Genomic DNA, 72089 nt, shown 5'->3' on the forward strand with positions numbered 1-72089 from the left:
GAAAAAGTGAAAATTTTTTCGCCGGCGGAGCCGGCGAAATGCCTTAGAAAAAATTATTTTAAATAATCTTCATTAAAAATTCCCCAACAATTTTCGGTTTTGGGGATTCCCCATTTTTGAAAAAATGGGTGGCGGTCCCTAAAAATTCAGAGCGTACCTTATGCAGGTGCGTACTTCATAAAAAACCTCTTAAATTATTAATGCTTTATTAAAAACTTAGTGCGTACCTTATGCGGATGCGTACTTCTTAAATAATGCCTTTAGTTGCAACAGAAAATGTGCTGTTAAAATATAGTGCGTACCTTATGCGAGTGCGTACTTCTTAAATTATACCTTTAGTTGCAACAGAAAATGTGCTGTTAAAAATTAGTGCGTACCTTATGCGGGTGCGTACTTCTTAGAATGTGCACCTTTTACATTTTTAAGTTACATAAAATTACATTTTTAAGTTATGATTTAGATCCTAAATTAAATGAAATATAGTTTCAGACATTACACCACCCTAGTTTATTACCTAATGTTTTACAAATACATAGAAAACAGTTCATCAGTAGATAAATGTACTTTTTAATGACAGAAAATGTACCAAATAAAAATAGAAAGTTTAGTATGAGTCTAAATATGTACATTAACAAATCTATTTATATGATTGAATTGCTTTCTATGTATATTCAAACAATAGTCACTTAACTTGCTTATGTAAATTGATCTTAATAAGTAACCTTTTCAAAACAGTATAAACTTAAATTATTCAAAAGTTAATCAACACTTGAAATGTTAGAATTGTTTGATTTATATAATTTTGTCAAAAATTATATTTAAATTGTCACACAGTGTTTATAGCTTAATTTAAATTCAATTTTATACTGTTCCTACTACAAGATATCATTTTACTTTTCATGTAACTTTACTTATTAATAATCAATCTATTAAAACCTTTTGCTTTTCATTAACTGTTACTACCATTACTGACTGGTGTATTTTAATTAACTTTATATTTTACTAATAGACTTAAAATTAGACTATCTAGTGCATTAATAATTGAATTCAGACAGCTTATTAAGTGTACATTCAAACTAAAGGTGTTTGCTGTTTTCAATTTATCAATACATTGTTACAAACTAAAACAATTAAACCATACTACTCTATGTGACTGATTTTCCTCTTAATCATTTCAAAATTTGTCAACTACTTGCTTCTTAAATACTCATCATTTAAAACCTTTATGTCTGTATTAACCTGATATAACAAAAAAAAAAAGATTACTATTCCCAAAATTTTGTCTTAACAAAAGTACATTGAGTTTTTAACTATATTTAGTGTTGTTCCATTAGCATTAAACCCTTTTATCTTTAAAGAAATGGCACTTTGACACATACACAGTAAACAATACAGCAAGTTATTGATAAAAGCTTGTTAGTGCATTCATATGAACAAAAGAAATTGTTGATAGATAAAAGATTAGAAAGAAGTAAGTAATAGAAGAGCAGAAAAATTTAAAACAAAAGTAAACCTCATACACACATGCACTAACAACCTTTAAACTTTGCTTGCTGTGAACTGCTTTGTAAATGTATAAATGCAAACTTAAAATTTGGAACATTTTTCCATTTTGTTTACTAAAAAACCTAATCCTGATATGGTTTAATTCTATTAATTTGTAAAAAATTTAATTAGCTTTTGAAACTAATACAGAAGTACTACAATTTTGTTTTAAATCCTACTTATCTTACATGCACAGTTTAAGAAGTACTTCTTACTAAATATATCATTAATCTAAAAATATTTAAACTACATTAATACAACTTATTCAACTTTATTATATATAAACTTCTACACTTAGCTTGCTGTCTGTTTGGGCTTCATTCAAAAATACAATGCTTTTTTGCACAAGCTTATAAAATTTACCACAATGTTTTTAATGATTTTATTTATGTTTAAGTCTTATTTAAGTTTTCTTTAAAGGTAACTTAGAAATCTTAGCAGAATGAAGCCCAACAAGACAAATATATGTTTATAAACCTAGGTTACAGCTCTATGAATAGAAAGTGCTAGTCTGAATTTGTGCAAAATTCAATTAATATCTAAAGCTTAATGTTGTTCAAGTATTCAAAATTTTAATAGTAACAAAAGGGCTCAACAACTTATAAGTAGAAAATATAAATTCTTAAGAATCATGATTTATTAAAAATATCCAAAAAAACTTAACTTTCTTATATTCAATTAGTCTGACTTGTAACCCTGGCAGTTAAGTTTTGCACAAATTCAACCAATCTAATTAACTATTAAACAAACTAACCTCAACAGCTGCTGTAGTAGGTACTCATCATCCAAACAGAATCCATAAAAGTTAGATCCATTTTCTAAACTCAACCTATAGGAATAGATACAACTTAAAAAGATAAAGGCTTTGAGACAACCTCATATGTTCTTACAGAGGTTAAAAAGATTTTTCAAAGCATTCTTTTACTCAGTTCACTTTACAATGGTGTTTCAAAGACTGAGATGCAAGTTTTTAAAGCTTCTTGAAGAGTTTTTTTTCTGGCATCATGTACTGATGTTGTCTGAAATGTCATATTTGTGAGCCTGTTTTTATGAATAAAGATATATTCATTCTATGATGAATTACAAGATCAAATAAAGAATTTTTTCATAGGTTTTGCATGAGAAAATGAATATTAGTTATCAACATAAACTTCAAGACTGTTGATTCCCAAACTATGTCAAATGCTTTTTTTAACTCACTAAAACAATGTAGGAATGTAAGAGTTTTAAAAGATTAAATGAGCAACAACTATCAAGAACTAATTTTGTCTTCAAGAATATTGACAATCAAATAGAGTTTGCCAAGTATTTTACAAAGCTTACTTAAACAGAATAAAAAAAGAAAAAAACACATGTTACTACTACAAGTGCTTTTCTGAAAAGAATATTCATTGAAAAAGTACTTTTCAAAATATTTTATAGATCAAGTGATTTCTTAAACTTTCTCAGAAAATATAAAGAAATTAATGTTTTAGAAGATTAGACAACAATAAAAATAATCATCAATAACAAGATTTGTCATAAACAACATTGACAATTAATAGATGCAGTACTTTGTTTAGTGTACTCAATCTGCACAATGAAAGATAGAAAAAATAGAGTCCAGAACCTAGAGCTCCTTCTTCTACAACTACTTTTTACAAATGAGTTTGCCCAGGCAGAAAATTATTTTCCAAAAAGCTTTCTTGTTGTGATGTCACATTAAAATGTAAGATTTTCCAGAATTCATTGAAAACTACAAATTGAAACACTATGTAAGCATAGCAGAGCGATTTTTAACTTTTTCCAGCATAAAGTATTTTTTGTTTTACGCAGTGTTAAACATTACTTTTTTTTACTTTGTAAAAGATAAATTTACTTGTTTAAATCTTATTTTTATTTGATGATTCTTATATTGATTCTTTTTATAGTTTTTTTAAGTTTTACTTTTTTAACTGTATAAATGATACTTAATTAAACACGTTGTTTAAATTTGAAGTTGAAAAATTCATTATGATCACATAAACTACATTTGACCAGATCTAAAAATTATACAAAACAAGTATTGAAATGCAAATTTTACAAAACTGTTTTTAATTTATTTAAAATGTTTATCACTTAATAATTTCTTCAGTTATGTGTTTTTTAATTAAGATAAAGTTAAAGCTTAAATAGTTTTTTCGTACAAACTTTATTTAATTTTGTATCTAACACTTTTTAAAGTTTTTCTTAATTTCTACCTTTTTTACTACATTATCGATATTTGTTTGAACGTACTGTTTAATATTCAAGCTACAGTAATTCATTGTGCTCATGTAAATTACATTTGAAAACATTTAAAAAGTATATAAAACAAGTATTTACCTTTAAATTTTACAAAATTGCTTTTAGTTTATTTAAAATGTTTAATAACTTGTTTAAGATGAATTATGTGTATTTTAAAACATTTTCTCATCAGTTTGTAGCATTACATTTAAAATTTTGTAAACTCATTTTAGTTATAACATATTTCAAATCGTTTTGGCAACTATAGAGTTTTTGTGGTCCTTGATATAACAACTTGTTCGGCTTTAAATTTGAAGCAGGTAGTAAAAAAACCATATTGTGCATAGTGAGTGAATGCTAAGCGAAGACACACTTACCAAAACATTTATGAATGGATTTGAAAAAAACTTTGCTTTTATTGATTATGGCAGCAAAACTGATATCTTACAACATGAAAAAAAAACTCTGAAGATTATTTTTTAGCCTAGTTCAAACAGTTTTGTAGTCTATGATTCGCTACCAAGAGAAGATGTCAAAGCTGTAGACATTATTTTTACAGAAAGTATTACTAAATAGTCACTATGTCTTCTATGCCAATGAACCACAAGCCGTTTTTGAACCAGCTCACTGGTAAGCCAGTCATGGTCAAGCTGAAATGGGGTATGGAGTATAGAGGTACGTTTACATAAAAATAATGTAATAAAATGTAAAGTTTAGTTGTGTAGTATATTTTATTTTGCTCATTGGAAAGCCAGTCATTGTTAATCTGAAGTGGGGTATGGAGAATAGAGATTTGTATTTATATATATTATTAAGGCCATAAGGGGGGAGGTAAGCCATGTTTTTTACAAGTTAATCTTATTTTATAGAGTGTTTTCTAAGCTTCAAGATACTTTTTATTGTTTTAAAAAAATCAAATTAGTTTTGAGATATGACTAGTCAAAGTCAGGCCGCATTTTAGGTTCCCTATGGGAAGGGAAAACTAAAACAGCAAAAAAAGACTATTATATTTAAAATCTATCTTCTCCTACATTTTTCAAGCAATCTTCAAAATTTCACAGTCTAATCTTTATACAATAAAAAAAAACGTTACTTAACAAATAAAAAAAAAATTGAAGAAATGTATTTAAAAAAAAAAATTAAAATTTTTGTGATAAAGTTTATATTTTTAGAAGTTATTAAAATTCATAAGTAACGTTTTTTCTTTAAACATAAGAAACATTTCCTAAAACTTTAAAGAAGATTGCTTGAAAAATGAAGGAGGAGATAGATTTTTAGTGAATTTTAAAATTTCTGAGAAAATTGACCTCAAAAAAATTGATTTTTTTTGAAAAATCAAAATATTTGCGGTCCATACGTTTGTATTGGAAACTTTTTACATAAAATAAAATATCTCAAAAGTTAAATGATATTTTTGAATTCTATAAAAACTGACTTGTAGTTTGTATTTAAAGCTTTCATGTAAAAGCCTAAGTTAATTTTTGTAAAAAAAATGCCCCCCCCCCTTATGGCCTTATTATTATTAAGTATTAACATTTTAATACAGTTTTGACAATGAATAATATTTATTTAACATTCTTTTATATACTGAAAAATAATATTTTGTCAAGTAAAAATTTCCATTTGGTTTACATGTTTATTTTAATTAATCATTTTGAATGAAGAAAATATAATCTTAAATAAAAAGTTTTAGTTTTTAATATCAGGTTATGATTCACTTTTATATCTTAAGGAAGTAATTGTTACTAAGCACAAAACTTACTTGACTAATAAATAAAGTGGAATGTTTTACTATTGGTCAATCTAATTTCAATAGTCTTTTTGTTCTCTTGTATGTTAGATATTTGTTTAAGAATTTTATTTTTAAAATTAATTATTTTGTACAAGTTTTGCATTAGTCTTTTAAATTTATTTGAAAAATATTACATTAATTTGCTAAATTGGTACATTAATTTTATAAATAACAACGAAAAATACCATTAAAAAAGTGTTATTTTCATTTATTTTATTGCCTAATTACTATAGGTTTTTATAAAAGTTGTTTAAGGTGTCAAGTTTTTGTTGTAACCCATTTATTTTCTTAGTTATTATTAAAACTAAAACATAATGTAAAACATCACTTTTAGTTACTAATTATTTGATAAATTAAAAAATACAAGTGGCCTACTAGTTTTATTTTAAGTAATAACTATGTATTTTACTTTACTAAAAATATGTTACTTTTTATACAGAATATTTATTTTTTTATGTTACATTACTAGTTTGATGTATAACAGGTTATACAATGTATAGCTTTTTTGCTTCAAAAAGTGGCATCTGTAGTATACTGTACTAATTTAGAAATTATGTGGTTTGTAGACATATTTTTCAATAAGTTTTTAATAAATTAGAATTTTTAAAAACTCTCCAACAGCATATGTATACAAATAAGCTTGTTTGAAAAATAGTTTGAATTAATTATCATTAAGTTTTTAGTTCACATTTGAAAGTCTTCTTGACCATATATTTATTCACCGAGTTTTTATTCCTAAAATATTAGAAATCTAAGCAGAAATTTAGAAAATACTAGGTTGACTTTTTGAAGAATATGTCAATGGTCATTCTAAATTTCTATACTAAAACTTAAAGTGTTGATAAACACTCATAATTTATACTTAATGCACAAAAACTAGTATTATTAACAGTATTTTTTTCTATATTTTGACAAATGATAGAAAAAATGTATTTAAAAATAAATTTTAATTACATTATATATCAACTCAGGATACTTTGTGAACAACAATGAATATGTATTTGATCTTAATTGATATGTTTTTGAAATAAACACTATTTACTCACAATGCTATAAAGTGTTGGTGTTTTTAAGTTTTTCACATTGTACGATGTTTGGTGGATATGCAACTACAATATAATATAGTGTGTATATTTTTAACTTATATTTTTTATATCAGGATATTTGGTGAGCGTCGACGGGTACATGAACATGCAACTACAATATAATATAGTGTGTATATTTTTAACTTTCATCATATTTTAGGATATTTGGTGAGCGTTGACGGTTACATGAACATGCAACTACAATATAATATAGTGTGTATATTTTTAACTTATATTTTTTATATCAGGATATTTGGTGAGCGTTGACTGTTACATGAACATGCAACTACAATATAATATAGTTTGTATATTTTTAACTTATATTTTTATATCAGGATATTTGGTGAGTGTTGACGGGTACATGAACATGCAACTACAATATAATATAGTTTGTATATTTTTAACTTATATTTTTATATCATGATATTTGGTGAGCGTTGACTGTTACATGAACATGCAACTACAATATAATATAGTGTGTATATTTTAAACTTATACTTTTTATATCAGGATATTTGGTGAGCGTTGACTGTTACATGAACATGCAACTACAATATAATATAGTGTGTATATTTTTTAACTTATATATTTTATATTTTTTATATCAGGATATTTGGTGAGCGTTGACGTTTACATGAACATGCAACTACAATATAATATAGTGTGTATATTTTTAACTTATATTTTTTATATCAGGATATTTGGTGAGCTTTGACGGATACATGAACATGCAACTACAATATAATATAGTGTGTATATTTTTAACTTTTATTTTTTATATCAGGATACTTGGTGAGCGTCGACGGTTACATGAACATGCAACTACAATATAATATAGTGTGCATATTTTAAACTTACATTTTTTATATCAGGATATTTGGTGAGCGTTGACGGTTGCATGAACATGCAACTACAATATAATATAGTGTGTATAATTGTTAACTTATATTTTTTATATCAGGATATTTGGTGAGCGTTGACTGTTACATGAACATGCAACTACAATATAATATAGTGTGTATATTTTTAACTTATATTTTTTATACCAGGATATTTGGTGAGCGTTGACTGTTACATGAACATGCAACTACAATATGATATAGTGTGTTTATTTTTAACTTATATTTTTTATATCAGGATACTTGGTGAGCGTTGACGGTTACATGAACATGCAACTACAATATAATATAGTGTGCATATTTTTAACTTGTATTTTTTATATCAGGATATTTGGTGACCGTTGACTGTTACATGAACATGCAACTACAATATAATATAGTGTGCATATTTTAAACTAATATTTTTTATATCATGATATTTGGTGAGCGTTGACTGTTACATGAACATGCAACTACAATATAATATAGTGTGTATATTTTTAACTTATATTTTTTATATCAGGATATTTGGTGAGCGTTGACTGTTACATGAACATGCAACTACAATATAATATAGTGTGTATATTTTTAACTTATATTTTTTATATCAGGATATTTGGTGAGCGTTGACTGTTACATGAACATGCAACTACAATATAATATAGTGTGTATAATTTTTAACATTTGGTGAGCGTTGACTGTTACATGAACATGCAACTACAATATAATATAGTGTGTATATTTTTAACTTATATTTTTTATATCAGGATATTTGGTGAGCGTTGACTGTTACATGAACATGCAAATACAATATAATATAGTGTGTATATTTTTAACTTATATTTTTTATATCAGGATATTTGGTGAGCGTTGAAGGTTACATGAACATGCAACTACAATATAATATAGTGTGTATATTTTTAACTTGTATTTTTATACCAGGATATTTGGTGAGCGTTGACTGTTACATGAACATGCAACTACAATATAATATAGTGTGTATATTTTTAACTTATATTTTTATATCAGGATATTTGGTGAGTGTTGACTGTTACATGAACATGCAACTACAATATAATATAGTGTGTGTATTTTTAACTTATATTTTTTATATCAGGATATTTGGTGAGCGTTGACTGTTACATGAACATGCAACTACAATATAATATAGTGTGTATATTTTTTAACTTATATATTTTATATTTTTTATATCAGGATATTTGGTGACCGTTGACGTTTACATGAACATGCAACTACAATATAATATAGTGTGTATATTTTTAACTTATATTTTTTATATCAGGATATTTGGTGAGCGTTGAAGGTTACATGAACATGCAACTACAATATAATATAGTGTGTATATTTTTAACTTGTATTTTTATACCAGGATATTTGGTGAGCGTTGACTGTTACATGAACATGCAACTACAATATAATATAGTGTGTATATTTTTAACTTATATTTTTATATCAGGATATTTGGTGAGTGTTGACTGTTACATGAACATGCAACTACAATATAATATAGTGTGTATATTTTTAACTTATATTTTTTATATCATGATATTTGGTGAGCGTTGACTGTTACATGAACATGCAACTACAATATAATATAGTGTGTATATTTTTTAACTTATATATTTTATATTTTTTATATCAGGATATTTGGTGAGCGTTGACGTTTACATGAACATGCAACTACAATATAATATAGTGTGTATATTTTTAACTTATATTTTTTATATCAGGATATTTGGTGAGCTTTGACGGATACATGAACATGCAACTACAATATAATATAGTGTGTATATTTTTAACTTTTATTTTTTATATCAGGATACTTGGTGAGCGTCGACGGTTACATGAACATGCAACTACAATATAATATAGTGTGTATATTTTTTAACTTATATATTTTATATTTTTTATATCAGGATATTTGGTGAGCGTTGACGTTTACATGAACATGCAACTACAATATAATATAGTGTGTATATTTTTAACTTATATTTTTTATATCAGGATATTTGGTGAGCTTTGACGGATACATGAACATGCAACTACAATATAATATAGTGTGTATATTTTTAACTTTTATTTTTTATATCAGGATACTTGGTGAGCGTCGACGGTTACATGAACATGCAACTACAATATAATATAGTGTGCATATTTTAAACTTACATTTTTTATATCAGGATATTTGGTGAGTGTTGACTGTTACATGAACATGCAACTACAATATAATATAGTGTGTATATTTTTAACTTATACTTTTTATATCAGGATATTTGGTGAGCGTTGACTGTTACATGAACATGCAACTACAATATAATATAATGTGTGTATTTTTAACTTATATTTTTTATACCAGGATATTTGGTGAGCGTTGACTGTTACATGAACATGCAACTACAATATGATATAGTGTGTTTATTTTTAACTTATATTTTTTATATCAGGATATTTGGTGAGCGTTGACTGTTACATGAACATGCAACTACAATATAATATAGTGTGTATATTTTTAACTTATATTTTTTATATCAGTATATTTGGTGAGCGTTGACTGTTACATGAACATGCAACTACAATATAATATAGTGTGTATATTTTTTAACTTATATTTTTTATATCAGGATATTTGGTGAGCGTTGACTGTTACATGAACATGCAACTACAATATAATATAGTGTGTATATTTTTTAACTTATATTTTTTATATCAGGATATTTGGTGAGCATTGACTGTTACATGAACATGCAACTACAATATAATATAGTGTGTATATTTTTAACTTATATTTTTTATATCAGGATATTTGGTGAGCGTTGACTGTTACATGAACATGCAACTACAATATAATATAGTGTGTATATTTTTAACTTATATTTTTTATATCAGGATATTTGGTGAGTGTTGACTGTTACATGAACATGCAACTACAATATAATATAGTGTGTATATTTTAAACTTGTATTTTTTATATCAGGATACTTGGTGAGCGTCGACGGATACATGAACATGCAACTACAATATAATATAGTGTGTATATTTTTAACTTTTATTTTTTATATCAGGATATTTGGTGAGCGTTGACTGTTACATGAACATGCAACTACAATATAATATAGTGTGTATATTTTTAACTTATATTTTTTATACCAGGATATTTGGTGAGCGTTGACTGTTACATGAACATGCAACTACAATATAATATAGTGTGTTTATTTTTAACTTATACTTTTTATATCAGGATATTTGGTGAGCGTTGACTGTTACATGAACATGCAACTACAATATAATATAGTGTGTATATTTTTAACTTATATTTTTTATTTCAGGATATTTGGTGAGCTTTGACGGATACATGAACATGCAACTACAATATAATGTAGTGTGTATATTTTTAACTTTTATTTTTTATATCAGGATATTTGGTGAGCGTTGACTGTTACATGAACATGCAACTACAATATAATATAGTGTGTATATTTTTAACTTATATTTTTTATACCAGGATATTTGGTGAGCGTTGACTGTTACATGAACATGCAACTACAATATAATATAGTGTGTATATTTTTAACTTGTATTTTTTATATCAGGATATTTGGTGAGCGTCGACGGATACATGAACATGCAACTACAATATAATATAGTGTGTATATTTTTTAACTTATATTTTTTATATCAGGATATTTGGTGAGCATTGACTGTTACATGAACATGCAACTACAATATAATATAGTGTGTATATTTTTAACTTATATTTTTTATATCAGGATATTTGGTGAGCGTTGACTGTTACATGAACATGCAACTACAATATAATATAGTGTGTATATTTTTAACTTATATTTTTTATATCAGGATATTTGGTGAGTGTTGACTGTTACATGAACATGCAACTACAATATAATATAGTGTGTATATTTTAAACTTGTATTTTTTATATCAGGATACTTGGTGAGCGTCGACGGATACATGAACATGCAACTACAATATAATATAGTGTGTATATTTTTAACTTGTATTTTTTATATCAGGATATTTGGTGAGCGTTGACTGTTACATGAACATGCAACTACAATATAATATAGTGTGAATATTTTTAACTTATACTTTTTATATCAGGATATTTGGTGAGCGTTGACTGTTACATGAACATGCAACTACAATATAATATAGTGTGTATATTTTTAACTTATATTTTTTATTTCAGGATATTTGGTGAGCTTTGACGGATACATGAACATGCAACTACAATATAATGTAGTGTGTATATTTTTAACTTTTATTTTTTATATCAGGATATTTGGTGAGCGTTGACTGTTACATGAACATGCAACTACAATATAATATAGTGTGTATATTTTTAACTTATATTTTTTATACCAGGATATTTGGTGAGCGTTGACTGTTACATGAACATGCAACTACAATATAATATAGTGTGTTTATTTTTAACTTATATTTTTTATATCAGGATATTTGGTGAGCGTTGACGGTTACATGAACATGCAACTACAATATAATATAGTGTGTATATTTTTAACTTATATTTTTTATATCAGGATATTTGGTGAGCGTTGACTGTTACATGAACATGCTACTATAATATAATATAGTGTGTATATTTTTAACTTATATGTTTTATATCAGGATATTTGGTGAGCGTTGACGGATACATGAACATGCAACTACATTATAATGTAGTGTGTATATTTTTAACTTATATTTTTTATATCAGGATATTTGGTGAGCGTTGACGGTTACATGAACATGCAACTACAATATAATATAGTGTGTAAATTTTTAACTTATATTTTTTATATCAGGATATTTGGTGAGCTTTGACGGATACATGAACATGCAACTACAATATAATATAGTGTGTATATTTTTAACTTATACTTTTTATATCAGGATATTTGGTGAGCGTTGACTGTTACATGAACATGCAACTATAATATAATATAGTGTGTATATTTTAAACTTATACTTTTTTTATATCAGGGTATTTGGTGAGTGTTGACTGTTACATGAACATGCAACTACAATATAATATAGTGTGTATATTTTTAACTTATACTTTTTATATCAGGATATTTGGTGAGCGTTGACTGTTACATGAACATGCAACTATAATATAATATAGTGTGCATATTTTAAACTTACATTTTTTATATCAGGATATTTGGTGAGTGTTGACTGTTACATGAACATGCAACTACAATATAATATAGTGTGTATATTTTTAACTTATATTTTTTATATCAGGATATTTGGTGAGCGTTGACGGTTACATGAACATGCAACTACAATATAATATAGTGTGTATATTTTTAACTTAAATTTTTATATCAGGATATTTGGTGAGCGTTGACTGTTACATGAACATGCAACTACAATATAATATAGTGTGTATATTTTTAACTTTCATCATATTTTTAGGATATTTGGTGAGTGTTGACGGTTACATGAACATGCAACTACAATATAATATAGTGTGTATATTTTTAACTTATATTTTTTATACCAGGGTATTTGGTGAGCGTTGACGTTTACATGAACATGCAACTACAATATAATATAGTGTGTATATTTTAACTTATATTTTTTATATCAGGGTATTTGGTGAGCGTTGACTGTTACATGAACATGCAACTACAATATAATATAGTGTGTATATTTTTAACTTATATTTTTTATATCAGGATATTTGGTGAGCGTTGACTGTTACATGAACATGCAACTACAATATAATATAGTGTGTATATTTTTAACTTATATTTTTTATATCAGGATATTTGGTGAGCGTTGACGGTTACATGAACATGCAACTACAATATAATATAGTGTGTATATTTTTAACTTATATTTTTATATCAGGATATTTGGTGAGCGTTGACGGTTACATGAACATGCAACTACAATATAATATAGTGTGTATATTTTTAACTTATATTTTTTATACCAGGATATTTGGTGAGTGTTGACGGATACATGAACATGCAACTACAATATAATATAGTGTGTATATTTTTAACTTATATTTTTTATATCAGGATATTTGGTGAGCGTTGACGGGTACATGAACATGCAACTACAATATAATATAGTGTGTATATTTTAAACTTATATTTTTTATATCAGGATATTTGGTGAGTGTTGACTGTTACATGAACATGCAACTACAATATAATATAGTGTGTATATTTTTAACTTATATTTTTTATATCAGGATATTTGGTGAGTGTTGACTGTTACATGAACATGCAACTACAATATAATATAGTGTGTATATTTTTAACTTGTATTTTTTATACCAGGATATTTGGTGAGTGTTGACTGTTACATGAACATGCAACTACAATATAATATAGTGTGTATATTTTAACTTATATTTTTTATATCAGGATATTTGGTGAGCGTTGACGGTTACATGAACATGCAACTCGCAAACACCGAAGAGTTTGTTGAAGGAAACAAAGCCGGCAACCTCGGTGAAATTCTCATCAGGTTATTAGTTTTTTATATATTTGAGATATAATTTAAATATTATTATCAAGTTGTGTCATTAAAATGGAAAAAATGTTGAGAATAAATGTAATTAAAAAAAAAGGGTTTTTATTTTTCAATTAAAGCTAAGTATAATGGTTAAAATACAGTTGGTTTTATTGTGATTACACCAATTAAAAGTAATTAAACTGCATCGGGGGTTGTATGTTCTTTTTAAAAATATCAATATCTTATCAATTACAGTACAATTATCTTATCAATATAAGTTAGTTTTTATAATATATAAAAAACTTAAACTAATTTTTGATAAATAGTCATTTTTGTAAATAGTTTTTGTTACAGACATACTGGTCACAAAAGTTTTAAATTTTTTTTAAAATCTACATACTTTTTTGAATCAGAGAGCACAATTTTTTATGAAACATTCCTTAAATAGTTTAAAAAATATTAGTTTTTTAACGGAAAAATATATTGAAAATAAAAAAAAGTAATTAATCGAAAATCTTTTTTTTTAATTAAAAAAAATTCTTACTTAACTGTTAAATTTTGAAGAAAAAAAAACTGAAGTAAAATATTGATTATTGTGGGGTTTTCACTTTATAGTTTTGGATTTCTGTTAACAACCTATCGAACTCAACAACTCATATCTTAAAAAAGTATTTTAAATTTTATTAAGTAATAGAAAGTTTCTGGTAGCTCATCTATGACTTAACAAAAAAAGACCAACTTGTAGAAACAAGGTGGTCCTCATATGGCCTTAATCTTATAAACTTGTTTTTTATTCAAGCTTTATTTTTTTATGGAGTACTAAGAATTAATATAACACCTTGCAAATAGTTTTCCAATTACAATATCTGATGAAATATCTTAAAACTGAATTTGTCTATTATTATATTCTAGGCTTAGTTTTTAAGTTTATAACAAAGCTATTTTAAGATAGTTTTTATTAATAATATTTTATAACATTTAAAAATATTCATTGCTTTTGATAAATCATCGTTGTTTTTCTATAGTTCAGAATTTCTTCTATGACATATTCAACATAATTATTTGATACATATTTAAATCTAAAATAAAAAAATTATTTTATATTTACACAGTATTCATATGGAAACAAATTTGTTGTTTGCTTTATGCCTTAAATTTTAGCTCAAAAGTTATATACAAGCAAAGTTTTAATTGTTATCAATTAAAAAACTTCATAAAGTTTTCTAAGGTTTAAACATATACAATTTAAACAAAATATGAGCCTTTTAATATACGCTTTTATTAAATATTTTATACATGAAAGCTAACAAGTCTTATGTAATCTTTACTAAGGGTAGTTTAAATAGAAAATATCATGTTTTGAAAGTTTTAAATGTGTGTTTTTTCTCTTTTTGTTTACAACAACAATTTTTGCTACTTGTTCATTCTTTGAAATTTATCTCAAGTTTTGTTGTTTATTTAAAAAAATCTCAGTTATTACCACTCAATAATTTTATTTTCAACGTTATAAATGCAACAGTTTCATGAAAGTTTTAAATTTTAAAAATTGTAAATATTTTAATAGTCTAAATGTTCCATATACTATTAGGTTCTATCTTTCACAGTAATTAAACAAACTTGCAAATTTCATGTTTACAGTTTTTATATTTAATTTAAATAAATATTTTTTATCTGTTTAAATGAATATTTTTTAAATAGATGCAACACTGTTCTGCACGTTAAATTTTCTTGTATTTGATATATAACAAATAAGTGTTTAACATGATTCACTTTTCTTACACCGTTTATGTCAAATTCACAAATTTGTACACGTATTTAGTTTAAATGAATATTTTTTTAAATATTTTAATTATAAAAATTTAAATAATATTTCAATATTTTTTCAAAACAGATGCAACAACGTTCTCTACATCAAAGGCATCGAGGAAGGCGAGGCCGGTGAAGTTTAAACGATTCTGATTGGCTCAATCAACAAGTGATCTTCTGTGATTGGCTCAATCTGGTCTGATGTCTTCACTGATTGGCCGATCTTATTTTGCAGTGTTTTCATTTGTTAAATATTCGCTTGGTTTGAAAATAATTCACATAGTGTTGAGCACTTTTAATAGTCACTATTTTTAATTTTTATCCGATATTGTTTTACCATGTATGTTAGAGATGGATATCAAATTAAAGCATTCCTAAAATGTGCATTTTGAAGTGAAGTTTTTATTGTTTAAATTTTAGTAAATTCTGTTGAGTTGTAGAAAAGTTAATTGTCAGTAAATTGTTTAAATTGTGTATTTCTAATATATTTCTACTGTTACTTTGTGTGTCCAACGTTTTATTAAAAATACCATCAGTCAGTTTTTTACACAAACGCGCTTAATTATAGTTCTCAATCTTTTTCAGGAAGTGTATAAACAAATTTGAGGGTTGCTTAGGCTTTGAAATAAAATTAAAGTAAAGGCATTTTAGATCAATAACAATTTTTAAATAAAGATAAGGGTTAAATTTGCTTTTTACGTCATTTATACCTTACAAATAAGTGATGAGTTGTATAAATGTTTAAACTGAAATATTAGGTGTTGAGCAAGTTTCGAAACAATCTACTTACATTCTAGAATATAATAACCTCTCAAAAATATTGATAACGTCTGGCAAAACTGTTACATCGGTGCTAGCAACCTTTGAACAGTAGAGTGATCCCTAAAAAATCATGTAGTAGATCTTAGTTTAACTTTTTGTGCATAATCACATAAAAAGACAATAAAAAAAAAAGCTTTTACCACTACCGTACTACTTACATTTTTCTAGGAACAAACCCTATGTAATTTATATGGGACCTTGAAAATTTGACCTTCGAGTTTTTAGCTGAATACTTATGTACATGTAGCAATCATCACTAAAACACATTTTACAAGTTTTCACTAAAGTTTCACGGAAGCACTTCTCGATTTTCTCAAAAAAATGAAGAATGATAAAATGTACAGAAAGTTTAAAAATGTCTTGAAATATATAATTCAAGTTTTACAACGCCCCTAAAATATGCGTGGGTCCTTTTTTGCTCTTTATCATACACTCCGTAAGATCTAGTGTAAGTTTAAAAATTTGCTAGAATATCTACAGGGTTGCAAATAAACTTGAAAGTTGACATTGTATTTTAAAAAAACCTGGAAATTAGCAATTTTGAAAAAAAAAACTGGAATTATGAACAAAATACCTACAATTTTAAACGACAATAGAATTTAAGTAATGAAGTTTTGTTTTTTATAGATTAGAAAAATTATCATGTAGATAGTTTTTTATCGTTATTAAAATTTTTATTTAAAACACATTAAAAGTAGCTCTACAGTGTTTTCTCATTGTTTTTATACAATTTAAAAATTTTTTGCATTAAACTTAATTTTGTACTAATAAACCCAAAAACTTGTACCTTAAAAATTCTGAAAGAAATATCTCTACCTTTTGCCAAGTACCTAGTGTAAACTTACCAGAATATCTACTATAAGTTTCACAAGTTTGCTACAATACTTAGTAATAATAATAAGTAAAATAATACCAAACAAATGATGTTTAAATAGTAGATAATAATACTTTGGTAAGTATAACAAGTTTAGGCGTATCAACTTATTCTAAAATAATCAGAAAACTATAAAATTTGGAATTCATTTACACCAAGAATAAAGAATACTTTCTACCTATTTTGAGCTATTGTTTTTGTACTGTTATACACATATTATTAATAAACACATATTTATAAATTTTGCTATAGCGAAATAATCCTTGTAAACAGACATAAAAAAACATATTTTGTACATTGATTGTTCGAAAACAAACAAAAAGGTCTCAACTTCTAGAGACGATAATAACATATACTATTTTACTATTTCAAGACTTTATTATGCAAACTAAGTTTCAGTAAAAGTTTTTTTTTGATTATTTCCATACTGTACAAACACGTATTTAACATAACAGTTAAACTTACTTTAATTTACAATGAGTTTTACAAAAACTTACAAAAGAGTCTCATACTAAATCAGTGAAGTTAGTGCTTATCATTTTAAAGAGGACCGTAGCCTTCATTGACATTTTGTATTATTAATAATACTATCGAAAAATATATATTCTTTTTAAAGTGACATGTACAAAATAAAAGAATAAAATACAGCATCTATGAAATTTTAGTTCAAATAGTAAAATTAGTATACTAAGAGTTTTACTTTTCACAAAATGTGCATGGAGTGTAACTTTAGTATTTAGGTAATTATGTTATTTTTTAATATTTTTTAACAGTATTAAGTAAATTTTAATAATCTCAAACACTTTATTTCTTAAAATATGTAATGTATAACTATTAATACATGTAGTACACTGCAGAGAGGCTTTAAAATTCTAAAACCCCAAGATTCAAGTAAACCATAAAAAAACAATAAAAACTTTTAAGTCTAAACACCAAACCAAAAAATCTAAAATACTTATTTTAACAAAAGTAGTTTAACTGTTGTGAATTTAAAACACAAGTAATAGTATGAAGCAAATAAAACTATTTTGATAAATAAAAACTTAGTAAAGCATTTGGCAACATTATACTAACAGTATGCTCAAAAAAAAGTCAAACTAATTTAAAATCTAAACCTAAGGTGAACACCGTGGATTTGTTAACAAGGTTGTTGCTTTGAATACACTTTGACAGAGCATAATGCAGGGGCGTGTCTAGAGTTTTTTCGTGAGTTAGCACAATAATTTTCACAAATAAATAGAGTAGTTTCTGTAGTAACTTTTAGTTATACGTTTTGGAAAACTACGTAACATAATTGTCTCAAATTTTTTTTCAGGTACATAAAAGTATTCAAACTTTAAACAACTTGAAAACACCAGTAAAACATAAAGAAAAGTGTTGTTAAGTAGTCCAGTTCTTTATTTTTATTATTTAATAATCAAAATACAAACCTAAGTTCAGTTAATATTGAATTTGTAAAAGTATTGCCTTACATTGTTAAGCTAAAATGTATTTTTAAACCCTTTATATATAAGAAACTAAAAACAAAGTGCTAATCAAAACTAGCTAATAAATTGTCTTAATAACAAAACAACATATATAATGTTATGTAAGTAAATTAATTAGTCAAACAAAAAACGTATAAACTATATAAAAATATTATAACTACGAACGTTGCGAATCTTTAAAAGGAAATCCTTTGAGTTGTAATGTAATTTAAAATTAGTTTCTAGAACACTTTCATTGGCTTATTTTGAATGAAAAGTTTCCTTTTTAAAATGTGAAGCTTTCGCTGCTATAAAATTTTTACATTGCGTACACGTTATTATCTAATAAAAACATTTTAAAACTACTTGATTAGTTAATTTTGGTTTTCTGAAACAAAAAAACTTATAAGACTACGTCTTTTTTGTTAAAATAACTATTAACTAAACTTTATTTGACAGAAAAAAGCTAACAGCTGGATATGAACTTTTAGTCGGTGTTGAAAATTAAAACCACATTAAATCGCCATTTTGTTACGTTTTCTTACAGTTTTAGTTTTTCAGATGTCGCCCAGAAAAACAGTCAAAACACGCTATAATGCTTTGAGTTTAATTAATGCTACTGAAGAATAATTTTATACTTAAACTAAAAACAACTTTGTGTTTTCGATAGACTGTTTTTAAAACAACTCATCTGCACAATATTTAAATAATTGGTCCAATACTAGTAATACTAATTGTCATGAAGTTTAATACAAATTTTAAAGCCAGTAGTTAACTTTTAGTTAAGTTTATATATTATTCATCATATACATAAAACAATTACAACTGTATTAAACTACTAGGTTATAACATTACACTAAGGAGGCATTATTGTACAAATATTTTTAATATCTTTTTATTTAAAAATTAACTTTTCACTATTTTTTTAAATACATTTAATCACTTTTTAAGCTATGTTACGATTTGATTTCAAGATAGTTTTGAATAAACGTTTTGTTTTTGTAGAGCGTTAAACAAAGTTTCTTCGTACACATTGTCCTAGTGCCAATTACTCTAAACGCTGTTTTTGTCTATCATAAAACAATATCTACCTGAAAACTAAAACTACATTGAAACAACTTGTGTTTATAATCCAAATTACAGTTTATTAGTGTTCAAGCGAATTAGTATAAAAATAAAATCTTAAAAAATGTTTTATCAGTTTTTCTTTTGTATTTTCCAAGCTTGGCCCTTTATAGCGTATATTGAATTTTTTTAATTTTGTTTTATTTCAAGCTTGTCCGGCTTCTGCAGCTGCCGGAGAGTAGCTTCCTTGCCTGTAAAAATAAAACGTTATTAAAAAAATTAAACTGAAAAACTAGAGTTTTTAAGAACTTCGTTTATGTGCAAACACTAGCTAAAAACTTCAATACAAAAAAATGCACAAAGATATAGTTGTATAAATAGATAGAAAATACTTTGTAAGCCACATTAACTATCATGAAAGCCTTTAGCTAAAACAATGATGATAGTTTGCTTTGAAGGATTTTATACCTTTAAGCTTCTTTTATTCGACAAATATTCTTGTTTGTACATTTACAAGTAATACTTACAACGTCTTATTGGTTACAAACAACTCAATTTGTAGCTTTTACGTATGACGTCACAAACAAAACAAAATAAACAATTGTAAACAAAAATAATAAAAGTGTATAACTCACTATATAGCTTTGATATGTGACATAACATATATGAAACAATAAATAGTTATTAATAACAAACGTGTATATATTTACATACAAATAAACTCACTTTGTAGCTTTTATGTATGACATCACAGACAACGCGACAACGGCGACCAATAGGGCGACAGCAAGCGCGATCAGCAACCAACCACTAGGTGGACCAACTGTTGACGGCTCCCTAAATCCTGTGAATTTGTTTGATTGTTACTTTTTGTAATTATTAATTTTCAAACAACACTCAAAAAAGTCAAGTACTAGTTTAGCTAACTTTTCTTTTTTGTTGATAATAACTAGTTGCTATTTTATTAACTTTAAAGGGAAGAACTAAAATTTATTTTCTATTTGTTTAGTAGAAAAGTCGCTTTAAATTGTTTATTTCATTCTAACTATTTCCTTCTCGCAGAAAATTTAAGGTCCGTAAACTCACTACCATTTAAAATAAAGAAAAAATTCGTTAACTAATACATTAATTTTATTCTATGGCAAAAAAAGAGTTTTACGTAAATTAGCAACCATTAAACGAAACAAAACAAACAGTTATTTTATTCATAACTTTCAACTACATTGTGTACGAACCAACAAATTAGTTTACTGCTTTACTTTTGCACGTATCTGCTGTAAAAAAAACACACACGAAACGTATTAGACAGTAATTTTTTTTTAATAAAACAAACTCACTAGTAGTGACGTCAGCTGTCGTGTTCAACTGTTGAGTGGTTATTTCAGGAACTGTGGTGGCCTAAGGTGTTGTAACTGGTACGGTTGGTTCGACTTCAGTCCAAGGTGGTAGGACTGTTGGAAAAACAAGCAATTAGAAAAAGTTAAACAAGGCGTTTGATTAGAGAGAAACTTAAACTAAACAGCTTATTTTAATTTTTTTTTTTGAATAAATCTATAAGCTTAATACTTCCAAAAATTGTTCCACAATTTCTTAATTGAACCAAGAAGTGTAAAACCAATCGTTTTAAAATTATGTTTTTTGATAAATAACTAAAACTCTCATTCTAAACAGATTAATTGTTTTTATGTTGTTTTGTTCACAACTCACCGTATATCTGAGTGTCGCACAGTTCGATCGTGTCACCGATTTCCGCGCCCGCCGCCGCCTTCACTTTCCGCATGAGCGACCTCGCCTCCTGGTGGTGGTTCCTCCTCGTCACAATCTTCAGCAACACTTCCTCGCTCGATCTCAAAACCGTTCTGTAGCTCACGAGTGATCTCATCGATCCGGATCCCTCGCCGGATCCCTCCCCGGATCCTGGTTGAATGTCGAATGTTATTAATTTAAACGATGTTTTAATTATGTTTTAGATAGTAGATGTTATGGAGGGAAAATTGTTTGCAGGCTGTTGCTTGTACTATTAGTTTTATCACAGTTTTGTTATTTAACTGCAGGAGTATTTTTTATTTGACGAAAGTGAGACTTGTGAACACTCTTAAGTTTTCGCAGTATGTTAAAAAACTTTAAAATAAAGTTAAAGAAAATACTTGTTTAAATTTTTTCATGTTTAAACAACCACGTTTATTGGAATAAAAATGAACTTGTAATTTTTGTAAAAAACATGGAAAACAAACCTCCTCCGTCGACGTATTCGCACGAACTCATAGTGAGATCGCAGTAGAGTTTGATGAAGCCCGCCCACTCGTCGTAATGATGATCGTGCACATCGACGCTCTCAACGTCCAACACCAACCTCAACTCTTCCAACGATTCCAGCAAGTCCGTTTCTGTGGAAAGTGATTAAATATAGCTCGAAAGTTTTTGAAAAATTATGTAACAAACATGCTCAAGTTCGCATGGCTTATAAACGTTTTCTAAAGTTATTTTTACTAAACAAGTCTTTTACACAGTTTACATCGGTGACATTTCGATCTGAATGACGACGTATTTCGAAATAATTGAAAAGACTTTGTGTGATCGCCAATTTAAAACATATTCATAGCTTTATCAACAACGCGAGTCAAGTATGAAACTCGTAGTTTCAAAATCAAACCGTTCTTGTATCTGATGTTGATCCTCGAGTACAGGACCCTCTTTTCTCCCAGCGTCAGGTTGGGGAAGGTTTCGTTCTCAGGTATGACGTCACCGGAACCCTCTCCTGATCCTGAATATCCTGAAAACACTTCGGATGATCCCCGCAGTTTCGACACGATCTCATCGGCAGTGTCTTCCAATGCGGCCGATACTGGAATAAAAATATATTTTCTGCAACTATAATCTGATTTTGTTGTTTAAACAAAAGAATAGTTTTTGAGTTATTTTTTTAAAGTCAAACTAAATTTTTGAAATTTTCATGTACGTTTTGTTAGTTATTTACATTGTTAACAGTTTAAAAGTTTCCGTCTGTGAATTTTAAATTATGCATCATTTTTCTAATACTACGTTAGAGTTAATACAAATACTTGAATAAATTTAAAAATTTTCAAAAAGTTAAAAGTTTAGTATTTATCTGGTGTACGAATTTTTTCAAGTTTTAGTCTCATACTGGAATAGTCGTAACGTAACTTTTGTTTGAAAAATATTGAGTTGAAAATTTCTAATCTAATCAAACCTTTCAGGTTGAAGTGAATTTTGCTGGAAGTTCTCGTAAATTGCTCGTTGTAAGCGTACTCAATTACCATTCCTTTGTGCTGAAGAAATTTAAAGATTATAAAAAAGTTCAATACGTTCTTTACTTTTATGTTAAATGTGCTTAATGCATTTTGAATGAATCTCGTTTTTAATTTAACTTATATTTTTTTTTGCTTGATTGTTGTCTTTTTGTTAAGTGTTAAAGGGGTGTTGCAGATTGACATCAATCAAAAATGTAGTATAAATAAAGAAGCTAACTTTTCAGAAAAAAATTATTTTGAATCAAACATATAATATTTTTTTACATATTTAAAACATATTATAATAATATATTTTTGATCGTTGAGCTTCTCGTAATTCGTTTAAGTTGAGGTTTAAATTCAACTTTTTATTTATCATGATTAGTTTATATTTATCAAAAAATGTACTTTTTACAATTTAGATGAATCCCCTTTGTAATTTGATTTTAATTTCAAGTATATTTTGTGACACTTGATTATGGAGCATCTCGTAATTCGTTTAAGTTGAGGTTTAAATTAAACTTTATATTTATAATGATTAGCTTATTTTATGAATTTTTTTATTTTTCTGTCATTAACTGTTCTTAAAATAAAGTTTAAAGTTTAAATTCTTTATATTGAATAGAACAATTTTTTGAGAAGTATGATACTATTTGCTTGCTTTCATAAAACTTACTCATTACAAAAAAATAACTAAGTCCTGAAAATTTTATTGTTTTTGCTTCGATAGTCCTCCAAAAGTCGAGTTAGTTTATAAATAAATTAATTTTATAATTATTTACGCTTAATAATAATTAAAAGAAAACAATTTGGTTTCGAACAAATAATAACAATCGCTAGTCACGCTAGTTGACACATTTTCCAAAATGCCATGTAGAGTTAACTATTCACGCCGGGTATCATGCTTCTATCAGCATGTTATAATTAGAACCATGCTTTGATCATGCGGAACTGTTATGCTAACGAGGTGTACATAAGCAGCCGAGTTAATGAGAGAGCAAGTTTTACCGACTTCATGTCAAGAAGAAAGCAGCTCCACGTCACTTGGCGCATTGAGCGTAATCTTGGAAAAGCTAGAAACCCAAGTAGCCCGGAGTACATCAAGCTCAGTTGATACAAATGCTTAAAAGAAAGAAAAGTCAAATCAATATACTGGTTATACTCCGAGTTCACGAGTTGAACTTGATAAAATTTGTTAAACTGCAGTATTTATTTACAATGTTTTAACCTTTACATGGTCTTTATCAAAATAACAAAGTTGTTTTATTTTTTATAACCTTATATTTATAATAGCTTACAGAACAGTTAATCTCTATACTAAATATGTGCGGCCTTGAACACTTATAATATTTAAAACTTAAATTCTTAACAAATATAAATTAAATGATGATATAAATCAAGAATTAAAGTAAATAGAAAACAGGGTCGGTCTCTTAAGGTATATTGTAATCATTTGTAAACTGTTAGTTAAAGTCAGCCATTTATGTAAAAATATTTCTAACTATGATTCATAATTAAATTTTTTTGAACAGCTTAAGTAATAGTTAGCTTAAATATTTTATAAAATGTACTAGTTAGTCATTCATAAAAACTATTGTTTAAAAACTCATCAGTGACTCTTAACTTTATAAAAACTAATAGGAGTATATTAGTTAAATATAATCATTAAAAACAAAAACTGCTGAATTACAAACACTCCAGGCGTGTTACAATTGCAGTTATAGAAAACTGAATGTAATTTAACGAAAGTTTAATATTAACGATAAAATAATCATTTTATAAGCACCATTACCAAGAGCAAGTTTATAAACATTAGTTTAAAGAAACTTTTATTGTAGAGAGAAAAAGATAAAAAGTTATGGTCGATTGGCAACACGACACATTGTAAAAAGTATATCGAGCGTATTGAGTATTAGCCGCACTCAACAATCAAATGAGATATTCTACGTATTTTTGAAAGATTAAAAAGTAACAGTTTGTACAAATACAACGTTTATACTGACTTTAAAAAGTTACTCAGCTGATGACAGTAGTTCAACTAAACTTTTTAGCAAACTCAAAGTAAACTGAAATCTAAACGGTTACAAAATTCCTTAAATTTTGTATTTAAACTTGGTAAATTTTAGGCAAAAAACTAATGCAACAACTAAATAACAAAAAATAAAAAAAGTTTTAGACATGGAATTTTAACAGGCGACGATACATCGTTCAAACAAGATTAGTTCAAGAAAACCATAGCAACAACACAAAACAACAATGTATATCTGAACTAGTTCTATAAAATTGTTGAACTTGATTTAGAGTATAATATATGGATTATTTACTACAAATATACATAATTTGTAATAAACATCCAGCTTATAATACTAAAAACCACAGTATGAATATGAAACTTTGTATGTTACTTTTGTGTTTAAAATATTTGCTCATTATATGATGGTAGTAATTAAATATACTAAAAACTTAAAGTTGAAAACAATTTTAAAACAAAAATCTTTAGAAAGCACAACAAACTAATTACTGATTTATCACAGGTATGACCTCTACTTAATGAGATTGAAAACCTAAAAAATTCAGAATATTGATTAATTTCAGAATTTAAGTTCAAACTTAAGAGTATCTAAGATCATGGAATGGTACAAAAAAGTTTAAAAAATGGCTTTAAGATGTACAAAAAATTAACTCAAGCTTAATGTACATTGTATCTCCGACAACAACTGATATATTGTTAACGCAAGACATAAAGTTTTCAAAAACATACAATTAAATCTGAGAAAGATATAAAAATAATAATGAACGTAAATAAAAATAAAACAAAGGTAAGAACAAAAGTAACTGCACATTTAAAATGATTTTTTTAAGAAAAAAATATGTCATTCATGTAGTAAAAAAAACAGGTAACCAACATAGTTATTGTGTGAAACAAAACCAACATCATATGGCAATAAATTAAAGCAAGAAACCCAGAAAAAAACTATCAAAAGTTCGTTCACGCAACTCAAAAAAGGAAATTTGTGGTGAGAAAATGATTATTCAGATATAATTTAAAGTTTAAGCAGATTTTTGATTGTCGTGGAAACTAAAATATTTACTCATTTTAAAGATAGAATCAAAACAGTTTATTGGAAATATAAAAAGAGAACTAATAATGTTTTAACATTACAAACGAAAATAAGAAAATCTAAAATCAGATATCTTGATTGTTACGTCATTTCAACAATTAAGAACATTTAAAAGACTTTGGGTTAAATTAAAAAAAAAATTTGAATTAAAGTAACTAATAACATGGAAAGTTTAATAATTTACGAACATTACAACATGATATCTTCTTTAAACTTTGGACTACAAACCATAAAAGTTTAAACATAGAAAACAAACATGAATTAACCCTTACTACTTACTTTAAGACTGAATCAATATCAACTGATTTAAAGTAAGAATTAAAATAAATTGAGTCAGTCTATTAAACAAACTCTTAATGAATATTGTAATCATTTATAAACTACTACCTTAAGTCAATCTATTGATTTACAAATATTTTTTAACGGTGATTCGTAATTATAAAACGCTTTTTAGCAGCTAAAGTTATAGCTTACTTAAATGTATAAAACTTTAGTTTAATACTCAAAAATGACTCTTAATATTATATAAATTAAGAACATTTAATAGGATCATGAATAGGTAAATTAAATCAATAAAAATACAAACTGTTGAGTTACACGCTCATCAGGTGTAGTTCAACTGCAGTTATAGAAACTGAATGGCTTTAAAATGTACACATTTATTCACAATATTCTAAGATTTGTAATTCTCTAGAAATACGTACAACTTTTCTAAAATAATAAAGATTCAAATAAAGCAATTTCAGCTGATGACAATAAACAACTTAGCTTTAGAAAAGTAAAAAAGCTATGAAAGTCCTTAAGTGGGTTGTTTGAAGTTGCTTTATTTTATTTTAGGCAAAAAACTAACTCAAAGTGTTTTTAATAATGACAAAATATAAGTTAACAATGTTTTAGACATGGAATTTTAACAGGCGACAACAAACAAGATTAGTTCAAGAAAACCATAGCAACGACATAAAACAACAATGTCACTCTGAATTAGTACCATAAAATGTTGAACTTGATTTAGAGCATAATAAATAGATTATTTAATACAAATATACAAAATTTGTAATAAATATCCATTTTATAATACTAAAAACCACAGTTTAAATATGATATTTGTACGTTACTTTTAATATTTGCTCATTAAATGATTGCAGAAATCTTAAGACAGCACAACAAATAACTTACTGATCTATCACAAATATGATTTCAACATTTAACGAGATTGAAAACCTAAAAGGCTCAGAAATTATTAAAATGAAACTTAAAAGAGTATCCAAAATAATATACTGGTACAAAATAGATTGAATGGTTTTAAGATGTACAAAAAAATAAAACCAAATCTTAATGTACAACGTATCTCCGACAACAATTGATACATTGTTAACACAAGACATAAAGTTTTCAAAAACATAAAATAAAACCTGAAAGATATAACAATAATAATGAATGCAAACAAAAATAAAACAAAGGTAGGAATAAAACTTGTAACTGCAGAAATAAAAACTATTAATCTTAGAAAAAAAGTCATTTATGTAACTAAAATAAAATAAATAACCAAGTATGTTGCAGTAAAATTACTACAAAATCAGCAAAACACATCATTTAAAAGATGAAATTCGATAAAAAAATATATATAAAAAACAAAACTAGTTTATCTAATTTAAACTAACTTACTTATATTAATTTGAGAAAACGCAAAGAAAACTAGACAAATGAAACATAACAACTCATTAGAGGAATAAGTCAAAGCTACACAACATATGTAAAAACTTTTGTATAAAACATTAACGAATACAGATAAACAACAATTATAATAGGATGAATATTTATATTTACAAAAAAGTCAGATTTGTATTAGACAAACCTCATGATAAATAAAATGACTTGAAGTGGCATATGAAATCTGTAAAATATCAAAAAAAACGAGTAGAATTTATCGTGACTAGAGAATACCAGACACGATTACAATAAAAACTAGAATAAGAAATATTCAAAAAACAAATAAATGAAATGTTAACAAATTTAAATTCTGAACCATAATTAATGTTAAATGACGTTTAAAATCCACATTAAAACTTAAACAAGAACCCTAATATTCAACTTATTAACCTGCAATAGAAAGTACAAGCACAGCAATTGTACTAAAAGTAAACTTAATGTTAAAAAACTAATTAAATTTCAAAAGTTTACTTGTTATAGACTGAAATTTGAACCATAGATAAGATAACCATAAGATAAACTTTTTTTTCCGTTTCACTGCGAAAAACAATGTTTTATACCAAACAAAAATACGACTTTAAAACATAAGCTAGCAACTTCAGAAAAGTAAGCATAAAATTAGGATGTAAACTGTTAATCATAATCAAAAATAAACTGTTCCTATTTATTAGTATAATCGAACACGCTGTTTGCAGTTTCAAAATTAAAGGGAAATAAAATTAATTAATGTAATTTTAACCTAATATTAATAAAGTTAAATTTAAAATTAATTAACCCCATTAATTATTAAGCTTATAAATGAAAGTTCATCGAAAATACAAACAAAGAATTTTTTGATATCTGGTACAGTTTCAGTGCATTTTCAATAAACAAATGTACTTTATTTAGGTTAAGAGTATAAAAATCATGCATTCGTATGCTCAACTTCAAATAGAATTTTTAGAATCTTAAAGTGTGTACCTTAACGACATTGCTTAAGTACTTGAAATTTAGGACAAAATACACGACTTACTTACGAAATTAATACTACTACAACTACCTTTTAGAAAAGACCCAAAAACTCAAGAAAATATAAGCTCAATAGCTATTGAATTAAACAAAGATATTTTAGGAATGAGTAGCCACTGAAAAAACAAAAACTGATAGAGCTTAAGACAATAACTAATTTTCTAACCTCTTTAAATAACATAGTTAACAAAGATAACATAACTATACCTCCTTACATAAAACATTAATAAATATATAACTACCTTTATTTAATCAATATTATGTACAGTTCAGAAACAAAATGCTTGTATGACTTTTGACTCTTTTAAAGCACCAAAAAACTGAATTGGTATTAGTAGATGCAGAGTAAATTGTATAACTAGATAAGGTAATTCAAAGTAGGATAGTTTGTAGAATGAGTTACGTTATGAAGTAAAATAAAAGAATACTCGTAAACATATGCTTAACTTAAATTAAATATAAACACATGCATAGACTTCTAGAGATTTCCACATTATTTATCTTATTGATCAAAGCAACCAAAATCAAACCAAGCAAATAGTTCTACAGCTCATTAATAAAAAGTATAAATTAGTGTAATAAATTACTAACAACAATGCAAAAACTAAGAAAAAGCTAGAAGCTCTTTATCCAAACACCTAGACACTTTAAACGATATGTTACTAAAATTTAGCATACTAAGTAAGACTAGAAGATGACGTAATATTAGTGGGTATTAAGACTAAGTGAATTTCAACTAAAATACCAAAGTTAAATAGACAAAAAAAGGCATTTCGTTACTATAACAATGCATACAACTCTATGTGGACAAACTAAGACGTTTGTTATGAGAAATTGAAATTTAATTGGTAGTTAAGTGAAAATTATTTGCTCTTAAAAGAACATTCTTAATTACTTGGACTTGAAATAACTTAACTTATTTACAAACATTATTAACTGAAGAGAACCCGTGGAAAAGTTTTTCAATAAGCCTTAAAATTATTTTACAGTAACAACAAAAAAACAATGAAGTGTCTAACTAAAAATATATCTAAATCATGAGTCTTTTCCATCTATAAATCACTTTTAAACCAAAATTTATCGAAGTAGAATTAAATTAGGAAAGAATAAATTTAAAGTATAGTAATGAATTTGATTTATAAACAAACGTTAGAATAAACTAAACCATAAACAAATTCAAATAGAAAAAACCATAATAATGTTTAAACAAACTCAAGTAATTCTACAGTAATAACAATGAAACAGTAACTAAAACATGATTCTTTTTTGGTTGGTAAGACTTCGATTGACCAATAAATAAATTAAAACTAAAGAGTATGAGGCTAAATAAATCTACTTCACAGTTTTCTAACCTTTCATTATATATAAATTTCAAAAAAATAATTTGAAAAAACAAAATACGACCTCGAAATTGAAATGGTTACTTGATTGGCGTAGTTTTATAACTTTTCCAGTATTTGGTTTAGACTCATTATACTTTGATTGACTTTAATTGTAACATACCGTTTGTTGTTTAAGACATAAAATTGGAAATAACCATATGAAACAGCGCAACAAGATGATAATTAAAAATCAAACATTAAGAATTGAAAGTAATTTTAATATAAATTTATTTTAAGCGCAGTAAGGTATTGATTAAAACTGAATGCATACTTAATTTTTTACTTAAGAAACACTGATCAACAAAGTGATTAGTATAAAATAAACAAAGTTAATGTAGAAAAATAAGTTAATAAAAGGGTGAACTAGTGATAATTAGCTATTTATTGAAAGCTTAATTAGACAATTAAAACCAAACTGATGATCTATATTTAAAGATTAAGATACAAAGTGTATATTATCAGTAATACAATAACTGAGAGTCAGATATCACACACTTTTACGTATATAACATACGGCCCAAGCGTACCTGTGTTATTCATTTTACATAGGTAAAATGCCTTTGTTATTTGATATATGAACAGTGTTATGGCTAACAAAGAAAATATTTATATTAAATAGATGCGCTTTAAAAAAATACGAACTTGGGAGTTTTAATTCTTTTAAATTACTAAACAGCAAGTTTGTGCTTAGATAAGATATAAGCAATCATTATGTATGGTATACCGGCCTTGTAGACCAAAAGTTTGGCTTGAATGGCACAACATAAATTACAGCTGAAATACAACTCTAAACAAAAACTTTAAACCTATGAAGCCTCTAAGTTGGATGTATATTTCAACTGTAAGTATTACTTGAAAGGAACAGTTCAATCTTTTAAATTTATAGATAAACTTGTGTTGTTTGTGACATAAAACTAGAAATAATCATATAAACCGTCACAAATTGATATTAGTTAATTATTAAGAAAACCAAAATTAACCTTTTAAAACGACTCAAGAGTTCAAAAAAAGAGAATAACAGTAGTAAACTAAATAAAGAAACGAGCTAGTTGAGCTACACAAAGCCCAAGCGTAACTTACAGTTTTGAGATAAGTGTACCCTTGTGTTTACATAGATTAAATCAATAAGATAATATAAAATCTTTAAATTAAATGTACACGCATTACAAACATACGAGTTTGAGGATACTAAATACTTATAAACAAAAATATCATTTAGACAAGTATGTATGATATGCTCAGTCTTGTAAACAAAAAAACTTTGCTTAATCGTTCTACAACAACTATACTTGAAAATAATAAACAAGACCTCAAAAATAAAATTGTTACCTTATTGGCGTAACTGTGTTCGGTTAGAAAAAATTATTTAAAGCTGGTAACCAGTCTATCAATTCGCCATTTTTTAGTTTAGGTAAAGACAGTTTTATAGTGTAAATATATACAAGGTTGTCACATATCTAGTTGAAAAAAAATTACGGACTTTCGGATTCAACTCAAAAATATATTCACAAAAAATGGTAACTTTACTTTAAAAGACAGTTTATCTCATTGAATTTCGAGTGAAATAAATATTTTTTAATGCAATAAATACAACAGTATAAACTAGCGCAACAAGATGATAATTAATGATAAAATCATATGAGTTGGTTGTAGTTTGAAAATTTGTTCAACTTTAGTTTAGTATGGGAGTGTACAAAATTACATGAATAAAACTGTTTAATTAAGAAACACTGCTCTACCACATTAAAATAGTAGGAAAACAAACAACAATGATTGTTTAATATCGAAATTAGTTTAATAAAATCAAGACTGATGATTAGGGTTGCCACTGGATTTCTTCTAGGTTTCTCAAATTACACGTTTATTGGTCGATTTTTAATTAAAAGTAAAGTTTAAGGTAAAAAACTGTGTTAAACAGTATAACAACATTACTGTGAAGCTACTTTAAATGTATTTCAAAATAAAAAATTAATGACGACAAAAAACATTTATACATTTGATAGATTATTCGCGTCGAATCAAGATTTAACTACTTAACATGTAAAAATGGTTTAAAATTCAAGGTTTTTTCAAAATTTCACAAGTTCCAGGCTTTTTGGCAACCCTGAATGATCTAAATATTACAATAAACATAAAAAGTATTTATTAGTATCAATAAAGTATTGTGTACTTTTTACTTTATAGATCACAATGAAAGTTTTTGACTAAATAGTAAAAAGAATAATCAATTCAATATTTTAAATTTTATCAACAAAACAATGTTTCACTCGTTTGAACTAAATAAAACGATAAAATATTACTAGTTGACTACCATGTATGCTTTAAATACAAGAAACATGTTATCCATTACTTATTATGCATATGTAAGTGGTCCCTGCAAGCATAAACAACCAATAAATAACAAACAAGGCAACTACAACAGACTAAAAATTAAAGCAAGTTGTGTAAATGGACAAATACTTTAGAGTATACACAAAGGTTGATCAACGGAATCTCGGAAGTGTGAAGTACAAGTAAACAAAGTTTGTTTGCTAGACCTAATTAAAGTATGAGTAAGAAATTACACATAAAAAAGAACTAGTAAAGCTTGATGCTTAAAAAGATAGTGTGTAAGTATAATTTGCATGTATTTTACATAAGTAGCAAAATCCTAATAAATTATATTAAAAAAAAGAGACTACCTTATTATGACGCAACAATATGGTAAAATAAAATTTAAGGACTTAATGTGGAAAAATAGCAGAAAAAGAAAAGTTCTTATATTTGAAGCAAATAATTTTTTGAATTCCCTACCTTTATGTGGACAAATTAAGAACAAATTATTTTATGTATAAGTTGCATAAATTAAAAACAAGTCATGAGTAATTTAAATCTGTAATATATAATAACTTCTAGTGAAAACTAAGTTTAGTTATGACTTAGAAGTACTAGCACATTACTCGTACATCAATGTCATAACTCAAAAAGGTGCCGACCAGCATAGTAACCGGGCCTAAAGGACAAGAATTAAAAAAAAACTAAGGGCAGGCCGGAGAGATGACAGGTGCGAATCACCGTGTCATCGACCGGCCGTAGCCCTTTGTTTTTTTTTAATTCTTGTCCGCTACCTTAAACTTATCAATCAAACTCACCAATGTAAAACCACTCAGTCAATAACTAAAAAATTATAACCGATATTACCGTCAGGCCTTTAATGGTTATACACTGATAAGTTAGACCATATAAGCTCAAGGTTGGTAAAAGATAACAGATAAAGACCGTACAAATATAAAAACATATACTTGTTTGGCAGTTACGCTACTCACGGTCCATTTGACAGAAAAAGGTGGCCTTCAAGAAAAAAGGCCGTGAAGAAAAAGGGAGAAGGAAAAAGTGAAAATTTTTTCGCCGGCGGAGCCGGCGAAATGCCTTAAAAAAAATAATTTTAATTAATCTTCATTAAAAATTCCCCAACAATTTTCGGTTTTGGGGATTCCCCATTTATGGAAAAATGGGTGGCGGGTCCCTAAAAATTCAGAGCGTACCTTATGCAGGTGCGTACTTCATAAAAAACCTCTTAAATTATTAATGCTTTATTAAAAACTTAGTGCGTACCTTATGCGGATGCGTACTTCTTAAATAATGCCTTTAGTTGAAACAGAAAATGTGCTGTTAAAATATAGTGCGTACCTTATGCGGGTGCGTACTTCTTAAATAATACCTTTAGTTGTAACAGAAAATGTGCTGTTAAAAACTTTTGCGTACCTTATGCGGGTGCGTACTTCTTAGAATGCGCACCTTGTAGATTTTTGATAAAATTACATTTTTAAGTTATGATTTAAATCCTAAATTAAATGAAATATAGTTTCAGACATTACACCACCCTAGTTTATTACCTAATGTTTTACAAATACATAGAAAACAATTCATCAGTAGGTTAATGTACTTTTTAATGACAGAAAATGTACCAAATAAAAATAGAAAGCTTAATATGAGTCTAAATATGTACATTGACAAATCTATTTATATGATTGAATTGCTTTCTATGTACATTCAAACAATAGTCACTTAACTTGTTTATGTAAATTGATCTTAATTAGTAACCTTTTCAAAACAGTATAAACTTAAATTGATCAAAAGTTAATCAACACTTGAAATGAAAAAATTGTTTGATTTATATATTTTTGTCAAAAATTATATTTAAATGTCACACAGTGTTTATAGCTTTATTTTAATTCAATTTTATACTGTTCCTACTACAAGTTATCATTTTACTTTTCATGTAACTTTACTTATTAATAATCAATCTATTAAAAACATATGCTTTTCATTAACTGTTACTACCATTACTGACTGGTGTAATTTATTTTTATACTAGACTTAAAATTAGACTGCATTAATAGTTGAATTCAGACAGCTTAATAAGTGTACATATAAACTAAAGGTGTTTGCTGTTTTCAATTTATCAACACATTGTTACAAACTAAAACAATTAAACCATACTACTCTATGTGACTGATTTTCCTGTTAATCATTTCAAAATTTGTCAATATTGCATCTTAAATACTCATCATTTAAAACCTTTATGCCTGTATTAACCTGATATAACAAAAAAAAATTATACTATTCCTAAAATTTTGTCTTAACAAAAGTACATTGAGTTTTTAACTATATTTAGTGTTGTTTCATTAGCTTTAAAACTTTTAATCTTTAAAGAAATGATTTATCTTTAACACATACACAGAAAACAGTACAAGTTATTGATAAAAGCTTGTTAGTGCATTCATATGAACAAAAGAAATTGTTGATAGATAAAAGATTAGAAAGAAGTAAGTAATAGAAGAGCAGAAAAATTTAAAACAAAAGTAAACCTCATACACATATGCACTAACAACCTTTAAACTTTGCTTGCTGTTAACTGCTTTGTAAATGTATGAATGCAAACTTAATATTTGGAACATTTTTCCATTTTGTTTTAATAAAAAACCTAATCCTGATATCGTTTAATTCTATTAATTTGTAAAAAAATTAATTAGTTTTTGAAACTAACACAGAAATACTACAATTTTGTTTTAAATGCTACTTATCTTACATGCACAGTTTAAGAAATACTTCTTCCTAAATATATCATTAATCTAATAATATTCAAACTACATTAATACAATTTATTCAACTTTATTATAACTATATTACTTAGCTTGCTGTCTCTTTGGGCTTCATTCAAGAATGCAATGCTTTTTTGGAAAAGCTTATAAAATTTACCACAATGTTTTTATTGATTTTATTTATGTTTGAGTCTTATTTAAGGTAGCTTAAAAATCTTAGCAGAATGAAGCCCAACAAGACAAATATATGTTAATGGTATAAACCAAGGTCACAGCTCTATTAATAAAAAATGCTAGTCTGAATTTGTGCAAAATTCAATTAATATCTAAAGCTTAATGTTGTTCAAGTATTCAAAATTTTAACAGTAACAAAAGGGCTCAACAATTATGAGTAGAAAATATAAAATCTTAAGAATCATGATTTATTAAAAATATCCAAAAATACTTAATTTTCTTATATCCAACTAGTCTGACTGGTAACCCTGGCAGTTAAGTTTTGCACAAATTCAAACTATCTTATTAACTATTAAACAAGCTAACCTCAACAGCTGCTGTAGTAGGTACTCATCATCCAAACAGAATCCATAAATGTTTGATCCATTTTCTAAACTCAACCTATAGGAATAGATACAACTTAAAAAGATAAAGGCTTTGAGACAACCTCATATGTTCTTACAGAGGTTAAAAAGATTTTTCAAAGCATTCTTTTACTCAGTTCACTTTACAATGGTGTTTCAAAGACTGAGATGCAAGTTTTTAAAGCTTCTTGAAGAGTTTTTTTCTGGCATCATGTACTGATGTTGTCTGAAATGTCATATTTGTGAGCCTGTTTTTATGAATAAAGATATATTCATTCTTTGATGAATTACAAGATCAAATAAAGAATTTTTTCATAGGTTTTGCATGAGAAAATGAATATTAGTTATCAACATAAACTTCAAGACTGTTGATTCCCAAACTATGTCAAATGCTTTTTTTAACTCACTAAAACAATGTAGAAATGTAAGAGTTTTAAAAGATTAAATGAGCAAAAACTATCAAGAACTAGTTTTGTCTTCAAGAATATTGACAATCAAATAGAGTTTGCCAAGTATTTTACAAAGCTTACTTAAACAGAATAAAAAAAGAAAAAAACACATGTTACTACTACAAGTGCTTTTCTCAAAAGAATATTCATTGAAAAAGTACTTTTCAAAATATTTTATAGATCAAGTGATTTCTTAAACTTTCTCAGAAAATATAAAGAAATTAATGTTTTAGAAGATTAGACAACAATAAAAATAATCATAAATAACAAGATTTGTCTAAAGCAACATTGACAATTGATAGATGCAGTACTTTGTTTAGTGTACTCAAACTGCACAATGAAAAATAGAAAAATTAAAGTCCAGAACCTAGAGCTCCTTCTCCTACAACTACTTTTTACAAATGAGTTTGCCCAGGCAGAAAAGCATTTTCCAAAAAGCTTTCTTGTTGTGATGTCACATTAAAATGTAAAATTTTCCAGAATTCATTAAAAACTACAAATTGAAACACTATGTAAGCATAGCAGAGCATTTTTTTACTTTTTACAGCATAAAGTATTTTTTATTTTACGCAGTGTTAAACATTACTTTTTTTTTACTTTGTAAAAGATAAATTTACTTGTTTAAATTGTTTAAATCTTATTTTTATTTGATGATTCTTTTATTGATTCTTTTTATAGTTTTTTTTTTTAAGTTTTACTTTTTTAACTGTAGAAATGATACTTAGTTAAACACTATTTAGTTAAAATTGAAGTTGAAAAATTCATTATGCTCATACAAACTAAATTTGACAACATTTAACAATTATACAAAACAAGTATTGAAATGTAAATTTTACAAAACTGTTTTTAACTTATTTAAAATGTTTATCACTTAAGAATTTCTTCAATTATGTGTTTTTTTAATTAAGATAAAGTTAAAGCTTGAACAGTTTTTTCGTACAAACTTTATTTAATTTGTACCTAAAACTTTTTAAAGTTTTTCTTAATTTCTACCTTTTTTATTACATTATCTATATTTGTTTGAACGTACTGTTTAATATTTAAGCTACAATAATTCATTGTGCTCATGTAAAATACATTTGAAAACATTTAAAAAGTATATAAAACAAGTATTTACCTCTAAATTTTACAAAATTGCTTTTAGTTTATTTAAAATGTTTAATAATTTGTTCAAGATGAGTTATGTGTATTTTAAAACCTTTTCTCATCAGTTTGTAGCATTACATTTAAAATTTTGTAAACTCAATTTAGTTATAACATATTTCAAAACGTTTTGGCAACTATAGAGTTTTTGTGGTCCTTGATATAACAACTTGTTCGGCTTTAAATTTGAAGCAGGTAGAAAAAAATCCATATTGTGCATAGTGAGTGAATGCTAAGCGAAGACACACTTACCAAAACATTTATGAATGGCTTTGAAAAAAACTTTGCTTTTATTGATTATGACAACAAATTTGATATCTTACAACATGGAAAAAAAAACTCTGAAGATTATTTTTTAGCCTAGTTCAAACAGTTTTGTAATCTATGATTCGCTACCAAGAGAAGATGTCAAAGCTGTAGACATTATTTTTACAGAAAGTATTACTAAATAGTCACTATGTCTTCTATGCCAATGAACCCCAAGCCGTTTTTGAACCAGCTCACTGGTAAGCCAGTCATGGTCAAGCTGAAATGGGGTATGGAGTATAGAGGTACGTTTACATAAAAATAATGTAATAAAATGTAAAGTTTAGTTGTGTTGTATATTTTATTTTGCTCACTGGAAAGTCATTGTGAATCTGAAGTGGGGTATGGAGAATAGAGATTTGTATTTATTTATATTATTAAGGCCATAAGGGAGGTAAACAATGATTTTTACAAGTTAATCTTATTTTATAGAGTTTTTTCTAAGCTTCAAGATGCTTTTTATTGTTTTAAAAAAATCTAATTAGTTTTGAGATATGACCAGTCAAAGTCGGGCGGCATAATAGGTTCCCTATGGGAAGGGAAAACTAAAACAGCAAAAAAAGACTATTATATTTAAAATCTATCTTCTCCTACATTTTTCAAGCAATCTTCAAAATTTCACAGTCTAATCTTTATACAATAAAAAAAAACGTTACTTAACAATTAAAAAAAAAATTGAAGAAATGTATTTAAAAAAAAAATTAAAATTTTTGTGATAAAGTTTATATTTTTAGAAGTTATTAAAATTCATAAGTAACGTTTTTTCCTTTAAACATAAGAAACATTTCCTAAAACTTTAAAGAAGATTGTTTGAAAAATGAAGGAGGAGATAGATTTTTAGTGAATTTTAAAATTTCTGAGAAAATTGACCTCAAAAAATTTGATTTTTTTGAAAAATCAAAATTTTTGCGGTCCATACGTTTGTATTGGAAACTTTTTACATAAAATAAAATATCTCAAAAGTTAAATGATGTTTTTGAATTCTATAAAAACTGACTTGTAGTTTGTATTTAAAGCTTTCATATAAAAGCCTAAGTTAATTATTGTAAAAAAAGTGCCCCCCCCCCCTTATGGCCTTATTATTATTAAGTATTAACATTTTAATACAGTTTTGACAATGAATAATATTTATTTAACATTCTTTTATATACTGAAAAATAATATTTTGTCAAGTAAAAGGTTCCATTTGGTTTACATGTTTATTTTAATTAATCATTTTGAATGAAGAAATTATAATCTTAAATAAAAAATTTTAGTTTTTAATATCAGGTTATGATTCACTTTTATATCTTATGGAAGTAATTGTTACTAAGCACAAAACTTACTTGACTAATGAATAAAGTGGAATGTTTTACTATTGGTCAATCTAATTTCAATAGTCTTTTTGTTCTCTTGTATGTTAGATATTTGTTAAATAAGAATTTTATTTTTGAAATTAATTATTTTGTACAAGTTTTGCATTAGTCTTTTAAATTTATTTGAAAAATATTACATTAATTTGCTAAATTGGTACATTAATTTTATAAATAAAAACGAAAAATACCATTAAAAAAGTGTTATTTTCATTTATTTTATTGCCTTATTACCATAGGTTTTTATAAAAGTTGTTTAAGGTGTCAAGTTTTTGTTGTAACCCATTTATTTTCTTACTTATTATTAAAACTAAAACATAATGTAAAACATGACTTTTAGTTACTAATTATTTGATAAATTAAAAAATACAAGTGGCCTACTAGTTTTATTTTAAGTAATAACTATGTATTTTACTTTACTAAAAATATGTTACTTTTTATACAGAATATTTATTTTTTTCTGTTACATTACTAGTTTGATGTATAACAGGTTATACAATGTATAGCTTTTTTGCTTCAAAAAGTGGCATCTGTAGTATACTGCAATAATTTAGAAATTATGTGGTTTGTAGACATATTTTTCAATAAGTTTTTAATAAATTAGAATTTTTAAAAACTCTTCAACAGCATATGTATACAAATAAGCTTGTTTGAAAAATAGTTTGAATTAATTATCATTGAGTTTTTAGTTCACATTTGAAAGTCTTCTTGACCATATATTTATTCCTAAAATATTGGAAATCTAAGCAGAGATTTAGAAAATACTAAGTTGACTTTTTAAAGAATATGTAAATGGTCATTCTAAATTTCTATACTAAAACTTATAGTGTTGATAAACACTCATAATTTATACTTAATGCACAATAGCTAGTATTATTAACAGTAGTTTATTTAGTATATTTTAACAATTGATAGAAAACATGTTTTTAAAAATAAATTTTACTTACATTATATATCAACTCAGGATACTTTGTGAACAACAATGAATATGTATTTGATGTTAATTGATATGTTTTTGAAATAAACACTATTTACTCACAATGCTATAAAGTGTTGGTGTTTTTAAGTTTTTCACATTGTACGATGTTTGGTGGATATGCAACTACAATATAATATAGTGTGTATATTTTTAACTTTCATCATATTTTTAGGATATTTGGTGAGCGTTGACTGTTACATGAACATGCAACTACAATATAATATAGTGTGTATATTTTAAACTTATATTTTTTATATCAGGATATTTGGTGAGCGTTGACTGTTACATGAACATGCAACTACAATATAATATAGTGTGTATATTTTTAACTCATATTTTTTATACCAGGATACTTGGTGAGCGTTGACTGTTACATGAACATGCAACTACAATATAATATAGTGTGTATATTTTTAACTCGTATTTATTTTTTATATCAGGATATTTGGTGAGCGTTGACTGTTACATGAACATGCAACTACAATATAATGCAGTGTGTATATTTTTAACTTTCATCATATTTTTAGGATATTTGGTGAGCGTCGACGGATACATGAACATGCAACTACAATATAATATAGTGTGCATATTTTTAACTTATATTTTTATATCAGGATATTTGGTGAGCGTTGACTGTTACATGAACATGCAACTACAATATAATATAGTGTGTATATTTTTAACTTGTATTTTTTATATCAGGATATTTGGTGAGCGTTGACGGTTACATGAACATGCAACTACAATATAATATAGTGTGCATATTTTTAACTTGTGTTTTTTATATCAGGATATTTGGTGAGCGTTGACGGTTACATGAACATGCAACTACAATATAATATAGTGTGTATATTTTTAACTTGTGTTTTTTATATCAGGATATTTGGTGAGTGTTGACGGTTACATGAACATGCAACTCGCAAACACCGAAGAGTTTGTTGAAGGAAACAAAGCCGGCAACCTCGGTGAAATTCTCATCAGGTTATTAGTTTTTTATATATTTGAGATATAATTTAAATATTATTATCAAGTTGTGTCATTAAAATGGAAAAAATGTTGAGAATAAATGTAATTAAAAAAAAAAGGGTTTTTATTTTTCAATTAAAGCTAAGTATAATGGTTAAATTACAGTTGGTTTTATTGTGATTACACCAATTAAAAGTAATTAAATTGCATAGGGGGTTGTATGTGCTTTTTAAAAATATCAATATCTTATCAATTACAGTACAATTATCTTATCAATATAAGTTAGTTTTTATAATATATAAAAAACTTAAACTAATTTTTGATAAATAGTCATTTTTGTAAATAGTTTTTGTTACAGACATACTGGTCACAAAAGTTTTAAATTTTTTTTAAAATCTACATACTTTTTTGAATCAGAGAGTACAATTTTTTATGAAACATTCCTTAAATAGTTTAAAAAATATTAGTTTTTTAACGGAAAAATATATTGAAAATAAAAAAAAATAATTAATCGAAAATCTTTTTTTTTAATTAAAAAAAATTCTTACTTAACTGTTAAATTTTGAAGAAAAAAAAACTGAAGTAAAATATTGATTATTGTGGGGTTTTCACTTTATAGTTTTGGATTTCTGTTAACAACCTATCGAACTCAACAACTCATATCTTAAAAAAGTATTTTAAATTTTATTAAGTAATAGAAAGTTTCTGGTAGCTCATCTATGACTTAACAAAAAAAGACCAACTTGTAGAAACAAGGTGGTCCTCATATGGCCTTAATCTTATAAACTTGTTTTTTATTCAAGCTTTATTTTTTTATGGAGTACTAAGAATTAATATAACACCTTGCAAATAGTTTTCCAATTACAATATCTGATGAAATATCTTAAAACTGAATTTGTCTATTATTATATTCTAGGCTTAGTTTTTAAGTTTATAACAAAGCTATTTTAAGATAGTTTTTATTAATAATATTTTATAACATTTAAAAATATTCATTGCTTTTAATAAATCATCGTTGTTTTTCTATAGTTCAGAATTTCTTCTATGACATATTCAACATAATTATTTGATACATATTTAAATCTAAAATAAAAAAATTATTTAATATTTACACAGTATTCATATGGAAATAAATTTGTTGTTTGCTTTATGCCTTAAATTTTAGCTCAAAAGTTATATACAAGCAAAGTTTTAATTGTTATCAATTAAAAAACTTCATAAAGTTTTCTAAGGTTTAAACATATACAATTTAAACAAAATATGAGCCTTTTAATATACGCTTTTATTAAATATTTTATACATGAAAGCTAACAAGTCTTATGTAATCTTTACTAAGGGTAGTTTAAATAGAAAATATCATGTTTTGAAAGTTTTAAATGTGTGTTTTTTCTCTTTTTGTTTACAACAACAATTTTTGCTACTTGTTCATTCTTTGAAATTTATCTCAAGTTTTGTTGTTTATTTAAAAAAATCTCAGTTATTACCACTCAATAATTTTATTTTCAACGTTATAAATGCAACAGTTTCATGAAAGTTTTAAATTTTAAAAATTGTAAATATTTTAATAGTCTAAATGTTCCATATACTATTAGGTTCTATCTTTCACAGTAATTAAACAAACTTGCAAATTTCATGTTTACAGTTTTTATATTTAATTTAAATAAATATTTTTTATCTGTTTAAATGAATATTTTTTAAATAGATGCAACACTGTTCTGCACGTTAAATTTTCTTGTATTTGATATATAACAAATAAGTGTTTAACATGATTCACTTTTCTTACACCGTTTATGTCAAATTCACAAATTTGTACACGTATTTGGTTTAAATGAATATTTTTTTAAATATTTTAATTATAAAAATTTAAATAATATTTCAATATTTTTTCAAAACAGATGCAACAACGTGCTCTACATCAAAGGCATCGAGGAAGGCGAGGCCGGTGAAGTTTAAACGATTCTGATTGGCTCAATCAACAAGTGATCTTCTGTGATTGGCTCAATCTAGTCTGATGTCTTCACTGATTGGCCGATCTTATTTTGCAGCATTTTGATTTGTTAAATATTCGCTTGGTTTAAAAATAGTTCACAGAGTGTTGAGCACTTTTAGTAGTCACTATTTTTAATTTTTATCCGATTAAAATATTGTTTTATCATGTATGTTAGAGATGGATATCAAATTAAAGCATTCCTAAAATGTGCATTTTGAAGTGAATTTTTTATTGTTTAAATTTTAGTAAATTCTGTTGAGTTGTAGAAAAATTAAAAGTGTTTCTGTTGTCAATAAATTGTTTAAATTGTGTGATATGTAATGTATTTCTACTGTTACTTTGTGTGTCCAACGTTTTATTATAAATAGCATCAGTCAACTTTTTACACAAGTGCGATTAATTATAGTTCTTAATTTTTTCAGGAAGTGTATAAACAAATTTGAGGGTTGCTTAGCCTTTGAAATAAAATTAAAGTAAAGGCATTTTAGATCAATAACAATTTTTAAATAAAAATAGGGTTAAATTTGCTTTTTACATTTCCTTATTGATTGTTCCATACAAATTAGTGATGAATTGTATAAATGTTTAAACTGAAATGTAAGGTGTTGAGCAAGTTTTGAAACAATCAACTTACATTCTAGAATATAATAACCTCTCAAAAAATATTAACAATGTCTGGCAAAACTGTTACATCGGTGCTATCAATCTGTGAACAGCAGAGTGATCTGTTTACCTAAAAAATCATGTAGTAAATCTTGGTTAAACTTTTTGTGCATAATCACATATAAAGACAACACTGAAAAAAAAATTTTTACCACTACCGTACTACTTATATTTTTTTATAGGAACAAACCTCATGTAATCTATATGGGAACTTGAAAATTTGACCTTCAAGTTTTTAGCTGAATATTTACGTACATGTAGCGATCATCACGAAAACACATTTTACGCGTTTTCACTAAAGTTTCACGGAAGCACTTCTCGATTTTCTCAAGAAAATGAAGAATGTTAAAATGAACAGAAAATTTGAAATATAAAATTTAAGTTTTACAACTCCCCTAAAATATGCGTGGGTCTTTTGTTGCTCTTTATCATACACTCCGTAAGATATAGTGTAAGTTTCAAAATTTGCCAGAATATCTACAGGGTTGCAAATAAACTTGAAAGTTGACATTGTATTTAAAAAAAACCTGGAAATTAGCAATTTTGAAAAAAAAAACAAGAGTTTTGAACAAAATACCTACAATTTTAAACGACACTAACATTGACAGTAATGAAGTTTTGTTTTTTATAGATTAGAAAATTTATCATGTAGACAGTTTTTTATCGTTATTAAAATTTTTATTTAAAACACATTAAAAGTAGCTCTACAGTGTTTTCTCATTGTTTTTAAACAATTTAAAACAATTTTTGCATTAAACTTAATTTTGTACTAATAAACCCAAAAACTTGTACTTTTAAAATTCTGAAAGAAATATCTCTACCTTTTGCCAAGTACCTAGTGTAAACTTACCAGAATATCTACTATAAGTTTCACAAGTTTGCTACAATACTTAGTAATAATAATAAGTAAAACAATACCAAACAAATGATGTTTAAATAGTAGATAATAATACTTTGGTAAGTATAATAAGTTTAGGCGTATCAACTTCTTTTAAAATAATCAAAAAACTATAAAATTTGGAATTCATTTACACCCAGAAAAAAGAATACTTGCTACCTATTTTGAGGCATTGTTTTTTGTACTGTTATACACATATTATTAATAAACACACATTTATAAATCTTGCTATAGCGAAATAATCCTTGTAAACAGAAATAAAAAAACATATTTTGTGCATTGATTGTTCGAAAACAAACAAAAAGGTATCAATTTCTAGAGACGAAAATAACGTATACTATTTTACTATTTCAAGACTTTAATATGCAAACTAAGTTTCGGTCAAAGATCTTTTTTTTGATTATTTCCATACTGTACAAACACATATTGTAACAAAACAGTTAAACTTACTCTAATTTACAATGAGTTTTAAAAAAATTTCAAAAGAGTCTTACACTAAATCAGTTAAGTTGGTGCTTATCGATTTAAAGAGGACCGTAGCCGTCATTGACATTTTGTATTATTGATAATACTATCGAAAAATACATATATTTTATAAAGTAACATTTACAAAATAAAAGAATAAAATACAGCATTAAGGAAATTTTAGTTCAAATAGTAAAATTAGTATACTAAGAGTTTTACTTTTCATAAAATGTGCATGGTTTGTAACTTTAGTATTTAAGTAATTATGTTATTTATTAATATCTTTTAACAGTATTAAGTAAATTTTAATAATCTCAAATACTTTATTTCTTAAAATATTTGATGTATAGTTATTAATACATGTAGTACACTGTAGAGAGGCTTTAAAATTCTAAAAACCTATGATTTAAGTAAGCCATAAAAAAACAATAAAAACTTTTAAGTCTAAACACCAAACAAAAAAATCTAAAATACTTATTTTAACAAAAGTAGTTTAACTGTTGTGAATTTTAAACATAAGTAATAGTATCAAGCAAATAAAACTATTTTGATAAATAAAAACTTAGTAAAGCATTTGGCAACATTATACTAACAGTATGCTCAAAAAAAAAAGTCAAATTAATTTAAAATCTAAACCTAAGGTGAACACCGTGGATTTGTTAACAAGGTTGTTGCTTTGAATACACTTTGACAGAGCATAATGCAGGAGCGTGTCTAGAGTTTTTTCAGTGAGTTAGCACAATAATTTTCTTCATAAATAGAGTAGTTTCTGTAGTAACTTTTAGTAATACGTTTTGGAAAACTACGTAACATAATTGTCTCAAATTTTTTTTTCAGGTACATAAAAGTATTCAAACTTTAAACAACTTGAAAACACCAGTAAAACATAATTAAAAGTGTTGTTAAGTAGTCCAGTTCTTTATTTTTATTATTTAATAATCAAAATACAAACCTAAGTTCAGTTAATATTGAATATGTAAAAGTATTGCCTTACGTTGTTAAGCTAAAATGTATTTTTAAACCCTTTATATATAAGAAACTAAAAACAAAGTGCTAATCAAAACTAGCTAATAACTTGTCTTAATAATTAAACAACATGTATAATGCTATGTAAGTAAATTACTTAGTCAAACAAAAAAACGTATAAACTATATAAAAATATTATAACTACGAACGTTGCGAATCTTTAAAAGGAAATCCTTTGAGCGGTATTATAGTTTTTAAATAGTTATATAGAACACTTTGATTGGCTTATTTTGAATGAAAAGTTTCATTTTTAAAATGTGAAGCTTTTGCTGCAACAAAATTTTTACAAAGCGTACACGTTATTTTCTAATAAAAACATTTTAAAACTACTTGATTAGTTAATTTTGGTTTTCTGAAAAAAAAAAATTATAAAACTACGTCTTTTTTATTAAAAACACTATTTAACTAAACTTTATTTGACAGAAAAAAGCTAACAGCTGGATATGAACTTTTAGTCGGTGTTGAAAATTAAAACCACATTAAATCGCCTTTTTGTTACGTTTTCTTACAGTTTTAGTTTTTCAGATGTCGCCCATAAAAACAGTCAAAGCACGCTATAATGCTTTGAGTTTAATTAATGCTACTGAAGTATAATTTTATACTTAAACTAAAAACAACTTTGTGTTTTTTTGTTTTCGATAGACTATTTTTAAAACAACTCATCTGCACAATATTTAAATAATTGGTTCAATACTAGTAATACTAATTGTCATGAAGTTTAATACAAATTTCAAAGCCAGTAGTTAACTTTTAGTTAAGTTTATCTATTATTCATCATATACATAAAACAATTACAACTGTATTAAATTACTAGGTTATAACATTACACTAGGGAGGCATTTGTGTACATATATTCTTAATATCTTTTTATTTAAAAATCAATTTTTCACTAATTTTTTATACATTTAATCTATTTTCAAGCTATGTTGCGATTTGATTTCAAGTTAGTTTTGAATAAACGTTTTGTTTTTTTAGAGCGTTAAACAAAGTTTTTTCGTACACATGGTCCTAGTACCAATTATTTGAACGTTGTTTTTGTCGCTCAACAAACAATATCTAACTCAAAACTAAAACTACATTAAAATAATTTTATGTTTATAAATCCAAATCTTTGTTTATAATCCAAATTACAGTTTATTAGTGTTTAAGCGAATTAGTATAAAAATAAAATCTTAAAAAATGTTTTATCAGTTTTTCTTTTGTATTTTCCAAGCTTGGCCCTTTATAGCGTACATTGAATTTTTTAAAGTTTTGTTTTTTTTCAAGCTTGTCCGGCTTCTGCAGCTGCCGGAGAGTAGCTTCCTTGCCTGTAAAAATAAAACGTTATTAAAAAGAAATTAAACTGAAAAACTAGAGTTTTTAAGAACTTCGTTTATGTGCAAACACTAGCTAAAAACTTCAATACAAAAAAATGCACAAAGATATAGTTGTATAAATAAATAGAAAACACTTTGTAAGCCACATTGAATACCATGAAAGCCTTTAGCTAAAACAATGATAACAGTTTGCTTTGAAAGATTTTAAAACTTTAAGCTTCTTTTATTCGACAAATGTTCTTATTTGTACATTCACAAGTATTACTTATGACGTCTTATTGGTTACAAACAACTTAATTTGTAGCTTTTACGTATGACGTCACAAACAAAACAAAATAAACAATTGTAAACAAAAATAATAAAAGTGTATAACTCACTATATAGCTTTGATATGTGACATAACATATATGAAACAATAAATAGTTATTTATAACAAACGTGTATATATTTACATACAAACAAACTCACTTTGTAGCTTTTATGTATGACATCACAGACAACGCGACAATGGCGACCAATAGGGCAACAGCAAGCGCGATCAGCAACCAGCCACTAGGTGGACCAACTGTTGACGGCTCTTTAAATCCTGTGAATTTGTTTGATTGTTACTTTTTGTAATTATAAATTGTCAAACAACACTCAAAAAATTGTAGTACTAGTTTAACTATTTTTTCTTTTTTCTTGAAAATAACTAGTTGTTATTTGATTAACTTTAAAGGGAAAAACTAAAAGTTATTTTCTATTTATTTAATAGAAAAGTCGCTTTAAGTTGTTTATTTCATTCTAACTGTTTCCTTCTACTCACTACCATTTAAAATAAAGAAAAAATTAGTTAACTAATTCATTAATTTTCTTCTATGGCAAAAAAAAGAGTTTTACGTAAATTAGTAACCATTAAATGAATCAAAACAAACACTTATTTATAACTTTCAACTACTTTGTGTACAAACCAACAAATTAGTTTACTGCTTTACTTCTGCACGTATTTTCTGTAAAAACACACACGAAACGTACTAAACAGTAATTTTTTGATAAAACAAACTCACTAGTAGTGACGTCAGCTGTCGTGTTCAACTGCTGAGTGGTAACAGTTATTTTAGGAACTGTGGTGGCCTCAGGTGTTGTGGTCGTAACTGGTACGGTTGGTTCGACTTCAGTCCAAGGTGGTAGGACTGTCGGAAAAACAAGCAATTAGAAAAAGTTAAACAAGACGTTTGTATAGAGAGATCCTTAAATTTTATATTTTTTTTGAATAAATCTATAAGCTTAGTATCTCCAAAAATTTCTTTCACAAATTCTAAATTGAACCAAAAAGTGTAAAACCAATCGTTTTAAAATTATGTTTTTCTGATAGATAACTAAAACTTTATTTTAAATACGACAATAACTAATTGTTTTTATGTTGTTTTGTTCACAACTCACCGTATATCTGAGTGTCGCACAGTTCGATCGTGTCGGCGATTTCCGCGCCCGCCGCCGCAGCCACCTTCACTTTCCGCATGAGAGACCTCGCCTCCTGGTGGTGGTTCCTCCTCGTCACAATCTTCAGCAATACTTCCTCGCTCGACCTCAAAGCCGTTCTGTAGCTCACGAGCGATCTCATCGATCCGGAACCCTCGCCGGATCCCTCCCCGGATCCTGGTGGAATGTCGAATGTTGTTAATTTAAACGATGTTGTAAATATAATTATGCTTTAGATAGTAGATGTTATGAAAGGAAAATTGTTTGCAGGCTGTTGCGTGTATTATTAGTTTTATCACAGTTTTGTTATTAAACTGCAGGAGTATTTTTTATTTGCAAAAGTGAGCCTTGTGAACACTCTTAAGTTTTCGCTGTATATTAAACAACTTTAAAATAAAGTTAAAGAAAATACTTGCAGAAATTGAGAATTTTTGTAGAAAATATGGAAAACAAACCTCCTCTATCGACGGATCCTGGTTGAATGTCGAGTGTTATTAATTCATATGATGATGTAGTATAATTATGTTTTAAATTTTAGGATTATAAAAGGAAAATGTAAAAAAATGGTGATTATACGAAAATAAGTTATAGTGAAAATATGATTTTTAAACTTGGTTCTGTATCATATTTTAGCCAAAAAAAACCTACAAACTTCATGGATTTTTCAATAAAAGAAAAACAAACCTCCTCTATCGACGTATTCGCACGAACTCATAGTGAGATCGCAGTAGAGCTTGATGAAGCCCGCCCACTCATCGTAATGATGATCGTGCACTTCGACGCTCTCAACGTCCAACACCAATCTCAGCTCTTCCAACGATTCCAGCAAGTCCGTTTCTGTGAAAAGTAATTAATTGAATGTAGCTTGAAAGTTTTGAAAAAACGTGCAACAAACATGCTAAGTTTGCATAGCTCATAAACGTTCTCTAAAGTTTTTTTACTAAAAAAGTCTTTTGCACAGTTCATATCGGTGACATTTTGATCTGAATGACAAAGTATTTCGAAATAATTGAAAATATTATGTGCAATCACCGATTTAAAACATGTTCATGGCTTTATCAACAACGCAAGTTAAGTATGAACTCCAACTCGTAGTTTCAAAATCAAACCGTTCTTGTATCTGATGTTGATCCTCGAGTACAGGACCCTCTTTTCTCCCAGCGTCAGGTTGGGAAAGGTTTCGTTCTCAGGTGTGACGTCACCCGAACCCTCTCCTGATCCTGAATATCCTGAAAACACTTCGGATGATCCCTGCAGTTTCGACACGATCTCATCGGCAGTATCTTCCAATGCGGCCGATACTGGAAAAAAATATATTTTCTGCAATTATAATCTGATTTTGTTGTTTAAACAAAAGAATAGTTTTTGAGTTATTTTTTAAGTCAAACTAAATTTTTGAAATTTTTATGTACGTTTTGTTAGTTATTTACACTGTTAACAGTTTAAAAGTTTTCATCTGTGAATTTTAAATTATATAAAATTTTTCCAATACAACGTTAGAGTTAATACAAATACTTGAATATATTTTAAAATTTTCAATTAATTAAAAGTTTAGTTTGAGTTATTTTTTTTAAGTCAAACTAAATTTTTGAAATTTTCATGTACGTTTTGTTAGTTGTTTACACTGTTAACAGTTTAAAAGTTTCCATCTGTGAATTTTAAATTATATACCATTTTTCTAATACTACGTTAGAGTTAATACAAACATTTGGATATATTTAAAAATTTTCAATTAGTTAAAAGTTTAGTTTTTATCTGGTGTACGAATTTTTTAAGTTTTAGTCTCATACTGGAATAGTCGTAACGTAACTTTTGTTCGAAAAATATTGAGTTGAAAATTTCTAATCTAATCAAACCTTTCAAATTGAAGTGAATTTTGCTGGAAGTTCTCGTAAATGGCTCGTTGTAAGCGTACTCAATTACCATTCCTTTGTGCTGAAGAAATTTAAAGATTATTAAAAAGTTCAATACGTTCTTTACTTTTATGTTAAATGTGCTTAATGCATTTTGAATGAATCTCTTTTTTAACTTAATTTATATTTTTTTGGTGCTTGATTGTTGTCTTTTTGTTAAGTGTTAAAGGGGTGTTGCAGATTGACATCAATCAAAAAAGTAGTATAAATAAAGAAGCTAATTTTTCAGAAAAAAAATATTTTGAATCAAACATATAATATATTTTTACATATTTATAACATAAAATAATAATATATTTTTGATCGTTGAGCTTCTCGTAATTCGTTTATTTTGAGGTTTAAATTCAACTTTTTATTTATCATGATTAGTTTATTTTTATCAAAAAATGTACTTTATACAATTTAGATAAATCCCCTTTGTAATTTGATTTTAATTTCAAGTATATTTTGTGACACTTGATTATGGAGTATCTCGTAATTCGTTTAAGTTGAGGTTTAAATTAAATTTTATATTTAAAATGATTAGCTTATTTTATGATTTTTTTTATTTTTCTGTCATTAACTGTTCTTAAAATAAAGTTTAAAGTTTAAATTCTTTATATTGAATAGAACAATTTTTTGAGAAGTATGATACTATTTGCTTGCTTTCATAAAACTTACTCATTACAAAAAAATAAATAAGTCCTGAAAATTTTATTGCTTTCGCTTCGATAGTCCAAAAGTCGAGTTAGTTTATAAATAAACTAATTTTATAATTACTTACGCTTAACAATAATTAAAAGAAACAATATGGTTTCGAACAAATAATAACAATCGCTAGTCACGCTAGTTGACACATTTTCCAAAATGCCATGTAGAGTTAACTATTCACGCCGGGTATCATGCTTTTATCAGCATGTTATAATTAGAACCATGCTTTGATCATGCAAACGAGGTGTACATAAGCAGCCGAGTTAATGAGAGAGCAAGTTTTACCGACTTCATGTCAAGAAGAAAGCAGCTCCACGTCACTTGGCTCATTGTGCGTAATCTTGGAAAAGCTAGATGATCTCCGGCAAAACCTTCTTATTTAAGTATTTGTTTGTTTATCTAAAACATTTACTTTGTACTTTACTTCATAACTTTACTACTACATGACGTATTTTTTATATCTTGTTCTATATACATTTTGCATACCTACTTTAGCAATGTCGACGGGGCGTACAGCTCGATTTGAGTTATACGCATACTGTAGCAGACAAGCTGTCCTCATGCAACAACTTCCAGTTTTGGTCATTTTGAACATTGAACTCAACGTATAAGCCTACACATTCGGTGGCATAAACTTATTACTTCTACCTTTCCTTTCTTTATTTCAATGTTGTACCTTTTTATCTCGCTCTACATCCGGTGTCAACGAGTAACCATTTGTTACAGCACAATTAGAATCGTGAACTGCAAGGAGACTTCTAAAGTAGTAAACCTTTCTTATTGTGTATTTTATTTTTATGTATAATAAAGCATATAGATACTTGTTAGTCTATATTGAAACTAATCTTATAAGTAAAACGAAGAGGTTATTAGATCTTAAACCCTCCCGCACTCGCAGGCCGAGGTAGCAACTAAAGATAAATATGGCCCCGAAGCTTTTGCGAATCTGGCTTTTGTCGAAACTGCCGAACCTGTAACAGAGGTGGTTTAACATAAAGCTAGAGACCCAAGTAGCCCGGAGTACATCAAGCTCAGTTGATACATATGCCTAAAAACACTTTTAACTATAATTCATAATTAATTTTTCTTTAACAGCTAAAGTTATAGTTAGCTTAAATATTTTAAAAATGTACTAGTTAGTCATTCATAAAAACTATTGTTTAAAAACTCATAAGTGACTCTTAACTTTATAAAAACTAATAGGAGTATATTAGTTAAATATAATCATTAAAAACAGAAACTGCTGAATTACAAACACTTCAGGCGTGTTACAATTGCAGTTATAGAAAACTGAATGGCTGTTAGACTTTTCACATTGATTCACGGTATCCTAAGATTCGTAAGAACTAGCTCTCCTTATCGGAAATAAAATTTTGTCAAAGATACAAACGAAAAAAAAGTTCTATAAAAAAGAAAATAACTTTTAACTTTCTTGACAAAAATAAATAAAAATACAACTCGACTATTATTTTTTATAAAGCTTCACATAGCCAACAAAATAGACAAATCTAAGTTTAATATTAACGACAAAATAATCATATTATAAGCACTGAAAAATTACCGAGAGCAAGTTTATAAACATTAGTTTAAAGAAACTTTTATTGTAGAGAGAAAAAGATAAAAAGTTATGGTCGATTGGCAACACGATACATTGTAAAAAGTATATCGAGCGTATTGAGTATTAGCCTCACTCAACAATCAAATGAGATATTCTACGTATTTTTGAAAGATTAAAAAGTAACAGTTTGTACAAATACAACGTTTATACTGACTTTAAAAAGTTACTCAGCTGATGACAGTAGTTCAACTAAACTTTTTAGCAAACACAAAGTAAACTGAAATCTAAACGGTTACAAAATTCCTTAAATAGTGTATTTGAACTTGGTAAATTTTAGGCAAAAAACTAATGCAACAACTAAATAACAAAAAATAAAAAAAGTTTTAGACATGGAATTTTAACAGGCGACGATACATCGTTCAAACAAGATTAGTTCAAGAAAACCATAGCAACAACACAAAACAACAATGTATATCTGAACTAGTTCTATAAAATTGTTGAACTTGATTTAGAGTATAATATATGGATTATTTATTACAAATATACATAATTTGTAATAAACATCCAGCTTATAATACTAAAAACCACAGTATGAATATGAAACTTTGTATGTTACTTTTGTGTTTAAAATATTTGCTCATTATATGATGGTAGTAATTAAATATACTAAAAACTTAAAGTTGAAAACAATTTTAAAACAAAAATCTTTAGAAAGCACAACAAACTAATTACTGATTTATCACAGGTATGACCTCTACTTAATGAGATTGAAAACCTAAAAAATTCAGAATATTGATTAATTTCAGAATTTAAGTTCAAACTTAAGAGTATCTAAAATTATGGAATGGTACAAAAAAGTTTAAAAAATGGCTTTAAGATGTACGAAAAACTAACTCAAGCTTAATGTACAACGTATCTCCGACAACAACTGATATATTGTTAACGCAAGACATAAAGTTTTCAAAAACATACAATTAAATCTGAGAAAGATATAAAAATAATAATGAATTCAAATAAAAATAAAACAAAGGTAAGAACAAAAGTAACTGCACATTAAAAATGATTGTTTTAAGAAAAAAATATGTCATTCATGTAGTAAAAAAAACAGGTAACCAACATAGTTATTGTGTGAAACAAAATCAACATCATATGGCAATAAATTAAAGCAAGAAACCCAAAAAAAAACTATCAAAAGTTCGTTCACGCAACTCAAAAAAGGAAATTTGTGGTGAGAAAATGATTATTCAGATATAATTTAAAGTTTAAGCAGATTTTTGATTGTCGTGGAAACTAAAATATTTACTCATTTTAAAGATAGAATCAAAACAGTTTATTGGAAATATAAAAAGAGAACTAATAATGTTTTAACATTACAAACGAAAATAAGAAAATCTAAAATCAGATATCTTGATTGTTACGTCATTTCAACAATTAAGAACATTTAAAAGACTTTGGGTTAAATTAAAAAAAAAATTTTTGAATTAAAGTAACTAATAACATGGAAAGTTTAATAATTTACGAACATTACAACATGATGTCTTCTTTAAACATTAGACTACAAACCATAAAAGTTTAAACATAGAAAACAAACATGAATTAACCCTTACTACTTACTTTAAGACTGAATCAATATCAACTGATTTAAAGTAAGAATTAAAATAAATTGAGTCAGTCTATTAAAAAAACTCTTAATGAATATTGTAATCATTTATAAACTACTACCTTAAGTCAATCTATTGATTTACAAATATTTTTTAACGGTGATTCATAATTATAAAACGCTTTTTAGCAGCTATAGTTATAGCTTACTAAAATATATAAAACTTTAGTTTAATACTCAAAAATGACTCTTAATCTTAGATAAATTAAGAACATTTAATAGGATCATGAATAGGTAAATTAAATCAATAAAAATACAAACTGTTGAGTTATCAGGTGTAGTACAACCGCAATTATAGAAACTGAATGGCTTTAAAATGTTCACATTTATTCACAATATTCTAAGATTTGTAAGAACTAGCTCTCTGGAAGTACGTACAACTTTTCTAAAATAATAAAGATTCAAATAAAGCAATTTCAGCTGATGACAGTAAACAACTTAGCTTTAGAAAAGTAAAAAAGCTATGAAAATCCTTAAGTGGTATATTTGAAGAAGCCTTATTTTATTTTAGGCAAAAAACTAATTCAAAGTGTTTTTAATAATGACAAAATATAAATTATCAATGTTTTAGACATGGAATTTTAACAGGCGACAATACAACAAACAAGATTAGTTCAAGAAAACCATAGCAACGACATAAAACAACAATGTCACTCTTAATTAGTTCCATAAAATTGTTGAACTTGATTTAGAGCATAATAAATGGATTATTTAATACAAATATACAAAATTTGTAATAAATATCCATCTTATAATACTAAAAACCACAGTTTAAACATGATCTTTGTACGTTACTTTTGTACTTTTAATATTTGCTCATTAAATGATGGCAGAAATTGTATAAAAAATTAAATTGAGAACAAAAATCTTAAGACCGCACAACAAATAACTTACTGATTTATCACAAATATGATTTCGATATTTAACGAGATTGAAAACCTAAAAAGCTCAGAAATTATTAAAACAAAACTTCAAAGAGTATCCAAAATAATATACTGGTACAAAATAGATTGAATGGTATTAAGATGTACAAAAAAAATCAAAGCTTAATGTACAACGTATCTTCGAAAACAATTGATACATTGTTAACACAAGACATGAAGTTTTCAAAAACATAAAATAAAATCTTAAAGATATAATAATGAATGCAAACAAAAATAAAACAAAGGTAGGAATAAATCTTGTAACTGCAGAAACAAAAAATATTGATTTAAGAAAAAAATTCATTCATGTAACTAAAATAAAATAGATAACCCACAAATTTGTTGTGTGAAACAAAATCAACATATATACGGCAACACATATATTTTCAAAAATTTCAATTAACGCTACTTCGTAAATAGTTAAAAATTTCAGGCAAATAAAAGCAAAAACTAATGATTTTCCTTTGATCCATTGAATTTTACTTTTTTCAAGAAATAGTCAGAAATTTTAAAAGAAGAACAGCGATATAAACCTTTAGTGCAATAACTGTCTGAATTATGGAGATAAATAATAAATTTCTAGACTTTATCATTTTTGATTTAATAAAACTCATTACCAATTACATTTTGTTTTAATTTCAGCAAGGACAAAATTTAAGTTAACTAAAAATCTAAATGCAAAGAACTACATAAAGCCTAAATACAGCTGTACCTTACAGTTTTGAAACAAGTTTACCCTTGTGTTTGTTTACATCGATTAAAAGAGCAAGGAAAACAATTAAAGACTTTCAAAAAGTTTATAATAAATATACACGCATTAAAAACATACGAATTTGAGGATATGTGGACAAACTAAGACGTTTATTATAAGATATTTGAGCTTAATTGGTAATTAAGTGCAAATTATTTGCGCTTAAAAGAACATGCTTTATTTCACTTAAAATAACCAAACTTATTCACAAACAATATTAACTAAAGAGAACCCGTGGAAAAGTTTTTAAATAAGCCTTAAAATTATTTTACAGTAACAACAACAAAACAGTGAAGTGTCTAACTAAAAATACATCTAAACCATGATTAAAACATACTTTTCAATCCAAAAATCAAAATTTTAAACCAAAAATTATCGAAGTAGAGTTAAATTGAGAAAAAAATAAATTCAAAGCATAATTACGAATAAGACTTATAAACAAACTTTAGAATGAATTCATGAAAAACAATTAAGATGTTTCAAACAAACTCAAGTAATTCTACAGTAATAACAATTAAACATTAACTAAAATATGAGTTTTATGTATTTTTTTATATGGTTTGATTTAAGCATTACAACTATTTTAAAAAACTATGTTTCTGTAAAATTACTACAAAATTAGCAAAACACCTAAGTTAAAAGATTAAATGTAATAAAAAAACATACTCCATTATTTCAGAAAAAAACTAGTTTATCTAATTTAAACTAACTTACTTATATAAATTTTAGAAAAGCCAAAAAACCAGATAAATGAAACATAACAACTCATTAGAGGAATAAGTTAAAATTACACAACATATGTAAAAACTTTTGTATAAAACATAAACGAATACATTTTGAAAGTACAACAATTTTTTGTCCACTTAGAGTATACAAAAAACATTGAATAGATACTGTAGTGCTACTTTAAATGCATTTTATAGTAATTTAAATTCTAAATGTTACAAATAAAAACTATTGGATATGATAGATTTTTCTTACATTTTACATAAAAAAAAATTGCTAAAAAATTTTTGTCAACCTCGTTTAGAATCAAACTAACTCTTTAACAAAAGTAACTAAATAATCGCAATACAGAATTAATCAACTACAAAATGGCAGTCAGTAAATTACGATCAATATTGTAAATTTTCAGAAAGTTTAGTTGTTTTTGTTTGAATTTCTAGTAAGCTACAACGATTTTATTACTTTGAATGTACTAAAGAACATTATCACAGTTTTAACATACAAATAAAGCTTTAACGATGAGAAATTAATTGGTTTAAGTTATTTAGTAGCAGATTTAGAATACAATTACTCTCTTGTAGTTAAGTATAATAAATAACACAATAATAAACAATATAAATTAGATATTGATTAGCTATACTGAGACAAAACATAAATATATACATAATTATATTCAATCTTTACTTACCTTAGGCAAGAAAGTAGAACTCAACTACGGAAAAATAAAAATAAAATATCTTAACAAATTAAACTTATAAAACAAATTTTAACTTTACAGTTGTAAGAACAAAACAATGAACAAATCAGGGTTGCAATCATACTACAAGTACGAAATAGGAACTAATTATAGTCTTGTTTAGATAAAATAAATCAAAAACACATTTATCAATCCTAGAGTATTGTTCACTTTTAAACTAATACTTATCTCCATACAAACATTTTTTTACAATGAACGCTACAACGTCAATAGTTACAACTTCCAGACATATAAATCAGAAACTAATGAACATTTGAATTCCATAGAATTTTACTTTGGTAAGAAATAATCAGAAATTCTTAAAGAAGATCAGCGATAAAAACATTTTATAGCATTTAGTTAACTGTCTTTAATGTGGAGATAAATATAAAGTTTCAGACATTGTTTAAACAGTTTTGATTTAACAAGCTGTTAAACACATTAAACAAACTAAAATAATTGTTTTAACTTTAACAACACTTTTTGGATAACCTAACTAATAGGCTAAAATCAAAGAACATCGGCAGAGCTACATAAAGCCTAAGCGTACCTTACAGTTTTGAGACAAGTGTACCCTTGTGTTTACATAGATTAAATCAGTAAGATAATATAAAATTTTTAAATTAAATGTACACGCATTACAAACATACGAATTTGATATCTTTTAGACAAGACAATTATGTATGATATGCTCATTCTTGTATACAAAAAAAAAACTTTGCTTAATCGTACTACAAAAACTATTCTTAATAAATTATAAACAAGACAACAAAAATAAAAGAGTTACTTAATTGGCGTAACTGTGTTCGGTTAAAAAAAAATATTTAAAGCTGGTAACAAGTTTATCAGTTTGCCATTTTTTAGTTTAGGTAGAGACAGTTTTATAGTTTAAATATATACAAGGTTGTCACATATCTAGTTGAAAAAAATGTACGGATTTTTGGATTCAATTCAAAAAGACATAAACAATGACTTGAAATTGTGTAAACTTTTCAATAGCTATTTTTTACAAGTTTTAACAACAGTTTATGATTCAATCATATAACTTTTCCATTGCACTATTTGAATCATATGTATATGATCGATGTATATGCAATAAAAAGGTCTACTGTCAAAATACTTGTATCTTTACCACATAATAAATACACACAAAAGGTCATAGAAGATTTTAATTTGTTAAAAAAAATTCACTAAACCCAGAAAAAAATGAACTGCAATTTCGTTTTATTTAGAATTAGCATTATCAAAATGCAGTATATAGTGATGATAAGCTTTCATATTAAGAGCATATTACAAAAACCCTACTTTTTCCTGATTTTGTGGCAACCATTTATATAACGGTTAAGTGTAGTACAGACCGTGAAATATATACTTTAAAACGGGATGGTAACTTTACTTTAAATAGACAGTCTATTTTATTGAATTTCGAGCTAAGTAAATATTTTTTAATGCAATAGATATATTAGTATAAACTAGCGCAACAAGTTGATAATTAATGATAAAATCTTAAGAGTTGTTGTAGTTTAAATATTTGTTCAACTAAAGTTTAGTAAGGGAGTAAAATTACATGAACAAAACTGTTTAATTAAGAAACACAGCTCTATCAAATTAAAATAGTAGAAAAACAAACAACAATGATTGTTTAATATCGAAATTAATTTCATAAAATCTAGGCTTATGATCAGGGTTGCCACAAAATTTCTTCTAGATTTTTCAGATTACACGTTTATTGGTCTATTTTTAATTAAAACTTAAGTTTAACTAGTATAACAACATTACTGTGTACCTACTTGAAATGTATTTTAAATAAAAAAATAATGATGACAAAAAGTATTTATACATTTGATAGATTGTTTGCGTCGAATCAAGATTTTACTACTTAACATGGAAAAACTGTTTAAAATTCAAGGTTTATTTCAAAATTTCACAAGTTCCAGGTTTTTTGGCAACCCTGGATGATCTAAATTGTACAATTAACATAAAAAGTATTTATTAGTATCAATATACTTTTTACTTTATAGATCACAATGGAAGTTTTTGGCTAAGTAATAAGGAAAATAATCAATTATATATTTTAGATAATATTAACAAAACAATATCTCACTCGTTTGAACTAAATCAAACGAGACCAGACAACAAAATATTATTAGTTGGTTACCATATACGCTTAAATACAGGAATTTTATTAAAAAACATGTTATCCATTACTTATTATGCATATGTAAGTGGTCCCTGCAAGCATAAACAACCATTAAATAACAAACAAGGCAACTACAATAGACTAACACACAAAAAAAATTAAGCATTAAGCAAATTGTGTAAATGGACTAATACTTTAGAAAGAAGAATATACACAAAGGTTGTTCAACGGAATCTCGGAAGTGTGAAGTACAAGTAAACAACGTTTGTTTGATCTAATTAAAGGATGAGTAAGAAATTTTACATAAAAATAAACTAGTAAAGCTTGATGTTATTCATCCATTATTAGAAAGTTATTTGCTTTAAAAGGTAGTTTATAAATATAACTTGCATGCATTTTACATAAGTAGCAAAAACCTAATAAATTATTAAAAAAAGAGACTACCTCATTATGACGCAACAATATAGTAAAATGAAAGAAAAAATTAAAGACTTAATGTGGAAAAATAGCAAAAAAAAGAAAAGTTGGTATAATTGATGCAAATGATTTTTTAAATTCCCTACCTTTATGTGGACAAATTAAGAACAAACTGTTTTATGTAATAATAGCATAAATTAAAAAACAAGTTGCTTTTGTACGATTAATGCAAATGATTTATAAGTTTACCTAGTTTTGTGTGGACAACTTAAGACGTAAGTAGTTTGCAGAAGTATTAAAACAAGTGGCTCATGAGTAATATATATCTGTTGTCTTTCATACAACTTAAATTAGTCTGTTCTATCTAATAATTTCTAGTGAAAATAAAAATTAGTTTTGACTTAGAAGTACTAGCACATTAACTCGTACATCCAAGTCATAACTCAAAAAGGTGCCGACCAGCATAGTAACCGGGCCTAAAGGACAAGAATTAAAAAAAAACTAAGGGCAGGCCGGGAAGATGACAGGTGCGGAGCACCGTGTCATCGACCGGCCGTAGCCCTTTGTTTTTTTTTAATTCTTGTCCGCTACCTATAAACTTATCAATCAAGCTCATCAATATAAAACCACTCAGTCATTATTGAAAAATAATAACTGATATTACCGTCAGGCCTTTAATGGTCATACATCAATAAGTTAGATCATATAAGCTCAAGGTTGGTAAAAGATAACAGATAAAGACCGTACAAATATAAAAACATATACTTGTTTGGCAGTTACGCTACTCACGGTCCATTTGACAGAAAAAGATGGCCTTCAAGAAAAAAGGCCGTGAAGAAAAAGGGAGAAGGAAAAAGTGAAAATTTTTTCGCCGGCGGAGCCGGCGAAATGCCTTAGAAAAAATAATTTTAAATAATCTTCATCAAAAATTTCCCCATCAATTTTCGGTTCTGGTGATTCCCCATTTTTGAAAAAATGGGTGGCGGTCCTTAAAAATTCAGTGCGTACCTTATGCGGGTGCGTACTTCTTAGAATGCGCACCTTGTAGATTTTTGATAAAATTACATTTTTAAGTTATGATTTAGATCCTAAATTAAATGAAATATAGTTTCAGACATTACACCACCCTAGTTTATTACCTAATATTTTACAGGTACATAGAAAACACTTCATCAGTAGATAAATGTACTTTTTAATGACAGAAAATGTACCAAATAAAAATAGAAAGTTTAATATGAGTCTAAATATGTACATTGACAAATCTATTTATATGATTGAATTGCTTATGTATATTCAAACAATAGTCACTTAACTTGCTTATGTAAATTGATCTTAATTAGTAACCTTTTCAAAACAGTACAAACTTAAATTATTCATTACTTGAAATGTTAATCAACACTTGAAATGAAAAAATTGTTTGATTTATATATTTTTGTCAACGATTATATTTAAATTGTCACACAGTGTTTATAGCTTTATTTAAATTCAATTTTATACTGTTCCTACTACAAGATATCATTTTACTTTTCATGTAACTTTACTTATTAATAATCAATCTATTAAAAACATATGCTTTTCATTAACTGTTACTACCATTACTGACTGGTGTATTTTACTTATAGACTTAAAATTAGACTATCTAGTGCATTAATAATTGAATTCAGACAGCTTAATAAGTGTACATATAAACTAAAGGTGTTTGCTGTTTTCAATTTATCAACACATTGTTACAAACTAAAACAATTAAACCATACTACTCTATGTGACTGATTTTCCTGTTAATCATTTCAAAATTTGTCAATATTGCATCTTAAATACTCATCATTTAAAACCTTTATGCCTGTATTAACCTGATATAACAAAAAAAAATTATACTATTCCTAAAATTTTGTCTTAACAAAAGTACATTGAGTTTTTAACTATATTTAGTGTTGTTTCATTAGCTTTAAAACTTTTAATCTTTAAAGAAATGATTTATCTTTAACACATACACAGAAAACAGTACAAGTTATTGATAAAAGCTTGTTAGTGCATTCATATGAACAAAAGAAATTGTTGATAGATAAAAGATTATAAAGAAGTAAGTAATAGAAGAACAGAAAAATTTAAAACAAAAGTAAAAATAAACCTCATACACATATGCACTAACAACCTTCAAACTTTGCTTGCTGTTAACTGCTTTATAAATGTATGAATGCTAACTTAAAATTTGTAACTTTTTTCCATTTTGTTTACTAAAAACCTAATCCTGATATGGTTTAATTCTATTAATTTGTAAAAAATTTAATTAGCTTTTGAAACTAATACAGAAGTACTACAGTTTTGTTTTAAATGCTACTTATCTTATATGCACAGTTTAAGAAGTACTTCTTACTAAATATATCATTAATCTAAAAATATTTAAACTACATTAATACAATTTATTCAACTTTATTATACATAAACTTCTACACTTAGCTTGCTGTCTGTTTGGGCTTCATTCATGAATATAATACATCTTTAAACAACCTTATAAAATTTACCACAATGTTTTTAATGATTTTATCTATGTTTGAGTCTTATTTAAGGAAGCTTAAAAATCTTAGCAGAATGAAGCCCAACAAGACAAATATATGTTAATGGTATAAACCAAGGTCACAGCTCTATTAATAAAAAATGCTAGTCTGAATTTGTGCAAAATTCAATTAATATCTAAAGCTTAATGTTGTTCAAGTATTCAAAATTTTAACAGTAACAAAAGGGCTCAACAATTATGAGTAGAAAATATAAAATCTTAACAATCATGATTTATTAAAAATATCCAAAAATACTTAACTTTCTTATATCCAACTAGTCTGACTGGTAACCCTGGCAGTTAAGTTTTGCACAAATTCAAACTATCTTATTAACTATTAAACAAACTAACCTCAACAGCTGCTGTAGTAGGTACTCATCATCCAAACAGAATCCATAAATGTTTGATCCATTTTCTAAACTCAACCTATAGGAATAGATACAACTTAAAAAGATAAAGGCTTTGAGACAACCTCATATGTTCTTACAGAGGTTAAAAAGATTTTTCAAAGCATTCTTTTACTCAGTTCACTTTACAATGGTGTTTCAAAGACTGAGATGCAAGTTTTTAAAGCTTCTTGAAGAGTTTTTTTCTGGCATCATGTACTGATGTTGTCTGAAATGTCATATTTGTGAGCCTGTTTTTATGAATAAAGATATATTCATTCTATGATGAATTACAAGATCAGATAAAGAATTTTTTCATAGGTTTTGCATGAGAAAATGAATATTAGTTATCAACATAAACTTCAAGACTGTTGATTCCCAAACTATGTCAAATGCTTTTTTTAACTCACTAAAACAATGTAGAAATGTAAGAGTTTTAAAAGATTAAATGAGCAAAAACTATCAAGAACTAATTTTGTCTTCAAGAATATTGACAATCAAATAGAGTTTGCCAAGTATTTTACAAAGCTTACTTAAACAGAATAAAAAAAAGAAAAAAACACATGATACTACTACAAGTGCTTTTCTAAAAAGAATATTCATTGAAAAAGTACTTTTCAAAATATTTTATAGATCAAGTGATTTCTTAAACTTTCTCAGAAAATATAAAGAAATTAATGTTTTAGAAGATTAGACAACAATAAAAATAATCATCAATAACAAGATTTGTCTAAAGCAACATTGACAATTGATAGATGCAGTACTTTGTTTAGTGTACTCAAACTGCACAATGAAAAAAAGAAAAATTAAAGTCCAGAACCTAGAGCTCCTTCTCCTACAACTACTTTTTACAAATGAGTTTGCCCAGGCAGAAAAGCATTTTCCAAAAAGCTTTCTTGTTGTGATGTCACATTAAAATGTAAGATTTTCCAGAATTCATTAAAAACTACAAATTGAAACACTATGTAAGCATAGCAGAGCAATTTTTTACTTTTTACAGCATAAAGTATTTTTTATTTTACGCAGTGTTAAACATTACTTTTTTTTACTTTGTAAAAGATAAATTTACTTGTTTAAATTGTTGAAATCTTATTTTTATTTGATGATTCTTTTATTGATTCTTTTTATAGTTTTTTTTTTAAAGTTTTACTTTTTTAACTGTAGAAATGATACTTAGTTAAACACTATTTAGTTAAAATTGAAGTTGAAAAATTCATTATGCTCATATAAACTACATTTGACAACATTTAAAAATTATACAAAACAAGTATTGAAATGTAAATTTTACAAAACTGTTTTTAATTTATTTAAAATGTTTATCACTTAAGAATTTCTTAAATTATGTGTTTTTTAATTAAGATAAAGTTAAAGCTTAAATACTTTTTTCGTACAAACTTTTTTTAACTTTGTATCTAAAACTTTTTTAAGTTTTTCTCAATTTCTTCCTTTTTTACTACATTATCGATGTTTGTTTGAACGTACTGTTTAATATTCAAGCTACAGTAGTTCATTGTGCTCATGTAAAATACATTTGAAAACATTTAAAAAGTATATAAAACAAGTATTTACCTCTAAATTTTACAAAATTGCTTTTAGTTTAATTAAAATGTTTAATAATTTGTTCAAGATGAATTATGTGTATTTTCAAACCTTTTCTCATCAGTTTGTAGCATTACATTTAAAAGTTTGTAAACTCACTTTAGTTATAACTTATTTCAATACGTTTTGGCAACTATAGAGTTTTTGTAGTCGCTGATATACCAACTTGTTCAGCTTTAAATTTGAAGCAGGTAGAAAAAAAATCCATATTGTGCATAGTGATAAGATACACTTACCAAAACATTTATGAATGGCTTTGAAAAAAACTTTGCTTTTATTGATTATGGCAACAAAACTGATATCTTACAACATGGAAAAAAAAAACTCTGAAGATTATTTTTTAGCCTAGTTCAAACAGTTTTGTAATCTATAATTCGCTACCAAGAGAAGATGTCAAAGCTGTAGACATTATTTTTACAGAAAGCATTACTAAATAGTCACCATGTCTTCTATGCCAATGAACCCAAAGCCGTTTTTGAACCAGCTCACTGGTAAGCCAGTCATGGTCAAGCTGAAATGGGGTATGGAGTATAGAGGTACGTTTACATAAAAATAATGTAATTAAAGTTTAGTTGTGTTGTATATTTTATTTTGCTCATTGGAAAGCCAGTCATTGTGAATCTGAAGTGGGGTATGGAGAATAGAGATTTGTATTTATATATATTATTAAGGCCATAGGGGGGTAGCCATGTTTTTTACAAGTTGATCTTATTTTATAGAGTTTTTTCTAAGCTTCAAGATACTTTTTATTGTTTTAAAAAAAATCAAATTAGTTTTGAGATATGACCAGTCAAAGTCAGGCCGCATTTTAGGTTCCCTATGGGAAGGGAAAACTAAAACAGCAAAAAAAGACTATTATATTTAAAATCTATCTTCTCCTACATTTTTCAAGCAATCTTCAAAATTTCACAGTCTAATCTTTATACAATAAAAAAAAACGTTACTTAACAATTAAAAAAAAATTGAAGAAATGTATTTAAAAAAAAAAATTAAAATTTTTGTGATAAAGTTTATATTTTTAGAAGTTATTAGAATTCATAAGTAACGTTTTTTCCTTTAAACATAAGAAACATTTCCTAAAACTTTAAAGAAGATTGCTTGAAAAATGAAGGAGGAGATAGATTTTTAGTGAATTTTAAAATTTCTGAGAAAATTGACCTCAAAAAATTTGATTTTTTTGAAAAATCAAAATTTTTGCGGTCCATACGTTTGTATTGGAAACTTTTTACATAAATAAAATATCTCAAAAGTTAAATGATATTTTTGAATTCTATAAAAACTGACTTGTAGTTTGTATTTAAAGCTTTCATATAAAAGCCTAAGTTAATTTTTGTAAAAAAAATGCCCCCCCCCCCCCTTATGGCCTTATTATTATTAAGTATTAACATTTTAATACAGTTTTGACAATGAATAATATTTATTTAACATTCTTTTATATACTGAAAAATAATATTTTGTCAAGTAAAAGGTTCCATTTGGTTTACATGTTTATTTTAATTAATCATTTTGAATGAAGAAATTATAATCTTAAATAAAAAATTTTAGTTTTTAATATCAGGTTATGATTCACTTTTATATCTTATGGAAGTAATTGTTACTAAGCACAAAACTTACTTGACTAATAAATAAAGTGGAATGTTTTACTATTGGTCAATCTAATTTCAATAGTCTTTTTGTTCTCTTGTATGTTAGATATTTGTTGAATAAGAATTTTATTTTTGAAATTAATTATTTTGTACAAGTTTTGCATTAGTCTTTTAAATTTATTTGAAACATGTAACATTAATTTGCTAAATTGGTACATTAATTTTATAAATAAAAACGAAAAATACCATTAAAAAAGTGTTATTTTCATTTATTTTATTGCCTAATTACTATAGGTTTTTATAAAAGTTGTTTAAGGTGTCAAGTTTTTGTTGTAACCCATTTATTTTCTTAGTTATTATTAAAACTAAAACATAATGTAAAACATGACTTTTAGTTACTAATTATTTGACAAATTAAAAAATACAAGTGGCCTACTAGTTTTATTTTAAGTAATAACTATGTATTTTACTTTACTAAAAATATGTTACTTTTTATAAAGAATATTTATTTTTTTATGTTACATTACTAGTTTGATGTATAACAGGTTATACAATGTATAGCTTTTTTGCTTCAAAAAGTGGCATCTGTAGTATACTGCACTAATTTAGAAATTATGTGGTTTGTAGACATATTTTTCAATAATTTTTTTATAAACTAGAGTTTTTTAAAACTCTCCAACAGCATATGTATACAAATAAGCTTGTTTAAATAATAGTTTGAATTAGTTGTTATTGAGTTTTTAGTTAACATTTGAAAGTCTTCTTGACCATATATTTATTCACCGAGTTTTTATTCCTAAAATATTGGAAATCTAAGCAGAGATTTAGAAAATACTAGGTTGACTTTTTGAAGAATATGTCAATGGTCATTCTAAATTTCTATACTAAAACTTAAAGTGTTGATAAACACTCATAATTTATACTTAATGCACAAAAACTAGTATTATTAACAGTATTTTTTTCTATATTTTGACAAATGATAGAAAAAATGTATTTAAAAATAAATTTTACTTACATTATATATCAACTCAGGATACTTTGTGAACAACAATGAATATGTATTTGATCTTAATTGATATGTTTTTGAAACAAACACTATTTACTCACAATGCTATAAAGTGTTGGTGTTTTTAAGTTTTTCACATTGTACGATGTTTAGTGGATATGCAACTACAATATTATATAGTGTGTATATTTTTAACTTTCATCATATTTTTAGGATATTTGGTGAGCGTTGACTGTTACATGAACATGCAACTACAATATAATATAGTGTGTATATTTTAAACTTGTATTTTTTATATCAGGATGTTTGGTGAGCGTTGACTGTTACATGAACATGCAACTACAATATAATATAGTGTGTGTATTTTTTAACTTATATTTATTATATCAGTATATTTGGTGAGCGTTGACTGTTACATGAACATGCAACTACAATATAATATAGTGTGCATATTTTAACTTATATTTTATATATTAGGATATTTGGTGAGCGTTGACTGTTACATGAACATGCAACTACAATATAATATAGTGTGCATATTTTTAACTTATATTTTTATGTCAGGATATTTGGTGAGCGTTGACTGTTACATGAACATGCAACTACAATATAATATAGTGTGCATATTTTTAACTTATATTTTTTATATCAGGATATTTGGTGAGCGTTGACGGATACATGAACATGCAACTACAATATAATATAGTGTGTATATTTTTAACTTATATTTTTTATATCAGGATATTTGGTGAGTGTTGACGGTTACATGAACATGCAACTCGCAAACACCGAAGAGTTTGTTGAAGGAAACAAAGCCGGCAACCTCGGTGAAATTCTCATCAGGTTATTAGTTTTTTATATATTTGAGATATAATTTAAATGTTATTATCAAGTTGTGTCATTAAAATGGAAAAAATGTTGAGAATAAATGTAATTAAAAAAAAAAGGGTTTTTATTTTTCAATTAAAGCTAAGTATAATGGTTAAAATACAGTTGGTTTTATTGTGATTACACCAATTAAAAGTAATTAAACTGCATCGGGGGTTGTATGTTCTTTTTAAAAATATCAATATCTTATCAATTACAGTACAATTATCTTATCAATATAAGTTAGTTTTTATAATATATAAAAAACTTAAACTAATTTTTGATAAATAGTCATTTTTGTAAATAGTTTTTGTTACAGACATACTGGTCACAAAAGTTTTAAATTTTTTTTTAAATCTACATACTTTTTTGAATCAGAGAGCACAATTTTTTATGAAACATTCCTTAAATAGTTTAAAAAATATTAGTTTTTTTACGGAAAAATATATTGAAAATAAAAAAAAGTAATTAATCGAAAATCTTTTTTTTTAATTAAAAAAAATTCTTACTTAACTGTTAAATTTTGAAGAAAAAAAAACTGAAGTAAAATATTGATTATTGTGGGGTTTTCACTTTATAGTTTTGGATTTCTGTTAACAACCTATCGAACTCAACAACTCATATCTTAAAAAAGTATTTTAAATTTTATTAAGTAATAGAAAGTTTCTGGTAGCTCATCTATGACTTAACAAAAAAAGACCAACTTGTAGAAACAAGGTGGTCCTCATATGGCCTTAATCTTATAAACTTGGTTTTTATTCAAGCTTTATTTTTTTATGGAGTACTAAGAATTAATATAACACCTTGCAAATAGTTTTCCAATTACAATATCTGATGAAATATCTTAAAACTGAGTTTGTCTATTATTATATTCTAGGCTTAGTTTTTAAGTTTATAACAAAGCTATTTTAAGATAGTTTTTATTAATAATATTTTATAACATTTAAAAATATTCATTGCTTTTGATAAATCATCGTTGTTTTTCTATAGTTCAGAATTTCTTCTATGACATATTCAACATAATTATTTGATACATATTTAAATCTAAAATAAAAAAATTATTTAATATTTACACAGTATTCATATGGAAATAAATTTGTTGTTTGCTTTATGCCTTAAATTTTAGCTCAAAAGTTATATACAAGCAAAGTTTTAATTGTTATCAATTAAAAAACTTCATAAAGTTTTCTAAGGTTTAAACATATACAATTTAAACAAAATATGAGCCTTTTAATATACGCTTTTATTAAATATTTTATACATGAAAGCTAACAAGTCTTATGTAATCTTTACTAAGGGTAGTTTAAATAGAAAATATCATGTTTTGAAAGTTTTAAATGTGTGTTTTTTCTCTTTTTGTTTACAACAACAATTTTTGCTACTTGTTCATTCTTTGAAATTTATCTCAAGTTTTGTTGTTTATTTTAAAAAATCTCAGTTATTACCACTCAATAATTTTATTTTCAACGTTATAAATGCAACAGTTTCATGAAAGTTTTAAATTTTAAAAATTGTAAATATTTTAATAGTCTAAATGTTCCATATACTATTAGGTTCTATCTTTCACAGTAATTAAACAAACTTGCAAATTTCATGTTTACAGTTTTTATATTTAATTTAAATAAATATTTTTTATCTGTTTAAATGAATATTTTTTAAATAGATGCAACACTGTTCTGCACGTTAAATTTTCTTGTATTTGATATATAACAAATAAGTGTTTAACATGATTCACTTTTCTTACACCGTTTATGTCAAATTCACAAATTTGTACACGTATTTGGTTTAAATGAATATTTTTTTAAATATTTTAATTATAAAAATTTAAATAATATTTCAATATATTTTCAAAACAGATGCAACAACGTTCTCTACATCAAAGGCATCGAGGAAGGCGAGGCCGGTGAAGTTTAAACGATTCTGATTGGCTCAATCAACAAGTGATCTTCTGTGATTGGCTCAATATAAACTGATGTCTTCACTGATTGGCCGATCTTATTTTGCAGTGTTTTGATTTGTTAAATATTCGCTTGGTTTGAAAATAATTCACATAGTGTTGAGCACTTTTAATAGTCACTATTTTTAATTTTTATCCGATATTGTTTTACCATGTATGTTAGAGATGGATATCAAATTAAAGCATTCCTAAAATGTGCATTTTGAAGTAAAGTTTTTATTGTTTAAATTTTTAGTAAATTCTGTTGAGTTGTAGAAAAATTAAATTTTTTTCTGTTGTCAATAAATTGTTTAAATTGTGTATTTCTAATGTATTTCTACTTTTACTTGGTGTGTCCAACGTTTTATTAAAAATACCATCAGTCAACTTTTTACACAAGTGCGCTTAATTATAGTTCTTAATTTTTTCAGGAAGTGTATAAACAAATTTGAGGGTTGCTTAGCCTTTGAAATAAAACGAAAGTAAAGGCATTTTAGATCAATAACAACTTTGAAATAAAGATAAGGGTTAAATTTGCTTTTTACCTCATTTATACCTTTAAAATTATTGATGAGTTGTATAAATGTTTAAACTGAAATATTAGGTGTTGAGCAAGTTTCGAAACAATCAACTTACATTCTAGAATATAATAACCTCTCAAAAAATATTATCAATGTCTGGCAAAACTGTTACATTGGTGCTAGTGATCTGTGAACAGTAGAGTGATCTGTTTACCTAAAAAATCATGTAGTAAATCTTGGTTAAACTTTTTGTGCATAATCACATATAAAGACAACACTGAAAAAAAAACTTTTACCACTACCGTACTACTTATATTTTTTTATAGGAACAAACCCCATGTAGTTGATATGGGGCCTTGAAAATTTGACTTTCAAGTTTTTAGCTGAATATTTACGTACAAATGTAGCGATCATAACAAAAACACATTTTACGCGTTTTCACTAAAGTTTCACGGAAGCACTTCTCGACTTTCTCAAGAAAATGAAGAATGTTAAAATGTACAGAAAATTTTGAAATATAAAATTTAAGTTTTACAACTCCCCTAAAATATGCGTGGGTCTTTTGTTGCTCTTTATCATACACTCCGTAAGATATAGTGTGAGCTTCAAAATTTGCCAGAATATCTACAGGGTTGCAAATAAACTTGAAAGTTGACATTGTATTTAAAAAAACCTGGAAATTAGCAATTTTGAAAAAAAAAACTGGAATTTTGAACAAAATACCTACAATTTTAAACGACATTAACATTTAAGTAGTGAAGTTTTGTTTTTTATAGATTAGAAAATTTATTATGTAGATAGTTTTTTATCGTTATTAAAATTTTTATTTAAAACACATTTAAAGTAGCTCTACAATGTTTTCTCATTGTTTTTATACA

The 72089-nt window shown here is 26.2% G+C and overlaps 3 protein-coding genes across 3 annotated transcripts; all 3 read left to right on the forward strand.

Annotated features, from left to right (window-relative positions):
- The first annotated feature begins 4370 nt into the window (after positions 1 to 4370).
- LOC145833843 (small nuclear ribonucleoprotein F-like) lies at positions 4371 to 16009 on the forward strand. Its single transcript, XM_082941049.1, has 3 exons — positions 4371 to 4464; positions 13970 to 14072; positions 15952 to 16009. Exons 1-3 carry the CDS (start codon positions 4371 to 4373, stop codon positions 16007 to 16009), a joined length of 255 nt encoding a protein of 84 aa, XP_082797175.1.
- A 22268-nt stretch (positions 16010 to 38277) lies between these two features.
- On the forward strand, positions 38278 to 43376 carry LOC145833851 (small nuclear ribonucleoprotein F-like). Its single transcript, XM_082941065.1, has 3 exons — positions 38278 to 38371; positions 41336 to 41438; positions 43319 to 43376. Exons 1-3 carry the CDS (start codon positions 38278 to 38280, stop codon positions 43374 to 43376), a joined length of 255 nt encoding a protein of 84 aa, XP_082797191.1.
- A 22203-nt stretch (positions 43377 to 65579) lies between these two features.
- Positions 65580 to 70874, forward strand: LOC145833798 (small nuclear ribonucleoprotein F-like). Its single transcript, XM_082940988.1, has 3 exons — positions 65580 to 65831; positions 68628 to 68730; positions 70611 to 70874. Exons 1-3 carry the CDS (start codon positions 65738 to 65740, stop codon positions 70666 to 70668), a joined length of 255 nt encoding a protein of 84 aa, XP_082797114.1. The 5' UTR covers positions 65580 to 65737; the 3' UTR covers positions 70669 to 70874.
- Positions 70875 to 72089: the final 1215 nt, after the last annotated feature.

The sequence above is a fragment of the Thalia democratica genome, chromosome 4 (genome assembly GCF_965202585.1).
Source record: "Thalia democratica chromosome 4, ktThaDemo2.hap1.1, whole genome shotgun sequence".
In the NCBI taxonomy this organism is placed as follows: domain Eukaryota; kingdom Metazoa; phylum Chordata; class Thaliacea; order Salpida; family Salpidae; genus Thalia; species Thalia democratica.

Coding starts and splice junctions, on each gene's coding strand:
- LOC145833843 (XM_082941049.1), top strand. CDS start 4,371: ATGTCTTCTATGCCAATGAACCACAAGCCGTTTTTGAACCAGCTCACT. Junction 4,465..13,969: donor ATGGGGTATGGAGTATAGAG/GTACGTTTACAT, acceptor TTTTTATATCAG/GATATTTGGTGAGCGTTGAC. Junction 14,073..15,951: donor CTCGGTGAAATTCTCATCAG/GTTATTAGTTTT, acceptor TTTTCAAAACAG/ATGCAACAACGTTCTCTACA.
- LOC145833851 (XM_082941065.1), top strand. CDS start 38,278: ATGTCTTCTATGCCAATGAACCCCAAGCCGTTTTTGAACCAGCTCACT. Junction 38,372..41,335: donor ATGGGGTATGGAGTATAGAG/GTACGTTTACAT, acceptor TTTTTATATCAG/GATATTTGGTGAGTGTTGAC. Junction 41,439..43,318: donor CTCGGTGAAATTCTCATCAG/GTTATTAGTTTT, acceptor TTTTCAAAACAG/ATGCAACAACGTGCTCTACA.
- LOC145833798 (XM_082940988.1), top strand. CDS start 65,738: ATGTCTTCTATGCCAATGAACCCAAAGCCGTTTTTGAACCAGCTCACT. Junction 65,832..68,627: donor ATGGGGTATGGAGTATAGAG/GTACGTTTACAT, acceptor TTTTTATATCAG/GATATTTGGTGAGTGTTGAC. Junction 68,731..70,610: donor CTCGGTGAAATTCTCATCAG/GTTATTAGTTTT, acceptor TTTTCAAAACAG/ATGCAACAACGTTCTCTACA.